Raw genomic sequence first — 72,089 nt, forward strand, 5'->3', positions numbered from 1 at the left:
TGTCTTCTTTTATTGGAACTATTTACAAGTTACTGTATGTTGTAGAATAGATTACAGGAATAATAAACAAGTAGGAATGCTAAAACTGGAATGAAGTTAATAGTGTGCCTTGTTGCTGGAGGACTACACATATTGCGGCTCATAAGTTGAGCTTGGCCACGCAGTGATGGGAGTGATTATTCGTTCCTATTACAGGCAACTGGCAAATGAAGAGACCACATTGGGAGTATGCATTCAGTTTGGGCCTCGCACCCACATTAACAGACAAGGATGTGGACAAATTGGAGGAGATTCCAGCATAGCGCGTGCAACAAAAATGATAGGGGGCTGTGGCAATAGTGCTTAATACGCAGATAGAGTGCTGTGAACTGGGCTATTATTTAGTGTCATGGAAGCAGAAGGTGCGGTGGAATTGATAGCAGCTCTCAACTACACTGATCTGAGGCGGATTGTCAGGTCTTCCCCATCTGAACTTTTGTACAGATGTATAGTAAATGTTGGGGCCTGGACTATGGGACCCTTCAAGCTAATTCCTAGCTGTAGAGTCTGGGTTCACTGCACCATCCAGAAATTGTCTCAGTTCTGGAGTCACTCCCTGTCCCCCCAAACTTCTCCTCCCTGGGGTATCCGTTGAGAGCTTCTTCACCATTCCACTGGTGAGTCCCAGGATCAATTCCCTGTGGATCTAATAACATAAAAAGGAAAAATCAATCAGGTATTAAGAACAAAGGCTTTTTAATAAAGAAAAAAAAGGTAAAAGAAAAACTCCCTAAGAGAGATTAGCATTACCAGCTACTCTCACAGAACAACAGATTTCAAACACAGAGGGATGTTCCCACTGGGCACAAATTAGTTACACAAAAAAAAATAATACCCAAATACCCAATTTGATTCTACCTCTAATTGCATAAGACAGGTTTACAAAGAAATAAACATAAACCTGTTTATTCCTTTCTAAAAACTTACTACTCTGATAAGAGGCTGGTTCCTTGATCTTTTTTCACTCCAGCTGAAACTGAAACTCTAAACAAAGGAAAAACTTCCCTCCTTCCTTTTGAAACATCTTGTTCCCCCATTCGTTCCTCTGGTCAGGTGTTAACTAGGCTAGGTGAACTTTCTAACCCTTTACAGGTAAAAGAGGCATTAACCCTTAACCATCTTTTTATGACAAGTATATTCCAAAGAGGATGGAGCTAGGCTGTTCCCAGTGGTGGCAGATAACTGAACAAGGAGTAATGTTTTGAAGTTGCAGTGCGGGAGGTCTAGACTGGATATTAGGAAGTGCTGTTTCACTAGGAGAGTGTGAAGCACTGGAATGGGTTACCTAGGGAGGTGGTAGAATCTCCATCCATATTGTTTTTAAGGCCCAGCTTGACACAGCCCTGGCTGGGATGATTTAGTTGAGGTTGGTCCTGCTTTGAGCAGGGGGTTGGACTAAATGATCTCCTGAGGTCTCTTCTAACCCTAATTTTCTATGATTCTAAGACTGAGTGAGTCTAATGCAGAATTTTGTTTTGGGAAGATATGGTATCTTATGAAAACCTCTCCCTTGCCTGATGTCAACTGTCCCTGTTTCATTTTCTATGTAATCTAGAAATGCAAATTCCTTAGGGGAAGAGATGGTGTCTCTCTGTTCCCTTTCTCTATGGTGTTATGTTCAGCTCTGATGCTGTGGAAAGATGCTTAATAATGAGTTCCATCCGATTGCCCACTCAGACATGGATCCTCACTGTCCAGTTACACCATCTTGGTACTTTTTCTGTGTGTGTGTTTGGGTGGTGGTGGGCTAATTTTGCATTTTTCATAAGTTTTTTTTTTTTTTCTAAAAGGCCTATTGTGACAGCAAAATTCTTGCAAAGCTTGTCAATCAGCATGTCAATCCAAATATTCCTTCTGGGACCCTGGTATCTGTTTATTCCAAACAGATGCCAGGTTGACATTTACTTGTGTTGGGCTATAATTACCAGAGAAAAGGTATTTCTTTAAGAGCATATGGCAGCTAGCCATTTAGCCGTATATTGACCTAAAAGTTCATGTTGTTAAAAATCAGGGTCCTGTTTCTCTATTCCGTGCTCCATTCCATCTATGTCTGACATTAATATAAAAAGGGTTATTAGGGAGTGAGCAGAGCTGTCAGTTAGCAAAATCGTTTCCATGTGTGATGTATTTGAATAATTAACGTAAAAAAATGGAGGCACTTCCAGTTCTTCAGTCTTCTGAATCCATCAATCACTCTTCAATGCCAGGAATATTGTAACAGGTCCTCCTGCAGGCTATCGTATTGAGTGCTATGCCATAGGAAGCATGATATCTGTACCCTGAGCTCTGTAAGTGCTCCAAGCATTGGGGTCTCCTATAACACTAGAGCTTTGGCCCACAGTCCTTTCTCAACAAACATTTGGGAACTTCTAGGAAGAAGAATCCTTGACACAAGATGGCAGAAGAAGAAAGGCAAATAGCCTATGCTAAGTCTTAGTGTCAGAATGTGCAGAGAATTTCCAAATGGTCACCCCCAGGGGACAGTTCAGAAGGAGGAGACATCACTATCCTTATCTGACGTTTGCTTGGTCTAATGCCCAGAATCCCCATATGTCCAACCCTCTATGGAAGAACAAAAGTCCTGGGCCCTTGGTCTCACAGTCCTGATCTTTGCTTTGCCCCTGATGTTCTGGGGGCCTCTGTTGGTTGCACTGGGGGCCTCTCTCTGTCATCTCCCTGTAACTTTGCTGCAGTGTTGGTCCAGTAGAAGACAGATTAGACAAACCTACCCTCTTCCCCAATGCTCTCCCTATGCCTTATTCTTTGCTCTCCTACATTGGCTGCTCAGCCTACTTTCAGCCCATTCTTTCCCCCAGCATCAGCTCTGTTGGTTACAACACGTGCTCTTCGCCATCTTGCTACACAGCTCCTTCGTACCCCCTATTCCACTTCCCTGATGTCAGCTGTCATGTATCAAGGACTGCTGGCAGAGCTTCCATCCCAGAGAGATACAGTAACTCCTCACTTAACCTTATCCCAGTTAATGTTGTTTTGCTGTTACGTTGCTGATCAATTAGAGAACATGCTAGTTTAAAGTTGTGCAGTGCTCCCTTATAATGTTGTTTGGCAGCCACCTGCTTTGTACACTGCTCACAGAAAGAGCAGCCCATTGGCGCTAGCTGGTGGGGGTTTGGAACCAGGGTGAGCTGGCAGCCCCCCATCAGCTCTCCTAAGTTCCTTGTGCGGCAGCTGCCCAGCAGGCTATCAATTACTGGCAGTTCAGCTGTCCCTCTCCCCACTGCTCTATGCTGCTCCTGCCCTCTGCCTTGGAACTGTTCCCGGGAGCCTCCTGCTTGCTGTGCAGAGGGGGGAGGGGAAGAGGGGTGCTAATGTCAGGGTGTCCCCCTTCCCCTGCTCCTGCCCCTGCCCCTTTACCCTATCTCCACAGAACAGGGGCAGGACACAACTGGGCTCAGGACAGAGAGAGTTTGCTAGCAGCAGCTTCTGTCTCAACTTGCTGATCTACTTTAAAAGGCAGCGTACTTAGAGAGGGGTCAGCATACTTAAAGGGGCAATGCGTGTCTCTCTCACACACGGTGCGTATCTGTGTCTCACACGTTCACACACATGGTGTGTGTGTCTCTCTCTCTCACACACATGGTGTGTCTCTGTCTCTCTGTCCATGCTGTGTCTCCTCTCTCCTTTTGTGCTGTCTTGTAGAGTGTGAGGGTACATTAACAATGTGTTAACCCTTGAGGGCTCAGCTGAGTGCTAGTTCATCATTTAGCAGTAAGGCATTCTCTGGGAAATATCCCACTCTCTGATTCCACCATCTCAACCAAGCTTCACAATCATCATTGCTGTGTACAGTATTAAATTGTTTAAAACATATACTCTGTGTGTGTGTATAAAACACACACACACCTATTTACATTAATTCCTATGGGGAAATTGGATTTGCTTAACATCGTTTCGCTTAAAGTCACATTTTTCATGACTTAACTACAACATTAAGTGAGGAGTTACTGTACTACAGATGTGTTCCCTTAAAACATCTTTAATGCACTGACAATAGGTATTGGTGGTGTATGCTCAGATAAGGTATATGACATTGCTCCACCTAGTGGCTGAACACTCTAATACACTTTAGCATTCCATTACCTCTCCCCCCTTAAGGCTATATTTTTTACATTCCTACCATTTACAAAATTTACACGATCGTTCTGTCTTTAAAGTTCAGTTCATATCAGTCTAAGTGTCTCTTAACTGTACTGGTTTTCTAATTACATGAACTGAACGTGTAACAGCATGGTCATCTGGCTTGTCCATTAGTTGCAACGATGGCTGTGCTTGGTTTGGAATCTTTGAGTCATGGTCTTCTTGTTCCACATCTGCCAGTTGTAGAGTTGACTCTGTTGATGGTTCTTCCTGAGAAACAAACTAGATGTCAACTGCTTCTGTTGAACTTTCCACTGTCTGTCTCTGTCATGTATGATCAGGGCTATTAATTCTTTTTCTTTATGACAGCTGGAGTTCTCCATCCTTTTTCTCCATCTAGTTTGACACAAACACAGTCACCAAATTCTAGAACCAGCAGTTCTCTGTATCACATCTGTTGTAAAAGTGTTTGTAAGCTATTTTTGACCTTTTAACCAATTTGACTACTCTTTTTATGTCTGCTCACTTTGGAGAAAGATTCTTTTCCAAACCCAGAACAGCATCTCTCAGTTGTCTTCCCATCAGGAGTTGTTCTGGACTATATCCAGTAGTTGTTATGGGTGTTGATCTGTAGTTCAGAAGAGTAAGGAATGGTTGTTCCTGCTATGAGATTTTCTTGATTGTCTTTACAGCTCTCTGAGCCTCTCCATTCACTTGTGGGTAATGTGGTCTGCTAGTAATATGATCAAAATCGTATTTCATTTGGAATGACTTGCATTCCATTGCAGTGAGTTGTGGTCCGCTGTTGGTCACTAGTTGTTCTAGAATATCAAAATGGGAAAAAGTGACTTTAGTTTCTCTAGAACACTGTAACATGTTATGTCTTTCAAGTACATTATTTCCGTATACCTGGAAAAATAATCCATTGTGACCAGGTCAGGATGTCCTCTGATTTTTGCATAAATCTGCAACTAGCCTCTTCCAAGGTTTGTTTGGTAGAGGTAATATTAAAGGTTCTTTGGATTGTGTTGGTCTGTTAGTTCTGCAATGTTCAATTACAGCTATTTTATTGTTTATATCTTTGGCTGATTTCTGGCTACCAGAATGACTGGTGGGCCTATTCATGGCATTTAATTAGTCCTTGATGTCCTTCATGGAGAAGGTTAGGATTTCTCCTCTTGTTTCAGTTGGAATTACAATGCAATTGCCTTTTAATCAGAAGTCCATTTGACATGCTTAATTATCCACGTATCACAAAGTAGTTTCTTTTCTCTTTCTTAGTGTCCTTTAGATACTTGGACCAGCTGGCCCTAAAGTTACTTAGAATTTCTTGACGTTGCTTGTCTGTCAAGGTTGCTTGTTGTGGCTCGTGTAGTATATTTTCTGACATTGGTTTTGTATGTGTCAACAACATTCACATACATCTTTACATCACCTTCAAGCTCATGGGTAGTTGAGTGCAATGCTGGGCTTCCTGACAGAGTGTCTGCTACTACCTGCTTTTAGCAATTGGGTTAAATAGCATTAACCTAGTGTGACAAAGTTCCTCCTCTACTTTGGTGGGTCCTGCACTTATTGGCAGATTTGCTCACCTCAGTGATCTCCCCCGCAGTCTGGATCAGCTCCTCCTGTGTCTAATCAGGAGTTGGGAGGTTTGGGGGGAACCCGGGCCCACCCTCTACTCCGGGTTCCAGCCCAGGGGCTCTGTGGATTGCAGCTGTCTATAGTGCCTCTTGTAACAGCTGCATGACAGCTACAACTCCCTGGGCTACTTCCCCATGGCCTCCTCCAAACACCTTCTTTATCCTCACTCACAAGAACTTCCTCCGTGCCTGATAACGCTTGACTCCTATCCCCCGCAGCACACTCACCCTCCACTCTCACTCCTCGGCTCTTGCACCCCAGACCTCACACGCACTTGCCTTCTTCTGGCTCCTCCTCGCCTTAACGAGGAGCTCCTTTTTAAACCCAGGTGCCCTGATTAGCCTGCCTTGACTGGCTGCAGGTGATCTAATCAGCCTGTCTGCCTTAATTGGTTCTAGCAGGTTCCTGATTACTCTAGTATAGCCCCTGCTCTGGTCACTCAGGGAACAGAAAACTACTCATCCAGTGACCAGTATATTTGCCCTCTACCAGACTCCTGTATCACACTGGTTATCAATTCTGCCATCTTTCTTTGGAAAATTGCAGGTGCATTGGTAATCTCAAGAGATAGTCACACTAATTAATAGCTTATTAATAGGTGTTGGCATCTCAGCAATGCTTGATCCAGGTCTTTTCTGTTGATGAGAGTTACAAGCAGTTTGTGGTCTATTATCAGTGTAAAAGAATCCAATCTACATGGATATCTGTAAAAGTTCTCATATGCCCACGCTTGCCAGGCACTCCTTTTCAATCTGTGTGTATTGTTTTTCAGCTTCTAAGAGTGCATGAGAGCAACGTGCAACTGGCTTCCATTCAGATCCATGTTGTTGCAACAAGATACCACTGAAGAACATAGCTGCTTTCATCCATTCTGGCTATTGTGGGTTTGCTCACGTCCTAGTACAAGAGAATTGAAGGTGTTGAGATAATTTCTTTTACTTTTGTGGAGGCAATTTCTTAATTCGTCCCCCGTAGCCACAATATGTTGGACTTTAATAGTTCATTCAGTGGTTTTTGTCACTGGAGAATGGTCTTATAGGTATCAACCAAGTTAATTTACTATCCTCAGTATGCATCTCAGTTCTGGTACACTCAATTCTCAGATTTCTTTTTCTTTCTCAGGGTTAGGACTGATTCCATCTTTGTTTATTGTCTATCCCAAAAATTCAATTTGGTGTAGGTGGAAAATGCTATTTTCTTTGTTTAGCTTCAGTCTGGACTGACTGATTAGGCTTAGATTTTCATTGAGCATTTTGTTGTTTTCTTCCACTGAAGATGTACATATCAATATATCGTCCATGAAGACTACAACTCCATTTGTGTTCTTTATCATTTCTGCCATCTTTCTTTGGAAAGTTGCAGGTGTATTGGTAATCCCAAGAGATAATCTTCAAAAGCAAAATCTCCCAAAGACTGTGATAAATATAGTCAGTTTAGAACTCTCTTTGGCTAAAGGAATTTGCCAGAATCCACTTGACGCATCCAGCTTGGACAATACTGTAGCTCCTTTCATCTGGGGGAGGAAATCCATGCAGTGTTGGAAGGATATATTTTTCTTCTCACAACTGCTTCATTAAGTCTTTTAATTTGTATTCTTCCATTTTTCTTTATAAACCCCCTGCTGATACCATGTCATGTCCCAAATATGGATGGGTTACAGAGCTTCCATCTCAGAGAGATACAAGAGATGTGTTCCCTTAAGATATCTTTAATGCATAGCCAGGTATAGCTGTTGTATACTCAGATAAGATGATATACCTAGCGGCTGAGCAGTAGAATACAATTTAGTTTTCCATTACATCATCTCTCCTTTTTCCTCCTTTTTTTCTGCTGGGTTCTAGTCCAGTCTGTGCCCCTGGCCCTACAGGGGCATCTCCTCTGGCACTAACAGATAGTGACTGCCCATCAGGTGCTGCTAGCTGACCTTCACTCCGTAACTGTTTGGCTCCCTACTCCACTCCCTTACCCACCATGGCTTAGTCATTTCCCTCAAAGTCATCTGGGTTGGGAAATAAGGAGCCAGCAAATTCATTAAAACACTGTGGTTGATTGGGCTCTCTGGCTGCTTTTTGTTAAATTACAAGTGTGTCTGACATAGACTTGGTCAGGAAAATGGACTGGATGAATTGGAGACTTGAGGAACTGACCAAAATTGCATCTGACCATGTAAAGTCCTGTGCTGAAAGCAAATTCCAAGAGGTACACAGATAGTTGTTCAGCTGCATAGGCATTTAGTGAATTTCAAGCATCACAGGCATTTAGTGAATTGCAAGCATCATCTTGGGCTGTTTGGCTAATTAAGTCCTTTCTGAGCCACCATATTGTCGCTTGTGGAGCTTACAATGCGCTATAGAGAGAGTTTAAGGTAGTTGTGTCGGGAGACTTATGCAAGTCCACCCCATCTCAGAAAGCATATACAGTGCATATGGAAAAGGTTCAGAGAAGGGCAACAAAAATGATCAAGGGTATGGAACAGCTTCTGTATGAAGAGAGACTAAAAAAATCAGGGCTCTTCGGCTTAGAAAAGAGACGATTAAGTGGGGTTATGATGGGGTCTAGAAAATCATGATTGGTGTAGAAAAAGTGAATAGAGAAGTGTTGTTTAACTTTTCCCACAATATAAAAACCAGGGACCACCTGACGAAATAGGCAGCAGGTTTAATACAAACAAGACAAAGTATTTTTTTCATGCAATGCACAATGAACTTGTGAAACTTATTGCCATGGAATGTTGTGGTGGCCAAAAATATAACTGGGTTCAAATAAAGAACTGCTATCATGGAGGATACATCTATCAATCGTCAGGGATTCAACTCCATGCTTCGGGAGACCCTACACCTCTCATTGCCAGGAGTTGAGAGGGGAAGACTTGGGTGGATCACTCTAACCATCCCCCTGAAGCTCTGATACTGGCCACTGTTGGAGACAGGATATTGGGCCGGATAGGGCATTGGTCTGATGTTCTCACTTTTATTCCTGTGGCAGCACTAGTGAGGCGAGGAAGCTCACACCTGCCTGATTCCACATCTGCCAGGGAATGGTTAGGCAGCTGGCATAAGCCCTAGGTCAGCCCTGGGGCCTGCTCTGAGTTGCACACCAACTGTTGTGGCAGGGCAAGAGCCAACACATAGCACCATCCCAGCATCACCTGCCCCCATCCGGACCCCTCTTCCTGCTGGAGTGTAGAGCAGCAGTAGCTCTCTTCTTGCTCTGACTCACCCCAGCAAGCCTTGGACGGGGGCTTCTGCAGGAGAGTGGCAAAGCTGGGACGGGGAGGGGTGGCAGTGCACTGCACTGGGGGATGCAGTAGTGTGGTGTGGGGCTCCTTTTTGGACCCCTTTGCGTTGTGTGTATTGGAGAAAGGACAACCCCCAAAGCAGGCCCTATTTGTGGCAGTGTTCAAATAGCTAGTAATTTGCAGCCAAAATCGAGGCTGGAGACTGGACCCAAGAATGGAGAGGCTTGTAAGTAAGGACTTAGTGTGCTTGCTACGTTCATTTGTGTTGTGCTCATCCACTTAAAGTCAATTGTAATTAATTAAAAAGGCCCGTTGGTTTATTTTGTTGACATGGCACTGCTTGCTGAAAAGGAACAATGCACCACGAGGTAGACCTTCTGCAGCTCAGAAAATGCCTATTTGTATCAACCTATCATTATTCCCTTATCACCTACAGATTTGTATAGTGGGCATACACTAGTGTATAGAGTCCTGGAGAACTTGCAGTCTAACTGGGATGGTTGCAGTACGTATTTAGAAAGAAAGATGAGGCATGAGAACTGGAACAAATATTCTTAGGGGATAAGGGACAGCCAAGAAGGAACTGAGGGGCAGGGGGTCAGCAGGGCCTTACACTGGGCGCCATGAAGGCGTGACTCCAGGGGACGCCCAGGCAGACCCTAAGAAGCTATTAAGGGAAGAATCTTCCAGCCCCTGTACACACAGCACACACACACCTGATTGACATGGACATGAACAAGCACTCGAAGAAGAATTCTTCTGAAAACCCAGTGCTGTCTATACTGGGGGTAAGGATGGCTTAACTATGTTGCTCAGGGGTGTGGATTTTTCACATCCCTAAGTGACATAGTTAAACTGATTTAATTTTCTAATCTAGACCAGGCCTTGTTCTCCAGATGCTAATTGTTTGGCCATATTTAGCTGGCTCATCGCTCCCAGACGCAGGCTGAAAAGAGGCATGACTTGCTGGGGTGCTGCTGACTCACTATGCCCCATCTATCACTGCTGTGGGCTGTTGGAAATGACTAATGAATCTGTTCATGGGTAGTTTAAACATACTCTGTTCCCGCAGGGTTTCTTGTTGCACTACTCACTGGCAAGAATTTAGGGATAAACTGTCCAAAACAACAAGGAACCAAGATACAATTGGCTTGTCCAGGGAAAAAGCTATTTACAGCTATAAGGTGGTTGAAGTATTTCCTGTTGACTCTGTTGTTCTCATTAGTTTTCCTATCTTCCTCAAGGATGTTAGAAATACACATGAGGAAGCATCAAGAAATGACTGAGGGTACGTCTACACTGCATGATTATTTCAAATTAGCTTAAACCGATATTACAAAACAGATCTAATAAAATCGGTTTAGCGCGTCCACAGTGGGATCACGAAATCGATTGTTTGCGTCCATGGTCCAAAGCTACCATCGATTTCAGGAGCGGTGCACTGGGTGCATCTGTGGGGTAGCTGTCCTTCAGGCTATCCCATAGTTCCCACTTCCGGGTTGAGAGCACAGTGCCTGATGGGCAGAAAAATTGCCCGGGCTCTGGTGAGCCTCGGGTACAGCACCCCTACCCTTTGTGAAGGAGCAGCAGAACAAACCCTTTGGCGCCTTGGTTTCCCGAGTGCATTGAGCAACCCCTAACGCCATAGCACAGCAATCATGGACTCCTGCAGATCACAAACGGTAATCCTGACCGTTGTCAACACCTCGCTCTAACTCTCTGCCAGCAGCATTCAGTACACAGAGGGTGATCATTTAAACAGTACTAACAAGGAATTATTCTATTTTACGATCTACTTTCACGTGCTGGGGGGGGGAGGAGAGACTGACGAGAGCTGTTTTCCGTGAACCACGGCAAGACACCGTGTATTAAGCTACAGGACATTGGGGCGCTCAGCCAAGAATGCAAATAGTTTTCAGAGACTTGCTGTGGAGACTGGTAGCTGTAGTCCTCATTACCCCCCCTCTCCCCTCCATGAGCATGAAAGAACCGTTTGAAGTCTCTGGCTTTCCCGTTACGGTTGTCACGCACGCTTGTGTATCACCCTGGAGATTTATTTTTCAAACGCTTTGGCATTTCCTGTTCTTTAACGGAGCCTCTGGATATAAAACAGATTTGTCTCACCATACAAGCCGATCAGATCTAGTAATCTCCCCCGTAAGGTTCAAATGCAGGAGCTTACTTTTGCATTTGAACTGCATCGCCTGCCCACCTGCGTGCTGATCAGAGCTGGACACGTGAAAGCAGGAAAATGTCATTCTAAAGGTCAATCGGGGCTTTTCCTGTTTACCTGGCAACTCCGCATTATCGAGTTCGGAATTGGCGGACCAGAGCGGTCAGTTTGGATGCACTTGTGGATACACCTCTAGGAGGCCCAATAATGTCGATAATTCCGTCCACACACGAACCCTAATCCGGAGTTATCACTTTCGAATTTAGCGCTACTACTGGTCCCTCTCGTCTGGGAGTGGGAGGAGTTCCGAAATCGATTTAAGGAGCCGTTTAACTCGATATTAATGACGACGTCGTGTGAACGGGTACAGCGTTAAATCGGTATATCGGCCATTAAACCGATTTAAAGTCGCAGTGTAGACCTGGCCTGAGTCTCTGTACTGTGTATCCTTTTGTAGATATTTGTTTTTTAACAGATTTTGACTTACTGTTGCAACACAGCTGCTGCTTCTATAGTCCATCTTGGAAAGTTTCCATCGTAAATTGCTTTTTAAGTACTAATTTCTCAACTGTGCTGAAACTTAGCATACCCTGATCTTCAGAAGTCAAAATAATAATTTCACTCAATTTCAAATGAATTCTTTGCTGCACTAATGATGAACTGTGTCTTGTTACATTTTTGGCATAAGCTATATATTGATTTCCAAGAGGGATCCTCTAGCATTAGGTAATAGAGTCAGATGAACAGCAGCTTGTAATTTTGTAGTGCGCACCAGCATCTGCAGTGAGAGAGGATGGATCCCGCACTTCTCTCCTATGCGCTTTTAGCTGTCGTGAGGACATCACGCATAGCAGAACAGTTACTCACAAAGTTAGCAGAGGATGAATCACAGGCACCCAAGTGTCATATAGACAGCAGCAGCTTATCAGTGCTTTGTGCATTCACAGAGCAGCTGCATACAGTAGACTGTCGCTTTTCAGCTAGGGAAACAAGCACTGATTGGTGGGATCGCATTGTCTTGCAGGTGTGGGAAGACAACCAGTGGGTACAGAACTTTAGGATGCGTAAAGCAACCTTTGTGGAGCTATTTGCTGATCTGTTCCCGACCTGCGGCTCAAGGACACCAGAATGAGGGCTGCCTTTCGGTAGAGAAATGTGTTGCAATTGCTGTGTGGAAGCTGGCAAATCCAGACTTCTACTGGTCAGTTGCAAATCAGTTTGGATTAGGAAAGTCCACGTTGAGACTGTATTACTCCAAGTATGCAGGGCAATAAATTGCATCCTACTGCATAGGACCATGACTCTGGGAGATGTGCATGAAATAGTGGATGGCTTTGCAGAAATGGATTTTCCTAACTGGGTGGGGCGATTGATAACACACATTCCAATTTTAGCGCCAGACCACCTTGCCTCTGAATACATCGATAGGAAGAGATACTTCTCCATAGTGTTTTAGGCGCATGTGGATCACCGGGGGAATTTCATGGACATCAGTGCAGGCTGGTCTGGAAAGGTGCATGACACACGCATCTTCAGGAACAATAGTCTGTACAGAAAGCTGCAGGCGGGGACTTTCTTTCCAGACCACACGTTCACAGGGGGGGAATGTGGAAATGCCCATAGTAATTCTGGGAGATCTGGCTTAGCCTTTACAGCCCTGGCTCATGAAACCTTACACAGGGCACCTGGACAGCAGCAAGGAGCATTTTAACAACAGGCTGAGCAGGTGCCACATGGTAGTCAAATGTGCCTCTGGCCGATTGAAAGCTCACTGGAAGTGTTTAAATAGCAGGCTAGACCTTACCGAGGATAATATTCCTGTGGTCATAGCTGCGTGCTGCATTTTGCATAATCTGTGTGAATCTACGAGTGAAATGTTTGCTCAGGTGTGGAGCACTGAGGCAGAGCACTTGGCTGCACAGTTTGAATAGCCTGTTGCTAGGGCTATCAGAGGAGCCCAGAGGGCTGCTATTAACATCAGAGAGGCTTTGAGGAACCACTTTGACAATGACGGGCAGTAACACGTCTGCTTTGGAGTTGCTTCCCTGTTGCATCCATGTAAAAATTTGGGGCCCAAGATCCATGCAACACAATGCTTTAGAAGCCTGTTTCCAAGAGTGAATTGATTGCTATATGCTTTTGTAGAACCCAGAATAAAAACGCTGTACCATTAAATACCTTCACCTTATTTATTGTTAAAAAGGGTAAAACCTCACAACTGTGTGTATCTCCAGCTATCATTGTGCAAGCTGTGAAAGGGAGTGGAGTGATGGGGAAATTCAGGAGTGCTGTGAAATGAAAAGGAATGTGTGAGCATAGAGGGGGTGGGGTGGCAAAGAATTGTGCATCTGCTGCAGTGGCGCTTGAACTCGGATCTGCTCAGTCTGCAGCTGTATCAAAGACTTGAGCATTTCTGTCTGATCCTCCATAACTTTTTTATTATCCACTCTGTCGCTTGCCTAACAAAAGCAGCATTCTCTTTTCTGTCCTGCCGTTCGGCTTCCTAGCACTCTTTCCACTTCCTGGTCTGTCTCTCATCGCGCTGCAGCACCTCGTGGAACATCTCCTCTTCGCTGCACTTAGGTTTTTTTCTTGTCTGCCGCAGCCAGTTCACGGGGGTGCATGATGTGTTCTTCAAGGTCTGTGCTGAACAGAAGAGGGATTGTTACATTCCAGCAAATGATTGAAACATTTTAGTAAAAAGGACACTTTGCTAGTAGAAATCACTTTCTCTCTGAGACTGTAGACAGGCACACAACCCTGCGAGCAACCCAATCATGGTGAGTGTCGGGAGTAGGGGAAAGGCGGTTGTGCATATGGACAAAAAGGTCACGGCTTTCAAGGCAGTTTTTCAGGGAACTCATTCTATAATTATCCCACACTTTTTCACAGGCGGCCAACTTGCTGGCTGACATCTTACTGCTGAAAGTCGTCAGAGAAATCAGGGCTCAGCTGCTGAATGCTTGCGCTTTCACCCTGGTCTATATGCAGCTCAGGCATGTGCCGCTTTGGTCCCAGCTCCAGTGATTGCTAAATGGTATGGTATAGTTTCCTGGGGGAACTAACAAGGCCCTTGGAATCTGTGGTAGAGGATTAACAAGTACCTCTTTGAAACTTTCCAGAGCCTCTCTCTGGAGGATTCCCTGCAGGTCTCGATGTCCACTGACACCCTGCTTGGCCTTGCAAATTAGCTGGACAGGGCAATGTCCAGCTCACAGAAAACACTACCTGCCTCCCACTTTTCAATTCCCTACACAAGCTACAGCAATTTACCCAAAGTCTCATCTGCTTCCTGCTCCCTATTGAGTACGTCTGGAGTGGAGAAAAGTTCCTGGCTGCCTGCCCCTCTGGGTGACCCTGCTGCAAGCACCACATCCTCTTCCAGCTCGACTTCTTCATCCACAATTTCAGCCTCCAGGTTACCTCCTTTCAGCTGCATGCGAAGTAGCCATGGGGCAATCAGTGATGGAGGTGGGGTCACCACTGAGGATAGCATTCAGCTCCTTATAGAAGCAACAGGTCTCAGGTGCACCACCAGAGCAATGGTTCGCCTCCTGCACCTTATGGTATACCTGCCTCAGCTCCTTTATCTGCACGCTGCACTGTTGCATGGCCCAATCATAGCCCTTTTCGCACAAACCTTGAGAAATTTGCCCATATGTGTCCCAATTCCTGAGGATCACTCGCAGCTGCAAATGAACAGACTTCTCTTCCCATATAGTGATCAGATCCAACAAGTCAGCGGTGGTCCAAGCGGGAGTGCATTTGGTGCAATAGCCAGCCATGCTCACTGGGAAAGCCAGCAAGCAAGGAAATGAGATTTAAAATTCCCAGGGCTTGCAAGGGGGAGGGGTGGGTTGGCTGCAGGGGAGCGGAGTTCAAACCGCTGCCCAGAGCAGCAGCATGGGAATTGTGGGATACTTTCTGGAGGTCAATAAAACTGAGGAGGGGGGGAAACTGTGGTGTCTACACTGGCTATTTGTTGACAATAAAGGGAGGGGAAAAGACAAAAGTCTCTTGCAGGGATGGAAGTTTTTTGTCGACAAAACTAGGCATTTTTTTTCCGAAAAAAGTCACATTGCCGTGTGCACGCTATCGCTGTTTTTTGTTGCCAAAAGCCAGTTTTTGGCGATAAAACTTGCCAGTGTAGACAAGCCCTTAGTGTTTAGTGCAGCCTAGTTTTAAATCACTCAAATGATGCATCTAATAGCCATCTGGTTAGCCAACTACAAAAGCAGTTTCTCCTCCCTTGGTGTTCGCACCTCAACTGCTAGAAGAGGGCCTCGTCCTCCCTGACTGAACTAACCTCGTTGTCTCCAGACTGATTCTTGCCTGCATATTTATACCTGCCTCTGGAAATTTCCATTACATGCGCCCAACAAAGTGGGTATTCACCCACGAAAGCTTATGCTCCAATACTTCTGTTAGTCTTTAATGTGCCACAGGACTATTTGTTGCATCTAATAGATTTCACTGTGTGAGGAAGTGTTCCATGATTTCAGTTTAAATCCCATTCCTTTCAGTGATGCTGTACCTCCCTGAAACACTTTACCAGCCCCTGTCCCTCCTTGGTGAATACACCCTTCAAATGTTTTGTGAACAGTTAACATTAGCCTTGTATTGTAGTCACTGTTTAGCCAAGCTCTACTCCCAGTTACTTACATCTTCATTGAATTCAATGGGGCTACACTAATATAATTGAGAACAGAAGATGGTGTCTTTTAATCATTCCTCATAAATGATCCATTTCCTTAAAGATCTTTTTGTTTCCTCCTCTGAATTCCTTTCACTTTGTCAACATCTTGGGGGCAAAGAGGCACGCCCAGAGTTAGCACCTGAATTCTTTTTGAAGTATGTAGCATGTTTCCACAAGCATGTTATTAATTATGAATAATTCCATCATTCCACTTTTCTGACTGTTTTCCAGCAATTCACACCTAAATATGCACATCTGGTACAAATAAAAAAAAATCTGATTTGTATGTGTTTCATATCAGACATCCAAGGATAATGACTATTTTTCCTTTGTCCATATATTTTGATCAACTCAAGTTGGTAAATCCTCTTTCGTATAATCCTGTAAGCTTCGTAATATTGCACAGGATGAGGCAGCTTTTTTGTGCTTTACTAACTATGTTTACTTTTGCTGATATGGTCAACTTCTGACGAATGTCTCATAAACAGAATAACATTTCCAGTTTGAATGTTTTCCTCCATTTGCAGCCAAAATATTTATATAATACCCCAGTCAACAAACTTGCGCAAAACTCTTTCATAAACTGGATATGTCTGCAACTGGAATAAAAATCATTTATGTGCTGCAGCAGCTGTGCCAATATACTTTGCACATCTGTAATGCCTTCCATCTGAAGATCTCAAAGCACTTAATGGGCATTAATATCTTCACTTTATAGATAGTGGCATCAAGAAATATAGGAATAGGGGTTTTTTTGTTTGTTTTTTTTCCCTTTCTTTTTTTGGAGGGAGGGAAGGGGGAACAAAGCCCAAGGTGTACAGGTGAAAATGTGTTGCAGCTGTAATGGTGCTATACAGAATTACACATGCAGGGCCTGTTGTCATTAGGGCTATGCATTTTAATGTAGCTTTGTTGAATAGGGCCTAGAGCTGGTAAATCACTGATGGGGAACACATGGGGTATATAAGTCAAAGCAGGACCTGGCCTTTATGTTCTTCTTAGCATATGTGCACCGTGCCTCGGATGGCATGTGACCAGGATTCCTCACTGAATTTAGTCCACTTGTTGAATTATTAGCTGGAAGTGTGATGTGAATGCTGACCCATCTTTCACCCCCGTCCCCACCGTCTTTATGCTGAAAGTGCTATAGAGCAGGGTCCCTATGTTTGCATTCTGTAAAGCAACCCATCCATGCAGAGGGCTATGTAAACAATAGCCCTGGTGTAATATAGAATTAAAGATGGCAGAATGGGTGTAAACAGTGACATTTAGGATTCCAAGGTTCAACTGAAAGTGGGATAGAAAGAATGCAGGTTTGGCATGTCTAGTTGGAAGAAACTGCAAATCCTGTATTCTGAGTGGTGGCTGCATGTGCGGGGGAGAGAGAGAGGGAATTCAGTTATTTATCTCCTTGGTGAGAAGAAAAGGTTGTTAAAGATCGCAAGAAAAAATTAATATCAAATGGTTACTTACCTTTCAGTGACTGTGATTCTTTGAAGTGTGGTGTCCACACAGATTCCACCCATGGTGCACACATGCTGTGCACACCCAAGATCAGATTCTGTTGAAATAGCCGTTTCTATTGCACCCTGAGAGTCCTTGCTGCCACTGTAACCAAGGATATAAGGAATGGAGCAGCCTCAACAACATCTCAGTTCCTTCACCAATAAAGAACTGTCAGGATTCCCAATAAGCAGAGACGTTGTGGACTGTGTGTGCACAATGCATCTCTAAAAACCACAACTACAGCAGGGTAAGCAACTGTTCGTTCTTCTTTGAGTGGTTGTCCACACAGATTTCACTCTTGGTGACTAGCGAGCAGTATTCTGTTTGTGGAGGTGGGTTAGAGGAGTCCTGTTTACCTATCAGTTAAAGGACCTCCGTACCCAAGCCTGCAGCTGATCTAGAAGTTTGCACCAAGGTGTGGTGAACAGAAAAAGTGTGGACTGAACTTCAAGTCACTACCCTACAAATCTCAGTCAATGGAACATATTCAAAGAGATGGTGGAAGCTGCTTGGGCTCTAGTTGACTGAGATCTGATGTGCCCAGGAGGCTTTCTGGGGTAGCACATAGCAGGTATATATGCAATCCAAAATGTACTTAGGCAGTCTCTGCAAGGATATTTGTTGCCCTCTCATTCATACAGCAAATGCAACAAACAGTCTTGGTGATGCAGATTTTGTCTTTCTACTGCGACAGGAGTAGATCAATGCTGTAACGATATCCCTCGTGGAGTTTAGCCTCAGCGAGGAAAGAATAACATTTTGGAAAAAAGACTTGTAGATGAATAGATTGTCTGTCTGTCAGAATTTCACATGAAGCAATCATGAACAGGTATTTTGGGTGAGGCCTGTCTTGTGAAAGATGCTGTGGTGGGGAGGGGCTGTCAGGAGCACCCGTATCTCCCCTATTCTCTTGAACGAGGTAATCGTCACCAGGAAGGCCATCTTCATGGACAGATGATAGAGGGACCAGATAGCCGTGGGCTCAGAGGGAGAGTCTATCGCAGCAATTGGCACTATGTTGAGATTCCATGGAGGATGGGGTTCTGTGATTGGTAGAAAGGCATGGGTAAGACCTTGGAGAAATTTCCTCCTGACAGAATGAGAAGATACTACATGGCCCTGCACCAGGGTATGGCTCAGTGAGATTGCAGCCAGGTTAACCTTAACTGAGCTGAGACAGTCCTGACTGAGCAAGAGCAAGTAGCCCAAAATATTGGGGATCGTCCCTTGCAGAGAAGCACCGTGTTGTCATTTGGACCAAACAGAGAACTGTTTCTATTTGGCTTGGCAAGTTCATCTCATTGAGGGCTTTCTGTTGTGACATAGGGTGTTCAGGACCACCACAGAGCAGTCTTTTGCAGTAGCTGTCAGCCCGCCAACATCCAAGGTGTCAGGTATAGGGACTCTGAGGCTGGATGAAGGACCTGACCATTGCTTGAGATAGAAGGATGAACTTTAGAATGGACAATCTCAGTATTCAGAGTACCAGAACTGCCTGGCCCAAGCTGGGTCTATTAGGATGATAGTCCCTGCATCTTGCCTTAGCTTTACCCCAGAGAGTACAAGTGTTGATGGAAAGGCATACCTCAGACCTGGACTCTGAGGGATGAGAAAGGCATGTGTGAAGCATCTGTTCTTGCCTCGTTTGGAGCAGAATCGCTGACACTTGTTGTTGTGGTACATTATGAACAGATCTATTGTTGGATATCCCCCATCTGAGGAAGACGATATGCAGGATTTGAGGACCACTCGTGGCTCTGGGAGATCCCTGCTAAGCTCATCCACTATAGTGGGCTGAAGGCCAGAGAGATGGAGAGTTGTCATGGTGACGTGTTCCAGTTCCTCACACATGGCCTCTTGGCGCAAAGAGGATGACTGTGCTCCTCTTTCATAGAATCATAGACTTTAAGGTCAGAAGGGACCATTATGATCATCTAGTCTGACCTCCTGCACAACACAGGCCACAGAATCTCACCTACCCACTCCTGTATCAAACCTGTGTCTGAGTCATTGAAGTCCTCAAATCATGGTTTAAAGACATCAAGATGCAGAGAATCTTCCAGCAAGTGACCTGTGCCCCATGCTGCAGAGAAAGGCGAACCCCCCCCAGGACCTCTGCCAATCTGCCCTGGAGGAAAATTCCTTTCGAACCCCAAATATGGTGATCAGCTAAACCCTGAGCATGTGGGCAATCCTCCTTTCCGATGAATGTAATGTATTGCCATGGTGTTGTCTGTAAGCTCCTGCCTGGTAATGCCTCAAAAGACAGGTAGGGATGCCTTGGATGCCAGGCAAAATACTCCAAGTTCAGGCACATTGAGATGAAGGGAGACCTTGGGGACTGACCAAATATCTCAGTTTTTTAGGTGACCCACATGGGTTCCTTACCCTGGGGTGGAGGTGTGCATAACTAATTTTTGATGGAAGAAACATGAAGAACAGAACTTGTTGCATACCTGATCTGATTGCATCCACCAATCCAGCGATGACAAGATCTCTCTAGGAAGGGAGACCCTCTTGTCCATGTTGTCTCAGATAAACTGATCTCAACCACCTTTGCAGCAGTGAAAGGTAAAGTTTGGCAAGCTGTGTGATGTGTATGTATGTGCCAGCACTTGACCCAGAACCTTCAAACAGGTTCTCACCTGCATTGTAACTTGAAACTGTCATGTGATACCTATCATAGTGCAGCCCCTCTGAGGCAGGTATGCTCCCAACAATTTGATGCTGTGAGTTTGGTGTCAGCGTGGATTTGATGCTTTACTTTTGGTGTCATTGTTAATTTGTCCTTGTTGACCCTGTATGCCAAAAAGATCTAGCCTTTGGGTCTTTTTCCCTGGAAGTGGTTCTTTACTGTTGCCTGGGATCCATGGGTGGAATTCTAGAAGAAGTTAATGTTATCCTGAGCCAGCACCTGCTATCTCCTGTCTGCATATGTGAAGGTCGCAGAGATGGATATGGGGAGTGCCATATGACCTTTGCAGGTTCCAAAAGCCCTTTGTCAATAGGAAAGGCTGTCCTTTCCTATAGATGATGAGATGAGATGATGAGAGTTGGAGGATGTCCAGATATTTGTTGTTTTTTCTTGAATTATCTTGAGAGGGGCACCCAAGGTGCCCACTAGTCTCCTCAAGAGATCTTGAAATGCCTTTAACTCAAAAATTAAGTTAAGAAAAGTTAGTTGTCTCCTTTGGTGATGAGGAGGAGATGGCCAGAGGTCAGCAGAGAGATTATCTCTGCTGGGTTCTTGTTCTTCCTCCATATGTTGTTGATGCACTAGGGTTAATACCAGAGCCGGCTGCAATACCTGTTTTGAGGAAGGCTACCTTGGTCTGGAGACAGCAGAATAAGCTGGTTTCTTGACATAGGGACTGATACCTCAAGGTGACAATAAGACAAGACTAGAAGGGATACTGCAGGAGAGGAGGGCACACTAACTTGACAGTTCCCTTCTGGAGCCTGTGGACTCAGGGGTGCCTCTCAGGGATTCCATCTTCTATTGTCTGTGTCCACTGAGTTGTTCATGGTGGACATGGATCTCATTCCAAGAAAGATGATCTGCTGTGTTCCCCAAAGGAGACCAAAAAGGCAAAGTCATCTTCCATAGACAGAGCATCCCCTGTCAAGTCTATGGCCACCACCACCGAGTTGAAAGAGGGAGCCATTGTATTTATTGCTTCCCTCAGTCGGTTCCAGGATTAGAGACTCTGGTATTGGTCCCACCACAAAGTCTGCTGGCACTAAGAAGTGTGGTGGTGTGAGTAAAGCTTTTGGTACTGAATGGTTGGTCAGTGCCAAATGAGCAACTGGCATCACTGAGTTCAGTGCCAATGAGCCTGGTATGGGTTTTCTCAGCACTGTAGTCATCATCCTGAAGTTGTCTGCTGCTGGCGTACCTGCGTCAGTCGCCTAAGCAGTACTGGAATTAGTGCAGTGCTTACTGTGAGAAGCGATCTGTGCTGGTTTCACCATGGAGTTCAGCAAGGCCCAGCCTTGTGGCTCTGAGAAGATGCCTAAGGGAAGGGTTTCTTGGGAACTTCTGCTAAGCAGAGCGGAACAGCAAGGTTTCTGGTAGTCCCATGAGGCCGGGATGGTGTCGTGGCTCACCAGGGCACTGGAGGAGTGTGAGTGACCTGAAAGTGGTGATCTCTCCAGTTGTTTCACAGGGTCAGATGAAGCTTGTACAGACCTCTCCAGAAGATGAAACTTCAATCTCCCTTCTCTCTCTCAAAGTGTGCTTGGAAAATGTGCTGCACGTGCCCATCTCCTAGACAGAGAAGGTCCCTCAGGCGGCTGTCATTCCTGGGCATCATGGTATCGCACAAGGAGCCAATCCTAAATTCTGGAGACTTGCTTTTGGCCATTTTAGACTCTGTATAGGAGGAGGAAGGAGAATATCTTGGGCCTTGTACATGGGGTTGTGATAGCAAGAACCATTAACCTTATTAAAACGACAATAGAGAAGTCTTAGTTTTTCAATCCATCCTTGTTTTTTAATGATCTAAGAACTATAATTACTAAAATAACAGGTCTGCAGATCTAAGTGGTGAACTGCCAGGGTCTGTGCCTCAGCCACAGGTGGTAAGAAGGAACTGAGATGCAGTTGAGGCCACCTCACCTCTGACACCCGCAGTACAAGGGCTCCCAAAGCATAGATGTGGCCCCGGTGCATGCTGCTATTTCAAAAGAATCTGTTCTGGCATGTATGGGACATATATGCACCGACAGTGGAATCTGTACGGATAGTCACTCGAAGAACAAAATGTTCTGGCAGTTCAAGTCTTCCCTGATGTTGATGCTAAATTACACTCCTACTTATAAGTACATAAATTAAGGGGCACTTTAAATGCTCCAGAGCTGATTTCACACGTAAGAAAAAGTGGAGACAGTTTTTCAGATACCTTATCTAGAAGTAGTCAATGTATGAGGTTTAGCACGTCTTGATTATGCATTTTTGAAAATAGTTTATTTTCAGCAGGATGACAGGAGCCAGCGGCAACCACAGTGCAGGCACATACACTTGGCAATCAGTTTTGGTTTTGGTTTTTTGGAGATTTTTGGCTTGTTTTCAAATCAGTAAACAGCCATGAATACACCAAACGATACTCTAGCAAAGCACTGCAATAAACTTTCCTGATTTTTGGATTGGTCCCTAGTTTTGGACTGTCTTAATATATGTAAAAATATAATTTTATATCTATATTTTAAAGACCTCTGTTGCATCACCTTAAAGCCTCAGTTCCTCCTAACTTAGCCTCTTGAGATCTTTGTTGCCTTACACTGCATGCTGTCCAGGGCAATATAATTTTCCTATCCTAAGGTTACTAATATAGATCACAGAACTAGCTTCAGTACACAGCAAAGATTTTGTTTGTTCTCCAGAGGCCAAGCCCGGGCACAAATGTTGAGTAAACAGATTGTGACAGGGGATCTTCACAGGGACCATGAAGATCTAATCCTCCCTCCCAGGATGTAACACATCAGTGCACCCTCTCCCCAAACGCTGCAGCTCACAGGCTTTAGTCACATGAGTGGGATTTGCACCCTGGAGCCACATCTAGACAGAAATAACTGCAGTCAAAAAAAGTAATACACAGGATTTGATATAAAAGAAAATAGATCTCCTTCCTGTCTGAAGAGGAAGATAAGAAACATCCACCTCAGTAAGGTCTGGCCACAAACTGTAGTGGTGTCTCTGGAATGTGATCTGACCACTAAAAACTGGCCTGAATCCACCAAGTCTTTTCTCACAGGCCACTTACCAGAAGGGAATAACAGCTTGTGGTCAATGGAATGGATTCATAACACAGGTGAAAGGTTATATATTCCAGGGCCAATAGTCTGAATGATATAGTCCCTTCCCTCTACCCTGCAAACCCATTTCTTACTGATACTATTGTTGTCCAGGATGAGTGGATATTTAAACAGGGAATGTAAGCTAAAGTATATGTGTATGTTTAAGTAAAAAGGGCAAAGAGAAAACTACAATATGAAAACATACTGGTGGCTACCGATGATGTATGTCAGAAACTATCTACATATTCCGCTTGGGGGATTTCACTGGCACAAGTTAAGAAATGCCACAAACAGCTGCAAAAAACTGAAATGCTTTTGACATGGTAAAACCACATTAGTAACAATATACTGTCTCAATGCAAATCTTCCTGTGAGCCAGATGGTGAGGCAGCAGCAGCGAAAAAGATGGGTGGAAACTTCGCAGAATGAGGTTTTGGGTCTCCAGCCTTGCTACCTCTTCTAATGTTGCAGTATATTCAAAGGGCCTGATTTTGATCTCAGGTAGAAGACTTTCATCGCAGGGTAACTCCACTGTCTTCAGTAAAGTTACTGCACTTTTTACTGGTGTAAATCAGATGTCTGGCCCTCTGAATGCTAGTGTGCATTATCTGCAATACTAGTCTTCGATGAAAAACGATTTGATCAGTCATTTCTTTTGTGAGTTGAGGTTACTTGTTCATAATGATGGGACTAATAATCAGCTCAGTGAATAATGGTAAATTAATTTTTTTATTAATAATAAATGAGACTATCACATGAAACTACTTTCCTACAAACACAGTGTAGGAAAATGTCCAGTTTACTAAGGGAACTCAGAGTGGAGGCTATATAGGTGAAGTGTTATGGTAAATGAACATACTGTTAGAAAAGTTAGATCAATGATTGTGTCTAATGGACCATTGTTTCAGTAATCAATATTTATGTCTCAGTTTTGATGTGAGATCACATGTTTGACACAAAACAAATATAAAAAATCCTAAATATCAAGGATTACTGAAATCAGAAAATGTACAAAAGAGAGAAAAAATAGCTATGGCTACTCATCAGTTTAAAAGTACATTTCCTTATCTCTCTCACTTAGTTTTGTCTAAAGCCAGCTGTGGTACAGGAATGCAATTGGATGCTGTAATATAAAACCCCAATAGCACAACTGTTCCTCTGAAAGCCATTTGCTACCCACTCTCATTGGAATGGTTCCAAGCAAATAATCTAAAATTACACTTTAAAACTGATCATTTAACAACAAATGATCACCCTTTTTTAATCTAACAAACCCCCTACACCCAGATAACCGATTTTATGCCAAGAAATCTCTGGCCCTATCAGCAGCTGGAACACAGCTGTGTTGGAGGCTCTGGTCTGATCTGATGGTAGAATATCTTCTCTTCCAGCTTCATTAAGGTGTAGATATGGCTTTTCCCTGAAGCTGGATCAGATGAAATAGGTGGGCGCTGGATTTTCCATTACCTCTTTGAAAGCCCACACATTTGTTGTTTCTGAAAAGTTTCTTAAGAAATAAAAGCTATGAGCAGTTAAAGTTTTGCTTTAGCAGGTTATCAGATGGAATGGCCAGAAACTGCTTTAATAAAAGTCTAGAGAAAAGAAGCGCTCATGCCCAGCGTTACTTTTAGATTACAAGGTGATGTTGAAAATGAAGAAGGAACTGGAACTGAAACTAAAACACTGTCAACATGTATAGATTTTCTGATCATTTCATCTAATAAAGTTATTAGTACAGAATCCTGAGCTACAATAATGCCACAGCATGTCAGGTTACTGCCTCCAAAGTTAAGGAACACGGTCCAAGAATAGCACAGAGAACACAGAGAGGAAGATTTGAAAGACATTCCAGGGATTTTCTCCACTGGTGGTAGCACTGCTCAGACTACACAGATTTCCAAGACATTGGTAGCATTCAAACATCCATTTTAGACAGGCCAAAATGATCAAGAGTTCAACATGAGGTGCCATAATTCATGATGGAAATTCTTAAACTAATTTTTTTTTTTGCAAAATAGGCAAATTTTATCCTGACTGTCAATATAAGCTGTGATCTGGACACCTGTAAAATTACCTAGTTCCATCAGTGCCTATTTTTAAAAAATGAATATTTTAACTAGTGCTTGGTTATCCTTGAAGTACAATTTTTTCCCCCTGTAATACCTCTATTTTTTTTTTAAAAAAAGAACAACACTGTTTCATTCTCTTCAGAACAAAACTGCAAGTGGCTGGCTGGCTCTGGCCAACTTTTCTATTTGTGTCATTGATACGTAAACCAGCCATCTGGTTTACTCCGTACGCCATGTAAAGATGTGTATCTTATTTTTCTCCCTATATATTCAGGAGCTTGCCATAACTTTGTAGAAGGATTCTGTCTGACTACTCTTTGTAAGGATATTGTCCCTGTCTAAGCTATTGTACTTCTCTGTCTTTTGGGCCTTAAATCAAGAAAGCATCTCTGTTCCAGACAGCACTTCTGCAAGTGGTTAAAGTTAAGCACATGCTTAAATCCCACTGAAGTAGATGGAAGTTCAACACATGCTTAAAGTTCAACACATGTTCCTCAGACGTTTTCCTGAATTGAGACCCTTTGATTAGAAACCCTTCAAGCCTTGATATTTGTTTTGAGTATAGTGCCAACCATACTGTCAACACTTGCTAATCATTACTATAATTATTTGTTAATCATTGCTTCTACAGGTGTAACCTTGAATTAGCACTAATTGGTTTTCTTTATATTCTCTTCAAGAGCAATGTCTAGTGTCAAATTCTCCTTTGTGACAGCACTGCAAGTTCACTGACAACAATGCAGTAAGTTACACCAGTGTCAATCAGACAAAAATACAGTTCCCTATATCTAATCAGTTTCCATTAAGTTCTTGCTTAAGTCCTGAAGTAAATGATCGCTACCATGTGAACCTTCTCATCTATGCAAAACATTCACAGGGGAGGGATAGCTCAGTGGTTTGAGTACTGACCTGCTAAACCTCGGGTTGTGAGTTCAATCCTTGAGGGGGTCATTTAGGAATCTAGGGCAAAAATCTGTCTGGGGATTGGTCCTGCTTTGAGCAGTAGGTTGGCGTAGATGACCTCCTGAGGTCCCTTCTAACCCTCATATTCTATTCTATGATTCAGTTTCACCCAACTATGTAAACTAAACAGCTATCACTGTAGTTTTCACCAGCAGACTGGTGGTGTTCAAAGGGAATATAACGTAATTGTGATATTCAAACAGCTTTCCTCAACCCTGTATTTGTCTGATTCAGCTTTCACCGCTACAGTAAGAAGGAGTAGCAAGAGGCTGGTGGTGCATGGGCCTTGGACAAAAAATTCATTCTTAAGGAAAGGTGCTTCCCTATGATAAATTATTTGATCTGTTGGAGCTGGTACTGCAGTTCAAGGATATTGTTGTCAATTCCTATCCTTGTACATGTTTTGCCATAACCTTCCCAGACTGTAATAGCTTCTTTCCTACAGGCATTCTTGTAAAACCTTGACTGGGCATTAAGAATGACTAGAAGGTCTCCATTCCTCTTACTTATCCTCTTACTTGGTTTATATGTACAGCAGAAATCCTATATGATCTGAGTCCTGAGCATACATTATAACCTGTCAGTTATTTAAATAATCTATTTTAAGAGGTAAATTCAGTTTTGTCACTTCAGTGATATTTATGACTATTTTTAATATGGGATTCTGTTCCCAAATTCACTGCTGGTGTAACTGGTTTAACTTTAGAGACTGGAAGTTTACTCCTTTGGACAACACATTTTATGTTTAATCTAAAAATTCATGCAATCATATTGTTCTTGATAGGTGAATAGAAAATTTTTCCTGTTTTATATTTACTAGCAAAAGACATTTGCAGTTGATCAGTTGTATTTCTATTGTATAATTCAGGGAAAGATGTCACGGCAGAATGGCAGAGTTATACTGCATCTGGTGGGTATCCCTAGATTACCTGACCTTCCCACATTCACCCCATGGTGCATTTGAATTTTTAAAAAACAAACCCTAATAACTACCACATTCTTAGTGTCATTGTGACCTTCAAGTTTAATTTTTATCAAAACAAAATAAGTTAAGTATATAAAGGAACATATTTTTTTAAAAATATACAAATAAGTCAGTTGTATCATTCTTATCAACATTCAACAAACAAATAGTATTTTAGGTACTATATCTGGCATATTCAACAAAAATATGCAATTACAATATGCAACTTACATGGCCATCCAGTCCCCCAGTGTTCATACCTTTCATGCTTCTTAACTTCCCAAAACAGGAACTTCATGTCCAGATTTGCTAGACTTTAGTATAAACCTTCTCAGTTTAATACACTAATTGACCATCTCATATCCCTGTTCCATACATGGAAATTCCATTGAAATTAAGAAAAGGTTTGCATAAAGTTTATTTACAGAATGGGGCCTCACTAGTCTCTGACCTATAAGCTTAATGGGCATAATTCTGATTTCATATACACTCCTGAAAATCGGGAACTAACTCTTCTAAAGTATATGGAATTAATGCTAGTGTTATAAAACCAGCATATAAGAAGTGAGATCAGAATAAGGTCCCACGGTTTCACAGAAGTAAAAGAGGAAGATAGATAATGCTCATTTTTATTAAAGCAATACTTCCATTGTTTCATGAAATCATGATCCCAAATCCTGTAGGAACCCTACTGAAATCTCTCTGATTTTGGAAAAGAATATCGTAGTATTTTATAGGGAACAAATTAAGATTTTGTAGGTTATTCTTTAATCTATGTCCTTTACTGCTGAAGAAGAAAAAATCCTGCTAACTCCATTAACCTTTTTCAACACAACAGCACTAGCATTTATAATTAGAAATCAGTATAACACTCTGATCATGATATCAATTTCCCTAACAGTAAAATATATACCAACATAATTTGATGCTAAATAAAAACTCTCTGCAGGCAAATTGGAACTATGGTCACTTTCATAATGCATATGAGTGTAAAGGGATGACAGAGCTTAGCATTTGGTTCCATTTATGTGTATCCACAGAAGGGTTGTCATTCTGGCACTTCTCATTCACTTCTTACAATATGCATATGTTTCTCTGACATACATAGATAGTACACTAGACCTATTTATGACTATGACCCACACAGGCTCACTTGTGCATGACTGCATGATTATTCTTTCCTTAAAGTACATGCAATTATGAATATCACATGAAAGTTAATCCATAATTCATATCCATGTATATGAGTCCAAATTATACAAAAACTCATAGCAAAGTTAAGTATAAAATTTGATTCTAGTACAGCAGTGCAATGATTTCAGACTTTCTCTGTAAGTTTAAACTAGCTTTCTAGTGAATGGTAAGTGTATCTGGTATTTTACTGACTGAAGATGTTTTCACTTAAACAAAGTAAATTTTGGGTTTCAGAGCAGAAGTTGATTTACGTGACAATAGTGCTGCAAATGCCCTGATGTCAAACCCTAGAAAAAATCCATCTCATGTCAACTTTAACTTATTTGCAGAGGTTTGGAGGGAAAGGCAAAACTTTTCATTTGGGCTAAACTTCAGAACAATAAAACAAAACATTGTAACTTGCTTGCAGAGCACAATCCGAAAAACAGAATCAGAGAAAATCTGTTAAAAATCTCATTACAAAGAAACATTGACATTACCTATTTACACCCCAATTTTTCAAAGTAGAGCCAAAGAATAAAATATTTCAGTAGATCTCGGCAGAAAAGGCACAAAACACAAAGCAGGGCATGCTTGTGTCATTTTGTCACAAAGAAGCATTGATCATTGTACAACATGGGAAAAGTCAGTATTGGTGTGACATCTCACAATATCATAGATATCTGGGGGATACACACATAACATATGTACATACATACATAACTTCCAGCAAAGCTGGAAATAATCACTAAAAAGGGAGCAAAGGGAAGAAAATATATCCAGTGGTTTGTTACAATCTACACCTCAATTTATGCATTAAGGAGGCTGATTGCTGTTTTATCATTATTGGTAAACAAATACACTGCAGTGTCTTTTTAATACAGTCTTTGTGAGCTGGGGATTGTGGGTGTTATGTGGGACTGATGAGGCTTAGTGGAGTTGGGAACCACCTTGTGCATTTAAATATGTAATTTAACTGCTTCCTTGCTCCATACAAAAGCATTAAAATATGTAAAAGAAGCCTGAGTCCTTTCAAAGAAGAACTGTTTTCTTAGACGAGAATTTTGCCTAAACTGTGCAGGAATGGCTATTCTGATGTTAAGGTGCTTCAAAAAGTAGATCAATGATCTGCAATTTCCATTTCGCTCTATAATGTACCATCATACATCCATCTGCCATGGCAGTGTCCTGTTTGCTATATTTCTATAACTAGCCTGTCTTCATCATCACTGCTTGTGTCATCGTATTCCACTCGGGTTTGTTTCCTTATCATCTCTAAACCTCTTTTTTTGTATGTTTTGGAAGGTGTTTCAGAGCTAGCTGTGGACTCTGTGGGACTGAAGGGAAATGAGGGCTCTTTAAAAGTATTAGTGCCAGTTTTATTAAGTCTTCCATGGCCATCTGATTGTAAGTAGGCTCCATTCTTGTCCATGCATCCATGAGGACTGTTATCAGAAGAGTTTATCCCCTGTATATTAGCTGTGCTAGGTAAGCCAGTACTTGTGATTGATGTCTCAGGAAGGGTGTTTACCTTTGATCCCAATAAAGCTGAACACACAGTTTTGGAACTAGGAGTAAGTTTCTCCTTCAGAGATGAGTATGAATTTCCTTCCATTGGATGTTCCTCCTTTCCTGAGGTCTGGACCAATGGGTATAATGCAGCAAAACTTTGACCTTGTGACTCTAAACTGAGTATATTTTTGTGGTCAGCTTTTGGCCATAAGGAAAAAGGAGCAGTAACCTCTGAACCCATACTCACATGCTGGCAGCATGTGCCTGTGCCTACTAAATCAAAAGGAAAAGACCAAAAAGAGGACTCCACAGGGTCAGAATGAGCATTTGGTGATGGCTCCACTGGAAATGATTTCTGAAGTATGAGAGGTTGAGTCACTAAACAGCAGATGTCCAGGTCACTGTTGGTTTGTCGCATGGCTGCTTTAGCTGATGATGAACATGAGTATGTTACCATAGGTAATCCTGGAGTTGCATTAAGGTTCTGAATAAAGAGATTGCCTCTTGAGTGTTTCTTGACTGGTCTAGTAACATCCTGCAGCAGATAGGGGTTGGGGAGAGAGGATCGGGAAGGAAATGAATTTCAACTTACATTAAAAGTTTCAATCCAAAGCAATGTCATCCTTTGTAAAGAGAATGAAATAACAATTATGTTGACTATATCCATGCGACTATAAGACTGTATATATCTGGTGTAACTCTGTTGAGATCAACTGAGTTATACAGGCATAAATGTGATCCTTCATCTCTACAACTGTGATTATATTTGCTTTCCTTTTTGTCATAACTCCAAGAAAAAGTAGTCTGGGAGCTGACCCTGTTTGTGAGCAGCCGGTCAAGAAGAGCTCAGCCCCTAGTTGGTCCTTCAGCACTTGCACCAGGAAATTGTCCCCTACACTTTCCAAAAACATCCTGGATTGTCTGTGCACCACTGTATTGCTCTCCCAGCAGATATCAGGGTGATTGAAGTCCCCCATGAGAACCAGGGCCTGTGATCTAGTAACTTCTGTTAGTTGCTGGAAGAAAGCAACTGAGGAGCATTTGAAGAATTAGATTCCTAAATATGATAACTAATTTTCATAACAATGTAATTTTACAATAGTAATTATACTAATATATTCAAAACTCATATAGTAGCTGTGACAATGAGAGAAATACTATTTCAAGTTACACTATTTTCACTGCAAAAATATTCTAAATTCAATTATTTTGAATGTTTTTGCAGCCACGTTACCTTACCATCTTTGCAGCATTTGTGAAAACACAAAATCCGAGAACCAAATAAATGGACAAAATTAAACTGCAGAAGCTTTCAAATAACAATAGGGTGAAACTGAAGTTTTCTAAAATCAGTGTCATCTACTGTGTATTTAACAAGTATTCATAGGTGAATTACACGTAAAACACCTACTTTTCCATCCAGTTTGCCTTTTTGTGTGAAGCTGATTGAATGCCCAGCTGGTGAAAATATTCCTGAGTTATTTTTGTGATTCCTGTCTTCTTTCTTCTGATTATTCCCTTTGGACGCTGGCTTGTCTGAGGTGGGGCAAGATAGCTCCTCTTGCTGCGGGAGATAATTGTCTATTGGGGAAAAGAAGATGTAGAGAGATTTTTAAGGTTGATACAGTGCTCAATGAGTTTTCCATAAACCTTTTTTTTTTCTTATCTGTGGACAGACTTTTACTTCTTAAATTGTTGTATCAAATTAATTCTGAACATGATTTATCCTAACGTACTTTAACCTCTGGATTCCTTGCAAACTGTGTTCTATAGCAGCTGTGTTGAATGGTTGCTATCTGCTGTTCAAGCTGAGTGACTTTTCATGAATATTCCTGTGTGATTACGTCTTCAACCCTTCTTTTCAATTAACATTCTTGTGTGCAAAATTTTGTATGTACATATCTTCATGGGAAGCAACTTAAAGGTGGCATTCTCATGAATACCACTGAAGCAAATTTGCAGTTGGGATTCCAATAAATGATCTTAAATACTTTTTTCTTCAGAATTTGCTTATCTTTCTATCCTTCATGTATCTTTATACAAAATTTTAAATGATAGAGGCCTGGAGGGGCAATGAGAGAGAAGGGTGGAAGGAGATGTATTAATAAGAGAAAGGGAGTAGGAAAAAAACTTAGGGAAGAAATGTTAATGAGATACAAAACTGCAAGTCAAGGGAATGGCCAGAAAGTATCTGAACTTCAAATTTCAGAATGGAAAATGGACAGAACTAGAAGGACCTAGTACAGTTAAGTTGCTTTTCCACATTGCAGTGGCAAGTAGTATTTGGAGTGTTGTTGTACCTCTATTGGTTGCAGGCGATCAGACAAACAAGCTGGGTGATCTTTTATTGGACCAACTTCTGTTGGTGAGAGACAGGATTTCAAGCTTACACAAAGCTCTTCCTCAGGTAGTACTGGCAGAATCTATCATAAGAATCAGCTCAGCTCTTCTATATTGCAACTATACCAGCTCATGTCTCCAAGGTTACTGGCATTAAGTAGCTAACTAATTAGATAAATGGAGAGGATCACGGGGAGGTTACACAAATAGTCAAAAAAGACAGCAAAAGATTCTTCTGTTGATTGGAATTATATGATGATTCACCTTTTATTGCACTACACACCGCTGCTATGTGTTATTGCTGATCACAAAAGAGAGAACTCGGTAGAGCTGGCTGGAAGTTGGAATTCCTTCCTGCAAGAAGTTTCCAATTTTTGAAAAAATGTTTTGTCCCAAGTCGTGATGAAAACTCAAATTGAATGTTTTTCACAGAAAGGGATTTCTAGAAAAACTCAATTTTGGGAAAAACAACAGTGGAATTTCTCAACTTGCTGGCAGCCTGCCTGGAAGGCTCTTGTAAACTTTGTTTTCAGAAAGTGAGCTTGACAAGAGCCTTCCAGGTGGGCTGCCAGAGAGGCAGAGCACTGGGGTGCTCAGCCCTGGCCTAGGGGGAGACCAGGAAGCTGAGCACAGAGCTCTCAGCCACTGGCAGCGGCAAAGGCTGAGAGTTGGGGAGGCAGAGTCTCAGCGCTCAGCCTCTGGCAGATTACCTGCAAGGCTCTTGTCAATTTCGTTTTATGCCTGCAGGGAGAAAATGAAATTGACAAGACCTTGAAGAAGATAGTGGGGAGCCATCATTTTGGAGTTCTGAATCTGTGAAAAGGGCATTTTCAGTTACAGAAAACACTTGACCTGTTCTATAAATTGGTGAAATAGTTGTGTTGTGTTGGGTGGATTTACCCCAAGCTGTGGCCTCACAAGATCAAGCTAATGTTTGCTATCAGCCACTTAAAATCTACGTAGCTATTAATAATGTTACAATTAACAGCTCTTTTCATGGTCTTGTGATTAAAACACAGAGTAGGGAGTCAGAAGTTCTGCATTGTATTCCTGGCTCTGCTGCTGCACTGTTAGATCTTGGTAAAGTCACTTCACTTCTCTGCACCTCATCACCTTTTCCATCAATATAATGGTGATAATTGTACTTCACTACCTCACTTGAGTATTATAGGCCTAAATCTTAATATTTGCAAAGCATTATGAGATCCCTGATGGAAGGAACTCTAGAAGGACAATGTATTATTTATTTATCATTTATTTTCAAAGCCCTGTAGAAACTAATTAATCTTAGTCTTAATGAAAGTCTCTGTTCTCTAATTTTCATATGTTCTGCTCTTTTGATGCTCAGGGATATTCCAACAGTCACATGCTTTTTGTATATTTCACATCTGCTGATCAGAACAGTTATTTAAAAGGAACAAAACAATGTTTTAAAATGTTTTACTACAGATCACTCTGTTTACCTGCCAACGTGTCATACATCAATCTCATAAACTTCCCTGATTTCAGCATCATGGTCAACACTAATTTCCTATTACAAATGAGACATACACCTACTTATCACAAATAATGCCCCAGATTTTCAGCCCTGTGCGCTATACTTAGATATGGATTTTGTGCCTGAACAAGATACCACCCAGGCAGTAGACCCACAAGGCACAATTCCTCCATGCCTGTTGTGCTGAGACTATAATTTTGCTTGGTCTTAGGCAAAGGTGCACATGGGAGATGCAGGCCTTTACCCCTTGCATGGCTGTGTAAGATGAGGGAACAGTCTAACCATGAATAGAGAGAGATTGGCTCATTTATAATAAGAGGCTCTCTCTATGTTTATGTTCAGTTTCCATGTGCAGATTTTCTTCTATCAAAACCTTGTCTCTGCTCCCATTCTTTCTGTGTTCATAAATAGTATTTGACTTGTGAGGAATCATGCCCAGAATCTGCAGTGCGCTCATCCATAAAATTCAGCACAGAATGCCAGCAAATTTCTGGAGTCATCTCTTTACTTTAGAAACATATGTCACTTAAACCATAATACAGAAGCTAATAAAACCTTTCAATCCACGTTTTTATTCATTTGAATAGGTACTACAAGGTTAAGTTATTCTGCAATACAATTACAGAATTTTTTAGCAGAAAAGCAGAAATGTTTACAAATATTTTTATTGCAAAATATAACTGCAGCACAGCAAATAAGCTATAAATCTGCTGTGACAACAATTTGACATGACTGAGTCTAATAACAGAATTAGTGATTTTTTTCTACTATATTTGAGTTTTACAGTTTCTTTATCTCCTATATATTGATATATACAATTTTTATTTTATTTACAACTTGATAATTTAGAGTACTTTATTTACAGTTTACTGAGCCCAGATGTTGCTGGCAGCAGGGCTGGTGATTTAAGAGGTAGCACTCTTCTGAACCAATACTGAAGTTCTGAACCAGGATGCTGAGCTCCCAAAGGCCCCTTTTTCAGATCAAAAGTAAAATCAAGGTTCATGTTATCACTAAACAGGTTGATGTGTTCCACTCCAGAAGTGGCTTCATTCAGGTTCTTTCTGTATCTCACAGTGTATTAAGAAACTGAATTATTAATTTTTGTCAAGCACTTCAAATGAACAGTGACATAGAAGAACAAAGTTATTATGTTCATTTATTAATCATTTGAACTATCATACATTCCTTTATTTCAGGAATAACAGAATAAAACTGACAGTTATAAATTATTGTAAAAATATAAACTTACTGTGTATTTGAGGATACCACTAACTCTTGTGCAGTCCACCCCATGAAGATTTGCAGACTACTTGGGCACTTCCATGAAGGATAGCTATACCTAGTGACTCAGAGATCAGATCTGTCTAATTAGTTGTTCCAGTCATCAGGAGATGGGTGGCAGTGAAAGGACACCCACTGTCTACCACTGTACCTGTTCTATTGACACAGTATTTTTTTCCTAGGGCTGGCGCCAGGCTGGTTTATTGTCATATAACATATTCTCCCAGTATCTAACCCTGCCAGCTTCTCTTACAAAGGCACATGCAGTTGGGGATTTTTGTAGCCATATATGAAACATTATATGTACCAGATAAATTGGTTTATATTAAAAATTAATCAAAGAATATTACACACTTGCAAACATGAATAGGCGAGTTACCTTGCAAATTTGATGCAGGAGGGTGGCATTTCTCACATCGATTAAGGCTATTGTCTGTGTGGAGCAGCTGATGCTTTTTCAGAGAATCTAGTGTCCTGTTTGGAAGCCAGTGTTGCTTGCTCAGCCTGTTAGTTTTCAACTGAGTATATCCGTGCATGTGGTTCCCTTTGGACCTGCATTGTAAAATATACCATTTGCAGTGAAAACACAAACAGGTATGTTGTAAGTAGTTGCTATTTAAAAGTAGCACCAGTAATGTAATATCACAACTTCAGTGGAATTCCACTTGGGCTGAAACTGGTCTATAGAAGGCATGACTATAATGAAAAAAGGAAATGTTACTTTTATGTATGCCACAAAAAATTAGAGAGTCGTAGTAACAATGGGCAAAATCATGAAGTTCTTAGTTTTACTGGAGTTGGTGGAAGCTTTGGCTAAGTAGGACTATGTAAAAATTGAGTACAGACTTCAAAATCTGGTCCATCAAGAGGAAAAGTTTGTGTACCCTGCAGGAAATCCACAGATTTTTGCAGCCAGGCAAGATATCAAAACAAGATCATACCTCAAAGGCCAGCGTCACACAAGGACACCTGTACTTGTACTTGTCTGCAAGTGGCCTCTGGCTCAATTTCTTATGTGCTACAGTTTGCTTATCACTACTAAAGAACATAAGTATTTCAAGGACTTAAATCAAGGAGTCTGAGTTCTCTGGTTTTTGCTATAAAGTGACAAAAGCCTATTAGTTAAGTTTACACATCAGAAGATGTCTCCTTTGGGATGCTGATGAAGAAATACTTGTCTAGCTTACAAAACGTGACAGCACCTCACATCTGTGTGAGTTATAATGGGTGGGACTTTCAAATGTACCTTAGAAAGTCACTGAAAGTCAATAGGAGGCGTGGTCTTAAATCACTTAAGGTTTGTCTACACTGTAGTAAAACACCCAGGGCTGGCCCATCTCAACTGGCTCAGGCTGCCGGGCTATAAAATTGCACTGTAGATGTTTGGGCTCAGAAGAATCTCAGCGGCTGGGCTTGCGTGGGACTCAGGATCAAGAACAAGACTTCGTAAGTGCCAGATTTTTAGCCAGCCCCTAGATTTACATGCACATTTCCATGTGTAAAAACAAACTTGCATTTGTGTGCCTGGTTTGGGCAGCTAGCTCCCTAAATGTGTTTTCCATGCATTCAAATGACTATCTGCCATGTAAAAGGAGGGCATTCAGGTATTTTTTGAAAAATATGTGCACAGATTCAGAAGTAAGGACCTAAAGGAATGTGACTAGACTATTTAGATGGCACAGGTCAGCTCTTAGTTCTCTATTTTTATTCTTCTCTCCTTGGCTGCAGCTTAAGCAAATATATGGTCCCATTTTTGCTTGTCTCGAAGGCATTTGGCTCATTGAGCTGCTTTCTCTATGCTCAGCCTGTTTTTTGCTTAACAAGTGAAATCTTTTTTTCAGAATCACTGGGCCTCAGATGAGATAATTTGGCCCATGTATGACAGTCCCATATGGCTGTCTGAAGGCAGATTTGGCTTAGACTACTGATTTAAAGCCCAGTCCTGGAGATCTGAGGCAGGCAAAATTCCCATTGACTGAGTAGAGACTAAAGGTTTGAGGCCATGTTTTCTAAATTGTTTTTAACAGCTTATTTGAGAATTAAATACATTCTATATACATCAAAATAGCTAAAGAATTAGGTGATGGGAAAGAGAAATGAGAGAGAGAGAAAACACACAAAACCCAGCAAATTCTTTCCAACCACCATGATCTAGCTAGTCCACAGTTTGTGGAATTATAGAGGCAGAAGAGACCCACAGCTGCACTCTTGGCATAAATTCATTAGACCGTTGTTTTATCTGTCAGAAATACAACATAATTTTTAGTTTCAATTCTGGTCTAAATTCATGCTTTTTTCTTTTTAATTCATCAATATAGAGACCTGCTTCTTGTCACTTAAGAGGGTTAGTGGGTTTTTTTAAAATCCTTTCCTTTTTTTTACCATGTTACGATTGTTCAAGAGGCATGAACTAGGAAAAAAAAACATGTGTGACAATGTACAGTGCTACAGGAAAGCTTTGCTGCACTAATAATTCATTTCCTCTAAAACAGAAAAGTGTGTGATAAACAGGAACTGAAAACAGTCACATGGAAGTTTCTGAAAATGTGTATGGGGGGGCAGGGGATTGCCAGGAAAAGAAACGACAAGTAGAAAGAGGGCAGTTTAGCCCTGAGGGTCCGATCTTGTAATTCTGTTAAAGTCAATAGAGATTTTGCCTGTTTCAGGAGAGCAGAATTGAGCACTTTAAGCCCTGAGCTTTGTGTGGACAGACCCTTACTTATACATAGGGCCCACTAATTTTAATTCAGTGAGGTTTTCCACAGTTTCAGGTCTCTGCCTGCACAGAGCATATTACAGGACAGATACAGTCACATTAATGGCAGTAGTTTAGCTGATAGCAAAGCTTGGTCATCAAACATACACTGACACAAATCAGGATGGGGACATGCATTCAAATTAGATCCAGATTAGATGTGGCCCTACTGGAGAAAAATTAAGTTGGCCGCCTTTGCCTCAGAGCCTTTGACTCATTCCTCTCAAATAAGCATCAGTTAACACTACTGGAAAATCCTCATGCCTGCAATTTATATCTTCTTATATCCTTCTGTTGGATGCTCCTCCAGTTACTACCCTTTCATTACGCCTTCAATACATGTAAAACACCAACAGACCCTGATTGTCAGTGGGTGAGATCGAACCTGGGACCTCCTCTGGAGCTTAGTGCATGAGCCTTTACTGCATGAGCTAAAAGCCAGGTGGCAGTTAATTAAGGCTCTAGGGCAAACTCATTAATCTCCCTCTCTAAGTGGTTTCCATGCCACTAGATGGGACAGAACACCACATCGAAGAGGTGTGTGGGTTACACGTTATATCTATTCAGATTCATTGATGCTGGCTTGTCGTTTTATTGAGGTGTCACTATCATCACTTCTGATTATGTCTCACTGTCTTTATAGTGTTCACTACCCAATTTATTCAGGATAGTCTTATTCTTCATGGGCAAATTTAAATTTAGTGTGCAAGCAGACACTGAAGTTTTTGGAGCTGTACCCACTTACTCTAGAGTTAAATTTGTCTCCCAGTCACCAACCTGGGCTTCCTTAGCACAGCAGCAAATCTTGTTCTAAATGCTGTGTGAAAAGATCTTTTCTTGATCCAGAAGAGAAATTCTCTTGTCCCTATTTACAGTAACCAGGAATGCTTGGGCTTAATGCAGTTTGACCAAGATTATCAGATCACATGGCTTTTGACTATGCAATTGCTTTATGGGTGACATCTGTCAAGAGCAAAAAAACTGGGATACCACAAAAACAGCAAGTAAGACCTAAATAATAATACAGTTCTTCATAGTTCTGCATTGTACTTCATCTGCAATAGAGAACTAAAGATTCAATAGTTGGGTCCCTCTAGCAAAAAGAATGTTGATTCTTTTGTTCCTTCTTGAAATTATAAACTTCAAACGACTGTGAGCATTAATTGACAAGGTTTCCCTCTACCTCTGACATATTTGTGATGTGCCTAGAAAGCTTTGCACTTTCTTTATAAAATAACATAATTTTTAAAATGATCATGCATTTTCACAGAGCATCATGCTGCTCTGTTTTGGTAAGTCAGCATTCTGGGGGCACCGGTCTAGTTTCTGAATCTTATACCTATCTTAGTAAAATACCACCTATATTGGATGAGGTTGAAAACAACATTCTTTACCATTTTTGGTTGATTTTCATTTTTTTCTGTTTATGGCTCCTCTTGGATTTATTTGTTGTGAATTTTTTCCTTCTGCAAAATATTTCTTTCTTCTCTCGCTCTGAAATATTTTCTGAAGCTCCACTTCCTCCAGCCTTTGAACTGTACTGCTGAGAATAGTGAGAAAATTATACTTGTGCATTTCAAAGCACATGAACATTTCTGAGTGAGTTACAGAAATTAACTGATTAGATTAATAGAATGTTATCAAATAGTGTAAATCCTAAATTTTACAGCATCATAATGATCTTTGGTAACAAATTCCTTCTGTATTTAAAAAAGTATTTATATGCTGTGTGTTTAAACTCATCACTACCTGTATATTACCCATAAAATTAAAAATAAAACAAATTTAATATTTTTCTGGGCCCATGCAAAAATAATGTACGTGCTCTAGTACTGTCCTGCTGGGTGTGAGGTTGACTTTAACCTTACAAATTCTTCCAAGAGCTGCACACCTCTTGAACTGACTAGTTACACTTAAACTAAAAATATCCTTCAAAATCTTTAAAACATTTTATAAAGTATGAACACAAGTGTCTCTGTTAAGATTTGAGTCCATCCTCATGAAAGATTTTCACTATTACTTCAAGTGTAAAGCAAAACAGGTTCTGGTACAGGGTATGTCCTTTTTACTTGTTTGTAAAGCACTCAGCACAATGGGTCCCTTGTTGTAATACAAATAATAATTTTAAATGAAAACAGAAAAAAGCACACGCTGGAATATAGGAATCCAAAGACTATAAAATTCAACGTACGATCAAGTTAAAGCTTTTCTGGCTAAGCAAATTTTATGGCCAAATTTCCATGCAAAAGGACATGCTTATTTTCATAAAATATGCAAGTCCTGTGCACAAAGTGAGTGGCTATGTGCAGTTTTTATATGTACTTGTATATTTTATATCTACAGTCACCTGGGTGTGCCCACGCATGCATATTTTGGGAGAACAATTTAGGCACTTTTTTGTTAAAGTAGGTTAATTTGAGGCCCTCAATAATCTGGGACAGAATAGGATTTATATGCATGCTGGAATAATATGTCCCTTAACCTTCACTTTCCTATTCTTTCTAATTAATGAGTATGCTTGGGGAACTGTGCCCGTGTTCTGAAATAGGGAATACAATTCACGACATTACCTTCTGTGGCTGTTCTCCCTGTGAAAAGGATGAAACTAGTGTTTTTAAATTCCTAGTGGTGTGGCCATAGGGCACAGTCTTGCTGATATTTTTCACTTCGATAAAAGAAAAGTCACATTTTGACAATGTGCCTTCACTATCAGATTTTTTCTTGCAGATGTGCAAGGAAGAGTAAGCAGAGTCAGCCTTCTCCTTTTGCTCAGCAGGTAGAGGAAGGCTTCTGGTTAAACAACACCAAGTTAATTGAGGCTCAGCATTTAGTGATGGGAAGGAACCCTTTGTGCTCGAGATCCTTGAGTTTCCCGAGAGACAAGTCAAACTGATTTGGGACAGTGCAGGGAGTTCCTTATGTTGAGTACTGAGGGTGTGGCAATAAACTGTGCCAAAGGAATGGCAAAAATAATTGGAATTGTCCATTGAACGAACAGAATACTGTAAATCCTGTGACCCTGGTGAAGTGTCCTTAAGGATGCCTGAAGAGCTACCATCTGTGTCCCATCCCAGGCTTTTCTGTTCCATGTCCCCACTAGAGGTTGCCCCTTTGCCTGATGAAGATGTCATCATTAAAGAGTTATTTCTTGAATGAAGGTGGTGTAAGACCTGATTCTCTCCTTTGATGTCTGCAGATATGAAAAAGCCACCTGTATACATAGAAGTAAAGCATACTTTCTTCCCTGTGGTTTGTGCAGAGCAAACAGCTGTACTTATCCACTTCTCGTCTGCTTGCATTCGATCACTTAAGTTATCTTTATCCTCCGTCTCTTTCCAGGTGTCTTTCATTATTTCCTTCTGCCTGCAGCTTTGGTTCTGAAAGCTGTCAATTATCTTGGATGTGATATTAGTTGTTGTTGAGTTGACTGGTGAACAAGGTACCAGAGCCTTCCAGTTTCTATGTACACCCCATCTTAGCCCTACTGCTCTGGCCTGGTGTCTCAGTTCAAATTCTAATGGGGACAAAAACACAGCACTGGAATCAGCACTGACTGTCCTACTGTTGATAGTGCAGGAAGTTTTGGTTATCGGAACTGGTAGAGAAACATCAGGCATGCTCTCCTGCCCTGGTTCCACTAAAAGTGACAGGTCTGTAGTACTCTCTTCTTGCGGTAATTTAAGGATGTACTTTGGAGAAAATGCATTTTTCTTTAGAGGTGGAGTTACCTGACCAAGCTCCAGATTTTGAGTAGTGGAAGATATACCAGCATCATCACCACTATGAAGTGGCACTCTTGCTCCTGCTGTCACAGGACATGTTTTGGCTCCTGTATCTGTCACCTTACTTAAGGCAAAAGAACTACAATTATCTTTCTTTAACTCAGGCACCAGAAATTCAGAAAGTGAAGCTTTTGAGATCTTTGTTGATTGTGGAAGAAAGTTAACAGTATTATCACTATAATATATGGGTTCTATGTGGAGTTTCATGGTTTTCTCATATTCCATGCCTTCAGCACTGCTGATTGATTCATTAATGTCTATGCTTGAATTCTGCTTTCCTTCTTTAGCTGACTGTTTAACTAATGCTGGGGAGATGGCATGTACGCTATAACAGTCTATCAATTTCACTGTTTCACCTACTGTATTATTTTCACTGCTGGGGCTGGAACTGGATTTTAAAGCTGTATTATCTCCACTCTTCAGCTCATCGACTTTCGGTTTTTTTCTCTCTGATGGTAGCTTTTGGAATTCCTGTGTAGATTCACCACTGCTGCAATTGTGTGCCCTTACAGCCATCTGTGCATGTTGAGAAGTTTCTTTACTACTGTGGTTTTCTCCATCACTTTTTAAAATATTTTCACTATCTAATACGAGGGTATTTGATTCGCTCCCAGGACATGACTCTTCCAATTGACTATTATGCATTTGCAGACTATCAGTGTTCAGCAAGTTAGAGTTTAATTGACTAGCTCTCTGCTTAAGCTGAAGCCTCATTCCCTGACTGCTTACAGCTAGTAACATATTGTTGCCACCTGTATATTTATCTGAACTATGTTTGTTGCTGCAGCCATGTTTTGGGGAAGTTCTGCTTATTACACTCTGTTCACCAGCATTTATTGAATGTGCTGTTTCCATTAGGTCTGTAAATCTGCCTGCATTCTCTTTTGCGGAAACCCCGTGCAGTAAATGATCACCAATGGGACAGGTTTTTGATTCCACAGGGTTTAATTCTGTTGTAGGAATGGTCAGAGGGGAGGAAAGATTCCCACTTAAAGAGCTCCTACCATCTTTTGGCTGAATAACCCCCCCATCACTGGCTGCTTCCTTTGGATCAGGGGAGAAGCCTATATTGTCTGTTGCCTTTTCCCCCCTTTGATTCAGTTTCTTGGCAGTTTGACTGCTTTTCAGTTTTTGGTAGATTTTCTTGAATGTTTCATCACCATACATCTGCCATTTTTCCTGAGAGAACATTTTTAATTTCCTTTGAGTTGACTTCTTACATTTAGCGTTCACTCCTTCTCCTCCAGCTCCAGGCTTTTTAGTTTCTTTCATCTTCTCAGAAGGAGAATAATAATAGACTGCGTTACTTAGTGGCAAATCATCCACTGCTGTTTGTCTGACAAGTGCACGGGGATGGCTGTTAGGAAAATCCACTGAACTTGTAGCAAGGTTGTTGCTATGCAACAAGATAGAAGAGCTAGTATTCAGGGGTAGCCTAGTGAGAGATGGTAGTTTTGAGCTACCCACTCTGTCGTGTGCCATTCTTGTGCTCTCTACAAATGGCAAAGAGTTGCTTCTTGTAACAGGCACACAGTCTATTGTTGTCGAGAATTGTGAGGGGACTGAATGAAAAAACAATGGCTTGGATTTTTCTATGGGTGTAAAGGTAGATTTTGCGGAACAAAGGGAAAGATTCTTTTTCCTGTTGACATCAAGAGATCTGATGTCAAAATGGAAGGAGTCTTTGTATGTGTAAGGCATTGGCAGATCAATACTGCCCTGCTTGGAAAGCACTGTTTTTCTGGGTCTAACATTGTCTAATTGGGTGTCATCCACCACAGCTTTGTTATGAGAGATCAGTTTTGAGATATGCTCTTCCAGCTTCTTTTTCTCTAGCATCAAGGCTGTTGCTTTCTCAGCTGAATCCAGTTTTGCACTACTTCCTGCCGTGCACCTTAAGCCACTGAAGGCAGTTTCATTTTCTAGCTCGGTGCTTTGTTCACAAAGACTATGCAGGGGGCTGGAGGTCAACATCTGTTGTTCTATACTATCAGAGCGTGACAGATATCCAGAATCAGTGCTCTCACACTTCTTTAGCTTATAGTCAGATAGTTTGCAGTCCCATTGCTTATCTGAATAAGTTGCTTGTTGCCTTTGCAATTGAATATGTTTGTTTGCTGTTGAGAATCTTTGTTCCTGTATCATCTTTCTCTGGTGTAGACTGTCTGGCAAAACTACTGGGGAAGATAGGTTTTGGGGCTCTTGCATTGGTTCTCTTTCAGAGGCACCCTGACTTGCCTCTGGCCAATAGGAATCGTCAATTGTTATCTTCTGACTTTCTGATGTAAGCGATAAAGCATTCAGTGTTGGCAGTGAAATAATGGATGGAAATTTCTTAGTGTCCACTGTGGTATTAGTCTCTGAAATTATTTGTTCAGTCCCTGCCCCCTGCTTCTCACAGATATTGTTGTCTCGTTTTGCACCCTGGTATGACATGATGCTGTCTGTTGCCTTCTCATTCTCCTCTAATATGCCACTGTTGTCAGAGCCTGAGGGCAGCTTGGTATTGTTGACGTGTGTTTGGGTTCTTCTGTGTTTATATAAATTGCTTTGAGTTTTAAATGCAATACCACAGGTGGTGCAGGGAAAGGGCCTCTCCCCTGTGTGTGAGCGAATATGTTTCTCCAGGACACTTGGCTTCAAGCAATCTCGTCCGCAGTGTTTACAAATGTACTTCCTGGCATTTTTGTATTTCCCTGGGCTTCCAATAGGTGCATTTGGACAGGAACTTGATGGTAAAACTGGTGAACTAACTAGGTTTAATGTCAAAGTTTGCCCTGCTTGTTTCTGAGCAACTGGCTGAGGCTGATCTATCCTCTCTGAATGCAGAAGTGGATTTAGGATTAAAGGCATATTACTGCTGTCTAGATTTATGCTGCTTCCACCAGCTGCTAACTGGTTGTTTGACTGATAGCATCCTGACTGGATAGGATGATACAGTGGTATGGTAAGGGCTTTCAGGTATATAGTCTGAGGCAGGGCTTGTTCCTGCTGAAAAATCACAGGACTCTGTCTTATACTTGATGAACCCTGTGCAGCCTGAAGAGATGAAACTTTAACTGGTTGATCAGCTAGTGCAACTGTGGAATGGGGTTGCCTCTGTGCCTCCATTTCAAAGGTTGTATGTTATCCAGTTCAGTTATCTATGGAAAACAAATATAACATATAGTTATGTTGGAAATGATAAACCTTGATTTTCTTCAGCTGTTTATAAATTCGGCATCTACTGTACTAGAAGATGCACAATTTAATTATATTTCTATAAGGTCTTCCATACTGAAGAATATCAAAACTTTTTACACAAACTTTACAGGTAGAGGAATCATTTTATTCACCACTAAAATAGTGTCACCTCTGGTTTGTTAGATGGAAGCTAATAAAACACAGGAACATTACACAAACGTTTAGCATAGCACAAAGAAGACTACTGCTAAAGACTGCTCTTAAAATCTGTTCTGAAGTAGTAGTCAGATATTAAAAATCTTAGTCTTCAGACTGACATCAAAGCACTTTCATAATATTGGAAATGGCACAGGATAGGATACAGTGTATAGTACAGTAATCTAGAATAACTTTGAATTAGTTTGATGATATTTCTTTGTCCAAATTATTTTCTCGCTGAGCAGCTTTCAGTGCTCCCAAAGATTCATGATCAACTTATTTTCAATGAACAGTCTGCTTAATAAAATACAATGTTAAACTTTGTAGGCCAAGTCTTCATCAGAACACTCTTGTTCCCGCTTGATTTACACATGTACAACTGCCAGCATGTCACAAGTGCACAGTTGCACGCACAACTACACTTTTGAAGATCACAGTCTTCAGAAAAAAAATAACAAAGCTTGGACATTAAATCAGTTATAAAATATAAATGATTGTAATTAATGCAGTAACTAAAGGATACAAATATGCCCTGTTTAAAATAAAGCACATGCCTAATGAAGCTTTGACAAGAGGCAGTGTAGCCTGTTATTTAGAACAGCAGATTGGGAATCAGAACTTCTGTATTGTATTCTCCACTCCTCTGTTTATCTGTGCTGTGACCCTAATCACACCAGGCCTGATAGTGCCCACTGACATCACTGATATGTTTTCCATTTACTTTAATGGGTATTCTATTAGAACCTTAGTGCCTAAGTTTACTCATCTGTAAAATGGATTTAACAATTAATTACTCACAAACTTCACACAGGTGTTGAGAAGTAGGGCTTTGAGATTTTCAGATGGAAGATGCTATAAAACTGACAAATTCATTTTTATATATATATAATCAGTCTCAATATAGTTTTAAATAAATAAACTCTAATTTGTTGACACCATATACCATGTTAGTTCTTTTGAAACTAATCTGGAAGCCACTGAAGTTTGAAAAAAAAAACAAAATCATAAAACGCTACATTAAACTCTAACAAGAATTGAGTGTGAGCCACACAATCCCATGTCTTAATACCCCTACCATTTTGGAAAGTTCATATCCAACTCTGATTACAGCCAGGTCCCTCTCTAATTGTAACAAGTCTCTGTTTCTAATGTAAACATTCCTAAAAGAGAGCTGGTGTCCAGATCTACTCTCCAGTGTGAGACAATACAAAGTAATGGAGGCATTGCAGTTTAATCTGCATTTGCTACTTTTAACTACAGCTGATGCAGACAAGCCACAATTACAAGAAAATTTGCACAGATAGTTATTAAAGACTCACTGCTACAAACAATGAGTGTTCTGCATGGCCACATTTTATGACCTTGTTTAAGTGAGGCTGAAGACACTGTCAGAATTAAACAAGGAATGAAAAGGTGAAAACAAAATGAAACTGCAGATTTAAAAGGTTCCTTTTTTTTACTATCCAGATTTACATACATAAAAGATATAACAGATGTTAGCGGTCACACTGTTGTAGGCAAAAAGTGGAGATAGCTTACAAAGTTGTCTTTGTGTGTGTTGAATGAATTAGAGGAACCATGATGGTATGTTGCTTTGTGTTTGTTTATTTTTATTTATTTATTTTATGTAGACAGATATAGTCAGCTGTTTGCAAACTCAAAAAGGATGCCACCCTTTATGAAAATTTGTCCCAATATACTTGTTTTGGTTCAAGATTTGGTTACCAGGTCAGAGCAATTTTTATTTTCACAGACCTGATTTGGCTAGCCTTGGTGGTTTGTTTTCTCTCCCTTCCTCCTCTTCCTAAAAGTAAAAAGAAGTTGGGAAGCCATGAAAATAAGGTACTTTAAAATTACCATTAGGAAGGGCAGAAATAGCAGGATAATATCAGCATAATCTATCATAAATAAAGCCTGGCTGAACAGTAGAAAGCTTCTTCTGAAAATTCATTCAGATTGTGATTCATCGACATTCACAACCCTTTCATGTTTAGTTTTTCTGAATATTCAAATACTTAGGTTTACTAGAGCAAATAGTCACAAAAAGCACATTTTTGAATAACAGTCAATAGCGACATTTGAAATGTACACTGTATTGGCTTCTCACATAAATCACTATTATAGTTTCTGTTACCTGATTGGATGATCTATGTAGCTAACTGTCACAGAGTAAACAGCAAATATTATAATCAAATATAACAATCTGAATTTTGAAACTATGCTATGTGACTTGTATAGCTAACCCACACAGCATGCATTGCAGGTATTCACAACCAACTCTAAGATTTACTCTTGGAAGAAATTTGTGAATAATGTTAAATAATTACATTAGAGAACTTTTCAATCTATTTGCAGACAATTCATGATCAGGAAAAATGGCAGTGCTTCTTAACTAAATTAGTTGATCTGAATTATTCACTCAATTACAGTTGGAATAGCTGATAAACCAAAGATCCAGGAGCGGTTCAGCTATTATGTTGACTGAGAAAGCTAGCACAGAACTCAATTGGGCTAATATATCACGTGAACAAAAGGAGAAGTTGTGGGAATAACCCTGTATGTGTGATCAGGTGGAACTAGTCATAGTTAACAAACATGCTAGGGCTACTTCTTCAATCATAATGAAATCCATAATGAAATTCCTAGGCTGTAGACTAGGAATAAGGGTCAAGGCTACAAATTAAAAATAGGAGTTCGGAAGTAGCATGAATAAAACTAAAAGAGCTTCTAGAGACCCCTCTATACTATGATATTGAACCACAAACAGCAGCATAGCCATCTACAAAGGTACAGCTACATGAAGCCAGTTATAGCCCATGGAACAAACTGTACTTCTCCACTTGACCAATCAATCTGCTTCAGTGCCTCAGCAGATACAAATTACTTCCCTTACCCCTGAACCAGCTCAGCTCCACTGGTTCGCAAATTGGGGAGGAATAGGCAGAAACAACGAGTGCAGTAGAAGCCCCAAAGCACCTTCTCTCTCCTTCGCCCATCTAGGAAGCTGCATTGGTGGGGAGGGAGTCTTCCTTCCCTTTTCACACTTGCATAGTCGTGTAAGGCTGGGCCACAATCTAACCCAACGTAGACACACATCCGATAATGGGCATGGTACATGTGAACTGTCTTGCTGTATGGTGTACCTCTACTTAAGGACGTTCTGTACCCTGTGTTACACAGGAAGTCGGACTAGATGATCACAATGGTCCCTTCTGGCCTTGGAATTTGTGAAAACCCAACATTTGACATGAGTCAACCCAGAATACTTTGACATACTCTGCTCTTTCACCTCATTCCCATGGCCAATGCTTTTGTGTGTTTAAACCCAGCTGTCAGGCATGAATTTCACTTTTCCATGTTCGAGGTTTCTGTAAGAAGCAATCATTCTGTGGTATGGTGTTTTACAGAAATGGGAAGTAGAACATAAACTGTACCCACCCCCAAGGCAATATAAGCTAACAAAGCAAAGACACAATTTCCAAGTAAGACTGTGCCTTTCTATAAGAATGACTAATCAAACTGGGTGTTTTCATGATTACTTAGGACTTATCAAAACATTTATTAAAAAGATTGTTACTCTGAAATACCCATCTGCACTACAGAATAGCAATTTATTTGTTAGTGTGGAAAATAATGGGACAGTGGATACATATATCTAGTAGTTCAGTTTTTATGCAACAATATGCCTATAATAATAATTTCTCTGGTAGGCAGACAATAATGATAACCTAAGAAACACCACAGATAGATAAATTAAATAAATAAATAGATACCTCAGAAAGATAGACAATAAGAGGTTTACATTTTCAGAAAAAAGTCTGTGTGACTAATATGCACTGTACACAGTTACCATGAAAAGTCTGTGGAGGGTATGTTCCTGAGAACAGCCCCAATACTTTAAAATGTAATAAAAAGGAAAAGTCAGCTATCTCCTGGTTCTTTTTGTAAGACTAGCATTAATCATCAACTATATGGTCACAGTATAATTTTGGGGAAAGTTTTAAGTAATGCTAAACTTTTGAATTAAATGGTAACACACATGCAGCTTAACGATGCATTTAAGTGACATTATTTCTATTTGACTCTGGCAGTTCTCTGTTTCCGTACCAACTGATGTTATCTTTCTTCCTAAGTGATGTCCTATGTTGCTTACATTTTAGTGTGGTGAATAAGATCTCACTTTTCATGTCTTTATAGCATACAGATACTTCTACAGAAAAAAAAGCACAATATTCTTTTGCACATAGGCTGTGCATAGGACTGCCCCACAAGGTCAAAACCTGGTCCCATTGAAGCTAATGGGAGTTGTGCTATTGGCAAAAGTGGAGCAGGATTTGACTCATCCTGATTTTTTCCAGCTTCAAGTTTAAAAAGTATTACTTTTAAATAGGTATTAACAGAACTGGTCACTGTAATTCCATTAAAATACATTATTTCAGTCACTGGTCCAAATCATGCCGCTAGTTACTCCAGTGTAAATAGATCCCATCAAGTCAGTGGCATAGCTCAAGATTGACACCGGTGTAGCCAAGTGTCCAGCTTTTGACTGGAACGCCCTGCCCCAAGCACCAGCTCTGCAGCTCCCACTGGGAGCCGCAGCCAGTGGGGGCAATGCCTGTGGATGGGGCAGTGCACAGAGCAACCTAGACATGCCTCTGCATAGGAGCTGGAGGGGGGACATACCGCTGCTTCTGGCAGCCACCTGAGGTAAGCACCACCCAGAGCCTGCACCCCACTCCCGTGCCCCAAACCCCTGCCTCAGTCATGATCCTCCTCTTGCCCCCCAAGCCCCTCAGTCCCAGACCGGAGTACCCTCCTACACTGAATACCCCTCATCCCTGGCCCACCCCAGTGCCTATACCCCAAGCCGGAGCCCTCACCCCTTTCTGCATCCCAACTCCTAAACCCAGCCCATTGAAAATGAGTGAGGGTGGGGAGAGCGAGTGACAGAGGAAGGGGGGATGAAGTGAGCAGGGGGCAGGGCCTCAGAGGAGGGGCAGGGTGGGGGAAGGGTGTTCGATTTTGTGCGAGTAGAAAGTTGGCAACCCTAAGTGTAGAAGAGATTGGCATTTAACTCACTGTGTTAACTTATCAGTTACATTAATATTAGTTAAACACACAAGAGCATTGGAGAATAACAGAACTACATTTTCCTATATAAACTGCTTTTTTATTACGTCATATATATTATATATCCTTGGGCTTCTGAGCACTACAATATACCCCCATTGTAATCCTAAATTATACCACCAAAGGACTCTTTTTCTACCCACTGGGTATCTAACACCACATACAAACTGTGCTGTAAAGCTGCTATCACATTTTTTAAAATATTGCTAACAGTCCAGCATGCAATCTGTTTCCGGTATTTCTTCTTTACATTTCTTTATACAGTATCTCACATACCTCTTATGAAGAGTAATTTTTAAATAAACACAATATTAAGTCACCTCACTTGGCACAAAAAGCTTGATGTGTTTTATCACATTGAAGTAGCTGTTGAGCATTCTACACATGCATAAAGTACTATAGTATAATAGATATTTTTGGCTGCAGAGTATAGAAGACATTAAGATATCCTCTTTTGTATAGAAATAAGAATGTTTTTAGCTTACCTACCTTGCGTGTAACTAAGTATTTCACCAAAAGAAGTCTCATTGCTGTCAATATTTGATGCAATCAGAGAGAGAGAGAAATGGGGACAGACTTGAAACAGATAAGAAGTAGGAAGTAATTTTTTTCTGTATACATTACTAAGTGTCATAGTAACAACCTTCAAAAAACAGGAAGAGATGAAACAGGAACATGAAACAGTGTTTCAACCTTTTTCTATCATTATCATTAGTCATCTAACAGCCCATAAACAGAATCAGCAGCCTCAAAATGTAGGTGTTTTATAAACTGCATTACTGGTAACATTGTTAAGTGAAAGATATTAATGTGATACAAGAAAACTCCTACAATTGTATTTGACTAAAGCTAATTTTCTTAAAATACTTTTTGTACAACTGTAGCAGGTAGTTCTTAAAATTGTAGTGGAAACGAACAATGAAAGAAAGAGATGTTTGTTAGACAAGAATCCTAAAATCTATCCACTGTGAGTATAATACAAGGGCTTCTGATAGTGCAGCACAGTTAGGGAACAAGTGATAACTGGAATGGTATAGGACACAGATACTTCAACTATGTTGAAAAAATGCAGTTAGCATAGGCTGAGAAAAAGAGACTTTGGCATCTAAAATTAGCTTAGAGTTACACAGAAACAGGGTGAGGCCCAGTTGCAGGCAACACAAGTGAAGAGAGAGTCTTAATTGTCCAGATCTTGAGCATGGGAGTTCACTTCATCAGGTCAGACACATTAGCACTCAAGTTCATTGCTACATGACAGCTTTCCAGCCCTTACGTGACATAGGCAAAGAGGCCATGACCCCTTCTAAAAGCTGTTTTACTTTCAGCACGCTTCCCTCCAGCTCTCCATAGATGTGAATGGCCCTGAATGTAACAGAACCAGTGTGGTGTCACTGCACTAGATGACATGCTGTGAAAAGTCCTAGTAGGGGGTTCACACACCTTGTGCTACTGAGGCTTGATCCACATTATCACCCAGAGGAAGACTTTGACATAAGCCAGGGAAGAAGCATCAGTATGGCCAGTAGACTCATATAGTAGGAGTCACTGTAATATGATGTTTACTGTGTTTTTATGGATGCAGCCCTTAGATGAAACATGAATTTTATTGCTTTGAGTGATTCTCTCTGCTACATCATTGAATTGTACATCCCAAACTGGAATATGTGAACTTCATTTCCCAAGGGGCTGCAAATTAGCCATTTCTTGGATTGCAAATGGTACATGCTCATCACTAATACCTTGGAGATGTCATGTCTTGATGATGCAAATTTTAATTTGGCTATCATCACCTGTGCTGACTCATTTGGTAAACACAGAACTTATGTTTCTTTTGATTGCTTGGTCCATATTCCCTGCGTTTCCATTGGGGTCTTTGAGATCAATGGTTCAGAGTTTGGATCATATCTAGAGGTGGAAGTGGGTTTTAGTTTTGCAAAACTTCATTGATCTGGGTTTTTTATTTTGTTTTGTTCTCTCTCTCTCTCTCTCTCTCTCTCTCTCTCTCTCTCACACACACACACACACACACACACACACACACACACACACACACACACACACACACACACACACACACACACACACACACACACACACACACACACACACACACACACACACACACACACACACACACAAAAGTGACTTACATCCTGGTCCTATTTATTAAACTCCTAGATTCTGGGATGGTAGCCAGGTAAGTGGTTCTGGGGTTAGTAAATCTCTAATGCTTTCCTTTTATTTCTTTCCTGCTTTTATTTATGAAGAAACAAGCTCTTACTAATAACCAGCATAAAGTATGGGAACTATCCACTCCTGTGGTATATAGGAATATTCTTAGCAATAGTTAAACATTAAATTAATGCATGCAGTTAAAATAAGATCAGTGAAATTAGAAAAACACATGCTTTGTGCCAGCAATGACTCTTGCTTTGGGTTCACACATTTGCTTTTATGCATACGTGTAAGAATAACTACAATGCAGCAATTAGTTCCTGCTCCACTGAGGATACTCTCCTTACTGAATCTATCCCAATTCCATACATATAGGTGAGAACTTCTGAAGGACTATCATGAACTAAGGCCAACAAACTGAGTTAAAAGAAGATATTAATCTTAAAACAGTGGTTCTGCCCTTAACTTAAATGAGCCACACATACCATTATGGGAACGTCACAATCAATTACATATGGTTTCTCTTAAAAGACAAAACCTTCTCTAAAATGATTTAAGCTTTTGCTTGGGACTGAGATTATCATTATTACTCTCACTGAATACATTTAAAGAACATTCCAGTTTTAGAATTACTGCCAATTCCAGCAATATTCCCTTTCTTTAAAATGGGAAATACTGCTGGAACTGGAAATATCTCTAAAACCATTATTATTTATGATAGTCTATAGTTTGTAGTTTTGTATAGTGCTAGCATTATGATAGATCATTTAAAAATAAACATGCATGCAAGGTGCCTTCCCTGAGGAGCTTACAATTTAATTTAACATAGTACAGATTGGGGATGGGGTACAAGTAAAAGCAATGGAATGACCGGTTGTTTAGCAGGTATCCTTAGCTACACACTTTGTATGGTTATTTTAATGTTTGTTAATGTGTGTTTGAGGGTAAGATTAAAATACACAGGCTTCATGCCCAGGCATGCAGAGCACTCTGAAGCTTCAGCAAAGGCCTGATCCAAAACCTATCAAAATCAGTGGCAAGGCTCCCACTGTCTTCCCTGTGCTGTGGATCTGGCTCATAGTGCAGAATATAGCAGGAACAGGGCAAAAAATTGTTCTCCTTAATCTCTGAGGATAGGACAAGAAGCAGTGGGCTTAAATTGCAGCAAAGACAGTTTAAGATGGACATTATGAAAAACTTCCTAACTCTCATGGTGGTTAAGCTCTGGAATAAATTGGACAGGGAGGTTGTGGAATATTCATTAATGGAGATTTTCAAGAGCAGGTTAGACAAACATCTGCCAGGGATGGTCTAGATAATACTTAGGCCTGCCATGAGTGCAGAAGACTGGACTAGACGACCTCTCTCGGTCCCTTCCAGTCTTATAATTTTGTGGTTCTATCCCATCTGTATGGCCAATGCATATTACACCTGTGTACATGCTGACCCATTCCACTATCCAGAACACAGTAGCATGATGCACTGCTTTTCTGTTTGAAATGCAAGAGACTGATTGGGGTTTTTTTTAAAGCCAATCTGTTTTTAGATGTCAGCAAGCCTTCACTACCTGTGTAGGAATCTTTAGGCAAGATCAGTTATGTGCATTTCAGACCAAATCCTGGTCCCACTGAAGTCAGTGGCAAAGCTCCCACTAACTAGGCCACGATTTGGCAGCATGATTTTTATAATAATTCATAATGATGAGCATAGAATAATAGAAATAATAAAAAAATAAATAATGTGTTATCCAACAGGGAACGTCTGGTGCTACCAAACTCACTTCACATGAGTAAGACCATGGAATTCTGAATATTCATTCTAACCTGCCGAAGCAGAAAATCCATCCTGAATATGCCACTGACTACCTAGACTTCATATTTGTCATTTTCAATATGCCTATCCAAATGATTCCCCAGAGTCACTGTTCTCAAAAACAAGAAGCCTGCACATAACAAAGCATTAGATCTTCTTAATACAAAAATAAGTAAGAAAGAGGGTTTTTTAAATGATTCATATAATTGTTTAGAGAAAATGAGTTGAATAGGATAAACTGTACTTTTAGTTATTTTCAGATCCATAATTAGCTTTCTGTGATTTTTGTTCATCATTTATTATCCATGGACATTTTTACATGTATTCTAGAAGTCATGGGGCCAAATCCTGTTCTCTAATACACCAGGGCAATTCCTGGCACTTCACTGTGGCCCGTATCTTAGCATTTGTAAATATAAACCAGTGGTCTGTATACACTTTTAATTTCAAACTTGAAAAACTATACATCACACAAAAGAAAAATCTTGGACTGAGGGTTCTATATCATGCTTCAGTCCATTATTCTCTGTGATTTTTTCATATTTATTTTTTAAACTGAATGGCACCCAGGGCCGGCGCTTTCATTTAGGCGACTTAGGGAGTCGCCTAGGGTGCCAGCATTATGGGGGGGGCAGTATTTTGCTGGGGGGGCGGCAGGCGGCTCCGGTGGAGCTGCCGCAGTCGTGCCTGCGGAGGGTCTGCTGGTCTCGCGGCTCCAGTGGACCTGCCACAGGCATTTCTGCGGACAGTTTGCTGGTCCCGCGACTCGGGTGGACCTGCCGCAGGCATGCCTGCAGCAGCTCCACCGGAACCGCGGACCAGCGGACCCTCCGCGGGAATGCCTGCGGCAGGTCCACCAGAGCCGCGAGACCCGCGCGCGCGGGGCGGCGAAGTGGCCCGGTGCCTAGGGCACCAGAAACCCTGGCGCCAGTCCTGATGGCACCACCTAAATACAAACTGAAACACAAAATTCATCTAATCTCTTAGCCACTGTGTAGCTTGTTCTGCTACCTGAAATTTAATTAGTGAAATCTACAGTTTGTTGAGACCAAGACTAATTTACCTGGTTTCTGGGAAGACATCAGAAAAAACCTTGTATTTATAGTATTTTGAAAGTACGGTGCCCAACTCTCTTGGCTTCTTCCAGAGCAATGAGAACATGTAAAAGCTTATCCTCAAGATCTGCCTTAATCTAAAATCAGAACACAAATCATTTGGGATGCTCTTGGCCAAGGATTCTCATGCCGTCTTCAGTAGAGCTACACCAATTTTACACCAGCTGAAGATCTGGCCTTCTGACTGTTACGAAAAACAGTTGCAATCTCTGGCTGCTTAAAGGCCATTTTATGCTGCTTATGACCTTAATGGACCAGAGAATCCATCCCTCGGTGTTCTGAATGAAAGACCATTTTACCAGGGCTAAAATATAACTGCAAGCCAGCTACACTTAGTGGCAGGGAGGGATTATTTGTTTTTGGCTTTTACTCCTTATATAATCCTCTTGAAAAGTTAAACTGGTTGCAAGATGTTTCAAATGGAAAAAAATACGCTGGTCTTTGGAACAAAGAGCTGATTTTAAAAGCTACATTCTACATTAGTACTGACAAAGTACATCTGTGTTCTGAGAACTCATAAATTTCCTCTTCTGAGTTTTAAAAGAATGCACATTTATTTACAAAACAAAATGCTGACACAGTTCAACAAGCACATTTATACTTTCATCCTTGCCAGCACAGATACATCTGGCCACATAAGAGATAAATGACAGCATCTCTCACAAGGAAATGCCATGTCAACTGCTTGAGTGGCACTGACAAGCTGTACTCATGAAATGTTAGGGCCAACCCATTTCTGCAGGAAACCATTCAGAAAGTAGGATCACACTTTTTCTCCACAGCCACTTACCATAGACAAGAACTTCCACATCCATACAAAGCAAGTCTGGTCTGCACCTCCTAATTATTACCACTAATTTAGTTAATTAAACTGAGAGTTTTTTAAAAAGTAAATGCATCCATCCATCACCCTACACATTTGCATAATAAAAACTATGACAAATCTTATGAAGCAAATGAATGATGAATTTTTCTTGAGTCATTAAAATTTGAACAAAAAACACCACCTCTAAATTTACCACCTTCTCCAGTGCTTGTGATAAATGATATGCCTTGCAGTTTATCCTGAGGGTTAATAGACTCTGGTTGTGTCAGACCAAGGGAGAAGCAAGTTGCAGAGTTGAGGATCCTCATTCAGACTGCCCTATCCCTAACCTCACCATGTCTAAATCAGGGGACTGCCAGCTAAAGAATCTCAACTGATCTGAACTGTCAGAATATCATATGAAGAGAAAGTCTCTTGGACCGCAAGGTCCTTTTATTTTTATGTATTGTTCACATTCCAGTAGCATCCAGAGGTCTCGATCAGGAGTGACACTCCATTGTGCTAGAGACTGTACAAAAATAAAACCGAACCATCAATAGATCTGTAAGTTGAAAGTTGGCACTGTCATATTTAGTAAGCACCTATGAGAAAGGTAGTTTTTATTAACTGCACATTTAGCCAGCTCAGTCCGAAATGTTTCAGCCTCTGGCAGCATCATCTAGTTCCCACTAGATATGTTCAGATACTTCAGACAGGTATTTAGCATAGTCATCCATATGTGAAACATGATACCTATATTTACAACAATCAGCACCTTAAAATGCACACACACATGAATTCCTCTTAAGTAGCTGTAATCTGGAAGAATGGGATCTTTGATCCTCTTCCTTTAGGAAACTGAAGTACTTCAAATAACACCCAGATACCAGACCGAAGACATCTCTGAAATATTAGTAATAATATTGGATTTTTCAGGGCTTCCTGTATGTCCAAGTTAAATATTAAATAAGCACAAAAAGACCATAGCTACTGTTAACTCTAAAATTGGTGACTATCTGGATGTTGATTTCAGACAAAACTGCTTGCTGTACCGGTACAGTCATGTCAAGTACAATGAACATTTTATAACTAATGTAAAAAGCTTTTAAGTGACTATGTGAAATAGATGAAAATACTGATTTGTTTCTTCAGTTGATATTTTTGTTACATGTACATTGGGGGCAGAGCAGATGCTTTCTAACTGTTTTTCATTATCTCTTACTGGTGTCAGTGTTTTAATCCAGTGGTTCCTAAATGGTGGTTTGTGATCCATTGAGTAGTAGCAGTGTCGTGGTAGTACTGAAAGGCCCCAGGCAGAACCTGGGCCCTATTGGACTAGGTGCTGTAACATCACATAGTAAGTTCTTGGGGCAGGTTGGCTGGGGGACCTGGGTGGAAAATGAAGGGTAGCTGGAGAAAGCCCTGGGTAGCTATCTGAATAAACATGGATTTGCTTACACTGTTCGCTTTATCTGCCGGATACTCCGACATCTATATAATAAAGTTGCGCTCTGATTAAATCCACATCAAGTGTCTCCTTCTTTCAGTACAGCTGGACAATGTTTATCGGACGGACTTCCTGGAGAACAGATCACACTTGTATTCAATTACATTTTCATACACAGTATGAAAAAGTAATTGTACCGTTAGTAATAAATTAATTACTAATGGTGCAACAAATACCATTTTGTTTGGTAGAATAGAAGGGTGTTTTGGGGAGGGGGTTCTGTATTGTTTTTAGAGTGCACGTGTTCCATATACTTCTACACTTCAATTCTAATTAGTAACAGTGGTGTTGATGGACTTTCTTACTGGCCCAGAAGTGACTGCTAGTCTCGCCCAAGATACCTTTTTTCACGGTAAACAATTTCTGTCTCTGGCATTTATCCTCATTCTTACCTCATTCCCTGAAGCTGAAATCATACCCCAATGCCACATAACAAAAGTGCGTATTTGACTTCAGCTCTTCAGTTGTTCTTCAAGAGATCTGATTCTGTGAAATTCTGAGTACCTGCACTAAGGTGCTGACTACTCACAACATCTGCTAAAGTTAACAGAGTTGAGGGTGCTCAGATTGTTGCAGGATCAGGTCCCAGGTTTAGGTAATTTTTCCCAGGACAATTAGTTTTAACCATATTCTGACCCTGAGACATCTGCCTGCTCATTGTGATATCAATAGTCCCTGAAAATCACACACCTTACCTCAGCTGTTATGATACAGCTACAAACATTATCTAATTTTGAAGTCATGGGACCCACAAGAGTCTCTCTTCAGGTACTGTGTATGAACATTTGGGGAAAATTTACCCTTACTAATTCCACAGTATGCTCCTACCATTTCTTGGTTTTACATAAGTGGTTTCTTTTTGTGGATATTGCACTAGAATATTATAATCCTTTCAGAGTATACGAAAGAAAATTAAACCTGTAAAATCAGAATACTCCAGATAAAATGTAGCAGCTGACTTAATTTTCTGTAACAACTGAAATATATACCACTTATGACAGCAAAGAATTTAGTATTTATCTTGATGATTAATAAAAGTACATCAATTTGTGCTCTTTGTTTCTTTTCCTCTTGGATATTTTTAAGTTTGAAACCTCCAAAAGGTTTGACCTCAGTATAAACACTCTATAAGCTAAAAATATATATTTTAATATGTAAATAAAACATTATTTTTGACTTATAGTTGTCTCAATCAGCATCATTTGTATATCAAAATATTTTCCATTCTAATTCCTGCATCACTTCTCATCTCAGCTGAATCACACAGTACTCTCTGGATTATTCTATGTCTGTACTTCTATTTTAAACTTAGCTTCTTTCTCTCAAAAGGGAAACATATTTAATACATCTGTGCACATTGTTGGCAGCTCTATAGTGACCAGACAAATAGGACGTTTCTAGTTGCACAACAGAAAAAATTAAGGGAGTTCATTTTTTTATTTTGTCATATCATCAAATTCACTGTGCATTTTCTATGCTAGGAAAGAGTTAACAACCTTCAGTCAACCATCTGCAATCAACAGGTTGCACAAAGAGCAGAAAAATAACCTTAATCCAGCTTTTAAAGTTTTGGAGGCTGGACTAACAGATGTAAAAAATACTGATTATAAAGCTGTCTCAGACAGACATGGGACTGGTACTAAAATGCTCTATGTTTTGGAGAAAAGCTTCCCTCATCTCGAATTGAAATAATTACTGCATTAAAACAAGCACAACTTAATGATCTATCTCATTCCGTATAGAATTTCTATCCACATAAAGTAACAACAAAGCACTTGCTAACCTTTAGGCGGTCAGTCCATAGGCAGGTGGAGTGGTACAGGTCTCTCTGGAATACCGTTGAAACAAAAGAAGCATCCTGTTTCCTTTTTCAATTTTCTTTTTTTTTGTTAAACTGATCATTGAAGGCTTTACGGTGGGGTGTGTGGGGGTGGGGGTGATTTCAGCCCATGCTTGGCGTGGGAAGAGTTTTAATGGCTGTTGCTGGTAATATGGTTTGCCTGTTACAGTGTCTGCACTACTGCAGCTCTGTGTGGGCGTAAAGAAATGACACGACTGGGTTTCAAACCATTACAGTGAACATTTGCAAACAGATTAAAAAAAAAACCCCCAAAACCATCGGGTACAAATGAAAAATTATTTTTTTCTTTCTTATATTCTCTTTTGGTTTTTAAAGGAGCCTTCTTTTTTAACCTGAAAGACTTAATAGATCTAATGCCCTTTCATTCCATTCCAGGTCTCCTTCTGGGCCTGTAAAATAAAGAATGTAGCTGAAATATTTAGGAAGATTCTTGGTTTTATTTTGCAATAAATGTTTCACTATCATCTTTATTTCCACTCTTTAAGGGATTACAAGAAGTTAGTCTTTTTAAAACTCCTTATCAGAAAATTTTTTATTTTGTATAGCATCATTTACATATGCTTCCTAAAACACTTCAGTGATTTAAACATACAGAGTTTTAAATTATACAGAGCTTTATTCAATATAAAAGCAACACTTTGAGATTTGATTGAACAAGACTCCAAAGGGCCAAATTTTGCCCCATCTTCTGGGGACACAGAGGTCCCTGATTCAGTCAGACAAGTGGAAAACAGGTGGCAGAATTTAAGCACTGTGCAGGAGATCCAAACTGCCTTCATACATAGAGTTCTGCTTTATCTGAGGCTTCCTGCACTTCAACATTAAGGGGGGATTTAGAGGTGCCCTATGGAAGGGGTGGAACTGGCAGATTCATAACTATGGAGATTCATCAGTTATACTTCTGCAAGGAGAGGGAGTGCACTAGCCACTAGAACTACTGTATAGTCCAAGAAAGAGTGATTAATAGGCATAGTGCAGTTCCAGTAGTCAAAAATGCAATTTATCACAAGAGTGTGCAATCTGTCACATTCACATCACCATCACGTGTGAATATGAGACACCCAGATTTTTAGAAAAATATGTAAGCATTTGGCACACAAAAATGCAATGTAATGCAGTGAGCCCAACTTTCATGTGCTGTTAACATGATTTCATACTGTTATTATTTATTGCTTGTATTACAGTAGCACCTAGAGACTCCCACCAAGAATGGAGCCTATTGTGCTAGGCTCTGCACAAACACACATATAGTCCCTTTCCCCCTAAAGAACTTGCAGCCTAAGTGGATAGACAAAGGTGGGGAGGGAAACAGAGGTGAAGTGATTTGTACAAGATCACATAGCAGATTAGTGGCAGAACTGAATTAAGAATCCACATATATTGACTCCCAGTCCAATGCCCTATCCACTACATCATGCTGCCACCCCCTATACCGTGCTGTAGCTTTTATCCCAAAGAATCTGTGTTGGGGTGTCCTCCCCACACAGGACTTGACGGGGTTATGGTGGCCAGGTAGACCTATTAACACCACAGACTACACCCAGAGAAAAAGCCAGGGAGCAGGGAATTGATTGAATTAAGGTTCAGCTGTGCAGGAATAGGCAGGGCCTATAGAGCCAGGAAGCTGACAACAGACAAGCTGCTACTGGGAAAGAGTAGTCACAATCTGGGAAGGAGGAGGAGGGTTTGGAGCTGGTACTCCCAGGGAATGGGGAACCAGCAGTCCAGGGAAGGAGCAGTGCGAGCTGGGAGAGTAAAGTCCAGAACTACTGGGTTGTGTGTCCCTGGACTGGAATATGGCATAGAGAGCGGGCCCAAGTTCCCCTACCAGCCACTGAAGGAGTGGCACATGACTGCCTAGGACTGCTGAAGAAAAGAACTGACTATACCCCAAAATGGGGAAAAGCTGAGTGACCTGGAGGCAGAGGTGAGTCATGAAGAGAACAATGCAGTTCCTGGAGTGAAAGCAGAGCTCCAGACCAGAGAGAGACAGACAGAGTAATGATGTGCAATGGCGAGAAGGGGCATTGATCTCACGGAGTTAATCCCCAGAGCAGCCAGGGGGAGGTGAGTGGGGCACCCCATCACAGGATCCCAAAGTGCTTTACAAATTATATTCAGATAGCCCCACAGAAATGCAGCTACCTGACACTGCTTAACAGTAATGGAGAGGGGAAATTTTGGCCAATGGTACCAAAGATCCCTACTCTTAAGAACTGTGAAAACATTCAAGTTCACATAACAGACAAAATGCTGGTGATTGAAGTCTCACCAAAAGACCCACGCTAACAATAAACATCATGGAGTTCAGTTTATTTGCCTCCAAAGGATGAAGCGTTCACTCACTCCTACCGGGATTGGAATCTATGGTTCCAAGGAGTCAGTGTTTTCACACCTTGTTATTTATTATTTGTATTTTAGTAGCACCCATCACATGCTAAGCAATGTCCATGTACAGGAAGATAAGGTATAAGCTCTTGAGAACACGCACTAAGAAAACCAAGAACCTCACTCATGTGACCATGGTGAAGCATCACTGAAAGAGTTGTTTTCTTCTATCACAGAACACGGGACTTTGTTGGAGTAAGACAAAATCATTATCCCTAAAGCTACTCTGTCTCTCTGCTTCGTAGTTGAGAGTCTATCTAGGATGCTTCTCAGACCCCTTCGTGCCCGGCTTTTGCTACAGATTTAACGTAACAATACACATATTCTCATAATCTGATACTGCAAGATTATTCCTTGTCTCTGCAAGTAATCTTATTGAGTCAATAGAAGTAAATGTATGAGTAAGAGTTGCAAGATTAGACCCATGGTGCTCAGATTAAAAATAATAATAATAATAATAATAATTAATAATTGGAGATATATCAATCTCCTAGAACTGGAAGGGACCTCGAAAGGTCATCGAGTCCAGCCCCCTGCCTTCACTAGCAGGACCAAGTACAGATTTTTGCCCCAGATCCCTAAATGGCCCCCTCAAGGACTGAACTAACCCACTCCTTTAAAACAGAAAGCCAGAATGAGATATAATGTAATTAATTTTTAATAAATGTATTTAAAATCCTTTCATTTCCATATCTTCCTGGTAGGACATACCATAAAATATCTAGTGCTGATTAAAGAACCAGCTCACTGTGCTTGTGATGGTTTAGGGTCTGGCAGCAATGAATAACTCAAACTCTTTGAATGACAAATGATAGCAGGTTATAGCCAACTCTAATGGAGCTTTTCCAGACAAAGATGTCAGTGGCATCAGTGCTGACAATCAAAAAGTTCCTTGCGCAGAAGTGAAAAGACACAGACTTCCCAGCAGTGTTATATTCACATAGACTCTGACAAGTCTGAGTGTGATAATACAGTATAATATGGACTCTAACTGAAACTGCTTAAGTTAATTCACTTAAGATTGTAGATTTCCTAGAGCTCTCACGCCACGTGTGTTACAGAAGCAACAAGTCAGACACTTATCTCTTAAATTATCTGTTCCTTTCAACATTAATGTAATCTTTGTGTAGATAAAGGGACTGCCTCAGACTACTCAACACAAACTCCTGACCAATTAAGCACTTTTTGTGTCATGGTCATTGAGATTTTGCAGCCCTCAAGACATGTCCTAAAAGTCCTCATTTTCTAATTACATTTCACATGACAAAACCACTTAGATTTCTGAGGTCCCAGGTTAAAATCTGTGCTGCAGCTCCTGGAGGGGGGGGGAAATTGGGAAAGGGAGCCAGAACCAGAGGGATTGTGGAGGAGGAGCTAAGATATGGATCTGAGGGGAAATGGAAACTGGCTAAGAAAGAAGACTGGTGTGTGGAACTCAAGTAGGGAATCTAGCACCAGGTACAGTACTGAGATGGGAGCAAAACTGGGACTCAAAGGGGAAGAATAGTACTGGCTGGGTGAAGGGACTGGGACAAGGAGTCGGGGATGGGACTAGAATGGGGACCTGGGTGGTGTAGAAAGACAGGACTAGCACAAGGACAGGCTGGAGTGGACACAGGAAAAAGAGATCTGCCTTGGGGAACAGTGGCGGAAGTGTTTGTGCCCACAACAGCACATTCTCCTCCAGAGCCTGTAAGGTTACATCTACACTACAATTTAAAAACCCACTGTTGGCCAATGCCAACTGACTCGGGCTCGCAGGACTCAGGCTAGGTGGCAGTTTAATTGCTATATAAATGTTAGGGCTCAGGCTGGAGCCCAAGCTCTAGGACCCTGCACAAGTTTGTCTCTCTCACCAACAGAAGTTGGTCCAATAAAAGATATTACCTCATCCACCCATCTCTAACCTATTACTTCTGTCAGTTACTCTGTTAGCTCAAGTGGCAGAGATCTGTTTTGTGGATCTAAAGAATCCAACCCTGCTAATGAACTGTGTAGGACTCAGTATAGGTCCATATGATGTAATTTCTGTTTTTCAGTTTGCTGTTTCAAAATGCAAGGTAAATTATGCTACTAAAATGGATATTAAACTATGTTTAAAAAAATATTATGGTTGCAAAGTCAGGCACTCAGAAGTTAGGAAATGCCCATGCAACCTTAATTCAGCCTCCTTGTGCATATACAGTATGATACAGTCTTTAATTATGTGATTATGTATTATTTTTTCTAAATGGCCCCTGCCTCATTTGCAAGTTAACTGAAAACCTTTAAAGGAAGCATTCATAAAATGGAGGTATTTGAATATGTCATAGATATTCAAAGCGGAGAAATGAACCTACCACAGTAAACTGACAGCCATCTGTTGCCTCATATTATTACTACATAATAGCAACAAATAAAGACTAATGTTAAACTTTAATAAGAGCTAAACACAACTCCTCCATTTGCACAGCTTCCAAACTGTTAATATTTTGTCCACATATAAAAAATAGTAAATTAGCACTTTAAATGCTTATGGCAAAAAACACTGAGTAGTAGCCAATTTAAAGGTAAAAAATTTGGAGATTAGATTCAATTATTCCTGATTAGAATTAAAAAACTCAGAGATATGAATAGCAGTAAGTTGTTTTCTTTTTTTTTCCCACTTGGTAATTTATTATAACCCATTGGAATTTAATTTCACTCAAACTGTTCTAAGGTCCTACTAGATAACAAAGTAACCTGATGAGAGAGAGTAGGAAGAGCACACTACAAAACCAAATGCTATTCTATTACACTTTAATCCTGATTGTTTTCATTTTTTCCCATTAATACCATAATAATTCTTTGCACTTCTAATGCACTTCTATACAGTTCTCAAAGCACTTTACAGAGAAAAATTAAGCACATCTCAAATCTTTGTTCTATTATACCAATTTACTGCTGTGTAAACTGGTTAACTGGAAGAAGGAGTATGTGATTTAACCAAAACCACGAGGCAGGGGCAATGCTGGGACCAGAAACCAGGAGTCCTGATTTCTAATTCCCTTCTCTGTTAGAACAGTGGTTCTCAACGCCGGTCTGCCGCTTGTTCAGAGTAAGCCCCTGGCGGGCCAGGCTGATTTGTTTACCTGCCTCGTCTGCAGGTTCGGCTGATTGTGGCTCCCACTGGCTGCGGTTCGCCGCTCCAGGCCAATGAGAGCTGCAGGAAGTGGCGCAGGACAAGGGATGTGCTGTTCCACCCTTCCTGCAGCCCCCATTGCCCTGGAGTGATGAACCGCAGCCAGTGGGAGCTGCAATCGGCCAAACCTGCAGACGCAGCAGATAAACAAACCGGCCCCGCCCGCCAGGGGCTTTTCCTGAACAAGCAGTGGACTGGCTTTGAGAACCACTGTGTTAGAATATTCACTGTGCCAAAACCACTTTTCACAAATTTCTTCTGCTATAATTACTTATTAACATTATTATAGGAAACTCTTGTAGTTTCAAAAGTTCATTATTTCTGCTAAACTAATTTTTCATTTGTCATTGCTAAAAGGATACTAACATCATTATTTTTTTCAAGCTCTTCTGAAAGAGCCCCTCATCTTGGGACCTGTAAGAGTAAATAATAATAATATGTACCAGGCTAGCCATAAATCTTTGGGCTTAATGGAAAAGCCCTCATGTTTTATGAAAAATATGTAAATTTTAAACAATTCAGTACATTCATCATTTTAAAAGAAGATTATATATATTTAGATAATATAAAAGTTTACATTTGTATCTACCAAAGCTAACGTAAATTCACACTCAGAGCCAGCTTCCAACAATAGCCTCCATTTCTGTGCCTGCACAAATAACTGCAGACACAGTTCTGTACCAGAAATTATTTGCAGGCACAATTAAGGTCACTTAGGGTATGTCTACACTGCAGTATAAGCCCAGACTCTGCCTCAGATTCAAGCCCAGACTCCTGCTCTGTCCACACAAAAATCAGTCTGACTCAGGTCAGCAAGCTCCCAGGATGCAAGTCCTAGAACCCTGCTAAGGGGGGTGGGTCAGAGCCCCAGTCCTGCTGTGACTCGGGTCCAAATCCTGTCATTTTGCAGTGTGGAAGCAGCTCAAGCCACAGGCCCAAGTCAGAAGATCTGCATAGTGCAGTATGGATGTGTTAGTACAGCTGTGAGACCCAGATCCAGCAATTGTAAACACAGGTTTACAATGCAGCATGAATGCTGAGGTGCAGCCTTAGAAACACTGAGTCCACAAACCTGGGTCCCACAGACCTGGGTTTACATTGCAGTGTAGACATACCCTTAGATTGTTAAGTACCTGACTTTCTGACTTAATAAGATGCTTGGATGCCAAAGTGATCCTAATCACACCTGCAATAACTGCAGGTCCAAAAGTAGAGGCTCAGTTGAGGCCAATCTGAAAATGTAGGCTAAAATCCTTACTACACTGAAGTAACTGGAACACCTTATCTTTGCTTCAGTGGGGCCAAGTTTTCATCCTTAGTCTCTAAGGATCGGAATTCAAACCTCTTGTTAAAATACCTAGGTCTGCACTGCCTACATACTGGATGTTTAATCCTTAACTTCTGGTGTTCTTGCTTTTCTAGGTTTGTCACTGAATAATTTATTTATTATTATTAATTACTATTATTTACTGACTTATTTGTATTTAGGTAGAGTTTGAAGACCCCAATCAAAACTGAAGCCACCTTGTGTTAAGCACTGTGAGAACACATAGGATCTAATTTAAAACAAGACACAAAAAAGTATGTAACAAACAATAGGAGTGAAACAAGAAAGGAGGTGGAGGGGAAGAGTAAGAAGGACGTGTGTTTATATAGGCTAGCTGTGGACTTGATCCAACTCCCATTACAGTCAATGGGTGTTTTCAGATTGACTTCAGTAGGCCTTAGATGAGGCCCTACATGCATAATTTAGTGGTTCTGAATCATTAAATTTAAAATATATATATAATTAAATACCTATCTGTAATTCCCAATTTAGCTACTGTTAGCTGCATTTTCCTTTAGACCTCCAAGTACAAGAGGGTCTGGAGAAGGACACCTTTATGGACTAAATCAAAAAGGGTATTTCATAGCTAAAAGGCAACATGCAGGAAAACTGAAGATAAGTAGAAGAAGCAGAGAGCAGAGGCTGGCTTCAGGGGTAGAGCAGAGTGGATGTGGGTTACAATGAAGAACTCCCCTTTCTGCACCAACCACCCCTACACTGAAACCGTGAAGGGGGTGGCATTGGGGGACACATCCTAACTCTGAAGTACTCTTGTGCTAGAAAAATGCTATTACAGAAACTTAGTGTGATGTATTTGGAGACTCACTGGAGCATCTCTGTCATGTACTGAGTATCTTCCACATGCCTGGGGTTTACAAATATACAAGAAATTGTGGTTCATGTCCTACAATCTAACTCAGACATAGATAATTCAGTGCAGACACAAAAAAATGGATAATGGATTAGACTAGAAGCAATGCAGATCTCATAGAGAGATCAGAACTGAAGGCCTTTCTGAAAGAAGTATATTTTAAAAGAAGGGATATAAATGAGAAGGAGGTTGTTTGTCAAAAGAGAAGGCAGTTCTAAACTTAGTTGGTGATACTGGTACAAGATAAAAAGGAGGTAGTTAACAGTAGCTTGTAAAGTGGGAAATATTAGGGCTCAGATGTAATTGATTTTGAGATACTGAAAATCTGTGTCTATCTGAATCATCACCCATTCAGCAAGGTAAGAAAATCCAAGAGGACACAGGACTGGTATTACTAATTAATTATACCTCTGTGTCCTATTTCCCTCTCTCAAGCATGAATGCTTTTACAAAACTGAGTAATCTGAGCTGTATCCACTACAAAGGTCAATACTCCACAGTAAGTACCCTAATAAGTTTTGAATATTTCTGTTCTGAAGTATCACGGGGGCGGGAGGGAGGCAGGAGTGTGCAAGAGAGAGAATTAGATACTGAGTGTCTGATTTTCACTGTATCTTACCCCTCTAAATATAGGTAGAATTATGTAAAAAAAAAAAAAAAAAAAGGCCCAATTAAGTTTTGGATTAGCAAAGAATGCAGCATCAAGTTCTAACATAAAGATTGTGGTAACTCTTAAAAAAAGCTTAGTTCTAAGATAAAATTTGTCCCTGGGACCTCAGAAATGGAATATCCAAAGCAAATTTATTTTGCCTTTCTTGCTCGTGTAATGAAAAAGTGAGATCTGGATCTGGGTAACTCAAAAGCAAAAATACTACTGTGTCTGTAAATCACCAAGGCTACTTTTAATTTGACAGATACTGCTCAAAGAGAAAATAATGCAAATAAATAGTGTTGAGGAAGGATTATCAGTTTACAAAAAAAAGGTAAGTCAATCTCTGAAGACTAAGAACATTCTCTGATTCTGATGCTCAAGGTTAATATGTCACTTGGAGTAAGAAAACAAACCAAGGGTCATGGAGACCAAAGTGAGAAGAATTTTCTTTTTTTCACTTCTTAGATCACTGACAATTAGACAAATAATCAGAGTGAATCCAAAATGTCCATATATGAGTGTTGTAAATAAAGAAGCTAAAAATCAAACTGTGCTGTCTACAGACTATGTACCCTTATTATCACTTAGAAGGAAATACAAAATGATGGCTAGTCTAACAAAAACATTCAGTGCACTTTACAATATAGCAATATATAACATCAGAGATTAAGGCAATTAAACACAACAACCAGAACATAGCACTTTAACCAGCGTTTAAGATATGTTATCAACTGGGAATTATAGAGAATCAAAAACATATTCCAAAAAAAGCACTCACTCCCATTATCTCAAGATTATCTTGTGATAGTGCCCAAAATTGAGGGCCCCATTTTGTAAGGTGGTATTATACAAAGACATTATAAAAGAAAGTTGTTTCCCCCACAAATGTACAAGCAAGTTTGAGAAGACACAAAAGTGTAACAAAGAAAATGAAAGAAGAAGCATGAAGACAACACTGATTAAAAAAAAATATGGTTACTAGACTAACTTTATGTAGTCAATTACATTTGAAAAAGTATAAAAAGGCCCTGCTTTAATTGCAGGATGATTGTCAAATAATTGCATCTGAGTTGTGGACAAGCCATGGAAAACTGCAGAATTGCAGTAATAACGTCCATTATTACTTTTCCATGATTTTCCACTGTTGTCTGCCCGATGCTAACAGCAGCGGCTCCCACTGTCCACCACCCAGGGCCCGCCTGAGAGCGAGGGCCCACAGCTGACAGCAGGGGCCGTGGGTGGGGCTGGGGATGGGATGGCCTGGGTTCCCAGTGGGAACACGGGGCTGACAGCAGGTGGGGCTGGGGATGAGCAGTTTGGGGTGCAGGAGGGTGCTCTGGGCTGGGACCAAGGGGTGCAGAGGACAGGAGGGGGAATCAGAGCTGGGATAGGGGGTTGAGGCATGCAGGGGCCGTGAGGGCTCCAGCAGGGGTGCGGGCTCTGGGGTGGGGCTGGGGACGAGGGGTTTGGGGTGCAGGAGGGTGCTTCAGGCTGGAACCAAGGGGTTCGGAGGGCAGGAGGGGGATCAGGGCTGGGGCAGGAGGTTTGGGGCACAGGGCATCAGGGGTGCAGGCTCTGGGCAGCGCTTACCTCAAGCAGATCCCAGAAGCAGGGGCATGTCCCCACTCCAGCTCCTATATGGAGGTGCGGCCAGGTGGCTCTGTGGGCTGCCCAGTCCACAGGCACTGCCCCTGCAGCTCCCATTGGTCACAGTTCCTGGCCAATGGGAGTTGCGGCAGCGGTGCTTGGGGCAAGGGCAGCATGCAGAGCTCCCTGGCTGTCCCTATGCATAGGAGCCAGAGGGGGGACGTCACTGCTTCTGGGAGCCACAGAGGTGAGGCAAGGCCCCTAATCCAGTCCCTGGCTGGAGTGCCAGAGCGGGACAAGCCCCAGACCCCACTCCCTGGTGAGAGCTTGAGGGCCAGATTAAAACATCTAAAGGGCCGGATGCAGCTCCTGGGCCATAGTTTGCCCTGATTTAGAGAGTGTTTAAAGCTATTGGATTTTTTTTATGTTTTCTCCGTAATGCTTTTATCTTAGAAATAAATGTGCTTGCTTAGAGAGCTGTGTGGTAAACTGCAATACACTGTTCAGAGCCTTCAGAGATAAAGCAAAGCACAGGTGCTGGCCTTTAGACAGACTGGCTTGCCTGAGGTATCAGTGTACATGGGGACTCCTAACACTTCCTGGAAGCATCTGTTATCAGTGCCTTCCTGGCACAGGAATAGCAACGGCATTCCATGACAGATATCTTTCTGATTTGTCCACCGATGGACTGGAATCCTGGAACAAATACTGGCAACTTCACGCTTTGCTTATTTCAGTGATTCTCAAACTTGGGCTGCCGCTTGTTCAGGGAAAGCCCCTGGCGCGCCAGGCTGGTTTGTTTACCTGCCGTGTCCACAGGTTCAGCCAATCGCGCCTCCCACTGGCTATGGTTCGCCGCTCCAGGCCAATGGGGACTGTGGGAAGCAGCGCAGGATGAGGGATGTGCTGGCCACCCTTCCCGCAGCCCCCATTGGCCTGGAGCAGTGAACCACGGCCAGTGGAAGCTGCGATTGGCTGAACCTGCGGACACAGCAGGTAAACAAACCGGCCCAGACAGCCAGGGGCTTTCCCTGAACACGCAGTGGCCCAAGTTTGAGAACCACTGGCCTATTTAGTTGATAGGCCGACTTCAGCCATCCCTGAAATGTCTCCAACCAGCTTGAGGCATGTTCTCATTGATGTTACTTGGTGATCTTGAAAATCTCCTCTAATTCAAAGGATGGCACAAAAGCTTTCTTGAGGCAAGAAGTCTTTTACTGTCTTTGAGTTGAGAATTGCCCCTATGAATTCCACCCATGCAGGCCAGTAAAGATAGAATGTGCCGCTCCAAACAACTATGCAGGTCAGAAGATTCCAGTCTTGCACATGGGGTCCATGGACTCCAAGAATGGGATCCATATATACAGATACTCAAAAAAGTGGTGGATTCGCCTTATCTTTATGTCTTTGTTAGTCTAACATACAAATTACTCATACAAATTCAGTACAGGTAGGTAACATGTAATGACCGGTAATATACAGGTCAGATTGGATGATCTAATCAGTGGTACTTTCTGGCCTTAAACTCAATGAAACCTTAATAATGTTCTTTTAACATAGGTGTTTCTGTGTCCATTCACACCTATATAAATAATATTAAATAATCTACATGAGTAAAGTGCCTCAGATAAATCAGGTGAAACTCGGTTTAAGGGAAGTACACTGATTTAAAACTTTGTAAGGGTTTGTCTACATGGGGAAATTGTTTAGAATAGCTAGTGCATAATAACTCTACATGTAGAGACTCTTATTCCAGAATAAGAGTTTCCACACAGGGAGTTATTCCAGAATAGCTTTAGCGCTTTAAATTCACACCCTACTTTACTCTGGAATAATTTACCTGAATAGACAAGGCCTAAGTACAGAACCTGATTCTTATTTTCAGAGGCATCTTCATAATAAAAAATAAGCAGAGCAGCTAACTGCAACTGTCGTGACTCAGCTGCTTATGGTATTTTAAGAGGTTTTCATGTGGACAAGTTCATTATTATGGTAACTACCTGTCCTACAGCCCACAGTCACTAAATCCTTCTGTCTGGTTGCTTTTATCATGTATGTAAATCACTACTACTTGCCTTATTCCTTCATCTTGTAGTAATTTATAGAACAAAGGATTGCCATGTCCTGTTAAAGCTTTTAGCTGCTGTCACTTGGCACTAGCAGCTGATCTTAAAACCTTCCCTAAATTCACTTTTCACTTTCTCTACTACCAAGAAGTTCTTTTCTTGTTGTATTAAAAAACACAAAGGTTCAATACATAGAAAATACTATTTTCTGAACTATTTTTAACGGAGGGGAGCCAAGTTGAAAAGTCCAGATCTAGAATTCAAAAATCACAGTGTTCAGATCCAGGATTTTGATTTAAGCTCATTTTTAGTTGTTGTTGATTTTTTTGTTTTTAAACACAAAAATATATAACTGAAACTTATTAAAGGGCCAGATTTTGCCTGGGCCTTGCAAGAGAGGTGCATTTCCCGCTTGCTGTGTCTCACATGCAAGAACCAAGGATTTATAGTCACTGTGCTCTCCTAAGGGCAAGAACTTCTTGGTGCAAGCCACCCTAAATAAGTCTGCCAGTCCATGGTTCCCACCCCTCCTCACCAGCCAGCTGAGGTACATCTTTTGCTTTCATACAGTATTTTTTTCTCAGTTGTCAGGGAAACACTATACTTCTCCACTTGCAATTTAATGTTTAGATCTATACTGCCACAAAGACAATTTAGGATTCAAAGGTAATTGATCTACTTCCCCAACAGTCTGATTTGGTGCCCTCGGTACTATGACCCAG

The 72,089-nt window shown here is 41.1% G+C and overlaps 1 protein-coding gene across 3 annotated transcripts; it reads right to left on the reverse strand.

Moving 5' to 3' along the window:
- Window positions 1-27,226: 27,226 nt before the first annotated feature.
- On the reverse strand, window positions 27,227-59,395 carry ZNF831 (zinc finger protein 831). Of its 3 annotated transcripts, none has more exons than XM_032782622.2 (6): window positions 59,239-59,395; window positions 40,319-44,673; window positions 39,143-39,291; window positions 35,373-35,545; window positions 31,283-31,452; window positions 27,227-30,406 (listed from the first exon to the last, which is right to left on the reverse strand). In XM_032782622.2, the coding sequence occupies exons 2-6, from the start codon at window positions 44,639-44,641 to the stop codon at window positions 29,555-29,557; spliced, it is 5,667 nt and encodes a 1,888-aa protein (XP_032638513.1). In that variant the 5' UTR covers window positions 44,642-44,673; window positions 59,239-59,395; the 3' UTR covers window positions 27,227-29,554. The 3 variants fall into 3 exon arrangements, with proteins under 3 accessions (XP_032638513.1, XP_032638515.1, XP_032638512.1); XM_032782624.2 differs by lacking the exon at window positions 59,239-59,395 and adding an exon at window positions 50,531-50,618 and having other exon boundaries at window positions 39,143-39,288; XM_032782621.2 differs by lacking the exon at window positions 59,239-59,395 and adding an exon at window positions 50,531-50,618.
- Between the last annotated feature and the right edge of the window lie 12,694 nt (window positions 59,396-72,089).

Source organism: Chelonoidis abingdonii, chromosome 14, assembly GCF_003597395.2.
Source record: "Chelonoidis abingdonii isolate Lonesome George chromosome 14, CheloAbing_2.0, whole genome shotgun sequence".
In the NCBI taxonomy this organism is placed as follows: domain Eukaryota; kingdom Metazoa; phylum Chordata; order Testudines; family Testudinidae; genus Chelonoidis; species Chelonoidis abingdonii.

Coding starts and splice junctions, on each gene's coding strand:
- ZNF831 (XM_032782622.2), bottom strand. CDS start 44,641: ATGGAGGCACAGAGGCAACCCCATTCCACAGTTGCACTAGCTGATCAA. Junction 35,546..39,142: donor ATGAAAATCAACCAAAAATG/GTAAAGAATGTT, acceptor TTTACAATGCAG/GTCCAAAGGGAACCACATGC. Junction 30,407..31,282: donor AAGGCAAACTGGATGGAAAA/GTAGGTGTTTTA, acceptor TATCTGCTGCAG/GATGTTACTAGACCAGTCAA.